The sequence below is a fragment of the Ahaetulla prasina genome, chromosome 8, assembly GCF_028640845.1.
Source record: "Ahaetulla prasina isolate Xishuangbanna chromosome 8, ASM2864084v1, whole genome shotgun sequence".
Classification (NCBI taxonomy): Eukaryota; Metazoa; Chordata; class Lepidosauria; order Squamata; family Colubridae; genus Ahaetulla; species Ahaetulla prasina.
In genome coordinates, this window is record NC_080546.1 from 90,051,806 (window position 1) to 90,123,894 (window position 72,089).

At 45.3% G+C, this 72,089-nt stretch overlaps 1 protein-coding gene across 1 annotated transcript; it reads left to right on the forward strand.

Moving 5' to 3' along the window:
- Positions 1-1,948: 1,948 nt before the first annotated feature.
- On the forward strand, positions 1,949-25,700 carry GRXCR1 (glutaredoxin and cysteine rich domain containing 1). The gene is made up of 4 exons (XM_058193820.1): positions 1,949-2,353; positions 11,359-11,598; positions 23,528-23,593; positions 25,521-25,700. The coding sequence occupies exons 1-4, from the start codon at positions 1,949-1,951 to the stop codon at positions 25,698-25,700; spliced, it is 891 nt and encodes a 296-aa protein (XP_058049803.1).
- The last annotated feature ends 46,389 nt before the right edge of the window (positions 25,701-72,089 follow it).

Genomic DNA, 72,089 nt, shown 5'->3' on the forward strand with positions numbered 1-72,089 from the left:
TACAGATCTCCTCGGGATGGGAGGATCCGCTATTCCCCATACATGATGTCCCACCAGAGGCAAGAATACTCTAGACCAGGGGTGGGCAATTAATTTTTATCAGGGGCCGCATGAGAAGCCTGAATTGTGTCAGAGGGCCACCAACTTTCTTTCATTGTAAAATACTTAAATTAAATATTTTGAATAGCTGGTACTGATAATCAGAAGAATAAAGCACTCTGTAAATATGTATATTAGGTTATGTGAAACTGTGGTCTATTGGTTAAATAAGAAAAACAATTATTGAACCAGTGCAATTTATTTTTCAAAATAAAAGTTAAAAAAAAAGTTTAATTTATGGTGTTTATGATTGGCCTCACGCGGGCCGGATAGGGACGTACAAAGGGCCGGATGTGGCCCGCGGGCCTTAATTTGCCCAGGTCTGCTCTAGACCATTGCTACACAACACTAAAAGATGCCTATTGGTCTTTACCACGTGCAGCTGTAGGACACTCTGATCATTGCATGATTCACCTTGTACCTGCTTACAGGCAAAGACTTAAAGCCACAAAACCAATAATTAAATCAGTGAAGACCTGGACGGAGGAATCAAAATTAAAGCTACAGGCATGTTTTGACTGCACTGATTGGAATATTTTTAAAGATACCTCTGCAGACCTGGATGAACTCACAGATACTGTAACATCATATGTCAGCTTCTGTGAAGACCTATGTGTACCTACAAGGAACTTGCGAATATACAGTAACAACAAACCTTGCGAATATACAGTAACAACAAACCTTGGTTCACACCTAAACTTAAGCAGCTACGACATTCCAAAGAGGAGGCCTACAGAAAAGGTGATAAAATGCTGTACAATCAGGCCAGAAATGCACTAACAAGGGAGATCAGAGCAGCAAAAAGAAGCTACTCTGAAAAGCTAAAGAATCAGTTTTCAGCAAATGAACCAGCAAACATGTGGAAAACTCTTAAAAATATGACCGGCTATGGAAAACCTCCTTCCCAGGTTGAAGGTAATCAACAACTGGCAGATGACCTGAATGAGTTTTACTGCAGGTTTGAAAGGAAACTACAGCCACCTATCTCCACAACCCCCATCTCAGACACACCAACAACAGCCAAGCCTCCTACAACGCTATAGAGCACTGCACACCAGAACAACTAGACACAAGAACAGTTTTTTCCCGAAGGCCATCACTCTGCTAAACAAATAATTCCCTCAACACTGTCAAACTATTTACTGAATCTGCACTACTATTAATCTTCTCATAGTTCCCATCACCAATCTCTTTCCATTTATGACTGTATGACTATAACTTGTTGCTGGCAATCCTTATGATTTATATTGATATATTGACCATCAATTGTGTTGTAAATGTTGTACCTTGATGAACGTATCTTTTCTTTTATGTACACTGAGAGCATATGCACCAAGACAAATTCCTTGTGTGTCCAATCACACTTGGCCAATAAAAAATAAAAAAAAATTCTATGATCTCTTTAGGTTCACTTCTTGTATCCTGCTCATAAACCCAGGAAAACTGATATACTATGTGTGTCTGAGATAGATTTCTGAGGTTTAAAACAAACAAACAAACAAACAAACAAACAAACAAACAAACAAACAAACAAACAAACAAACAAACAGAATTAGAATTATTCGTCTTCTTCCACTGAAGGGAAACTACACCCTGGGTCATTAATATTGAATGGAGGGTCTCATTTTGCAGGTGTTCGTTTAAAGGTAACCATAGCACACCGGGACCATCCATAATTCATGGCAGAACCGTGCTCTAACGTCTCGGGCGTCCTGTTTCCTTTAGTCGGTGGCTTCATATCAGCCATCCTGCCGTCACGGCAAGATAGCTTTGATATTGTTATAAGCGTGAGGATCTGGCGTCTCTAATGACAAACTAGACCGGGGATGATGTAAGCAGGTTCCCGTCAATGGATGGGACAACGTTGACGAGGGACAACACCCCACTTGAGGGGCAGAGGCAGCCGAGGAAAGTCAGGTTTCGCATCGCGTCTTCTCACAGCGGACGGATCCTGAAGGAGGTCTACACCGATGGAGAAACGTCGGACTCCTTGGATTCGGAGTGTACCAGCAGCTCGGAAAGCGACCCCAACAGCCGCCTCAGCGAGTCGGATGGACAGAACAACGGGCAGCCCAGCTCGGAAGGCGACGAGACGGAGACGGACGAGATGTTCGCCTTCCTGAGGGCCGTCAAAGCACGCGGGTTCGGCACCAAACGAATCAACATCCTCAGCAAAAACGGGACGGTCAGAGGAGTGAAGCATAAAGTCAGCGCTGGCCAGGTCCTTTTCGACAACTTAAGCAAAGCCTTTGAAGTAAGTGGACGAGTTCTCCTTTTATGCGATCACCCCTTCTCTGCTTCCGTTCTCAGGTGTAACAAAAACCCACGGTCCTGGTTTTGTGTTGAACGTTGCAAATGGCCCTGAGCGCAAGACAAATCCCCACAAAATTGACCCGTCTCCTGGGTCTGTGGATGAGGGTCAGTTTTTTTCCCCCCTCAGCTGCTGTCCATTTTAATTTTTGTGTACTTACGACCACAATGGAACCCAATCTTGCTAAGTGCGACACGTGTTAAGGGAGTTTTGCCGCATTTCGTGACGTTTTCTCACCCATGTTTTGTTAAGTGAATCGCCGCGGCTGTTAAATTAGTAACAGGGTTGTTAAGTGAATCTGGTTTTGTCAGAAGGTCACAAAAGCGGATCGCCTGACCCCTGGGACACTGTGACTGTGATAAACGTGAGTCAGTTGTCAAGCATTTGAATGTAAATCGTGGGACCACTGTGGGGGGGGGACACGCAACAGTCGTAAGTGTGAAAAACAGTCATAAGTCACCTTTTCCAGTGATGTTGTAACTTGGAACAGTCACTAAATGACCTGTTGTAAGGCAAGGGCTACCTTTATGTATTTCTTTGATTTGTTGTTCATTTTTTAAATTATTATTATTAAAGGAGGGTTTTTAAATACAAGGTAAAGCAACATAAGCGGGATGCGGTGGCTCAGTGGCTAAGACGCTGAGCTTGTCGATCAGAAGGTCAGCGGTTCGAATCCCTAGTGCCGCGTAACGGGATGAGCTCCCGTGACTTGTCCCAGCTTCTGCCAACCTACCAGTTCGAAAGCAGGTAAAAAATGCAAGTAGAAAAATAGGGACCACCTTTGGTGGGAAGGTAGCAGCGTTCGGTGCGCCTTTGGCATTGAGTCATGCCGGCCAGATGACCATGGAGACGTCTTCGGACAGCGCTGGCTCTTCGGCTTTGAAACGGAGATGAGCACCGCCCCCTAGAGTCAGGAACGACTAGCACCCGCTGAATCCCACTCCTGATTAGGAACCACAACTCTGACGTCAGACATGAAGGGTAAATTTCTGGGAAGTCTTCCAGATTCTTCCCTTGCTTTTCTGAATGGCAGATATTTTTTTTCCCCTCGCTCCGCAGAAAAAAACAAAACATCTCGCTTTCGACAAAAGTAGATGTAGAAAAACAGACTGTTCGATCTTCCTAGAAAGTGCTCCGTTGCAGTGTGAGGTGATTTATCTCCTCAGACTTTCCTCTCGATTGATCCCAAAGCGGAGGAAAAGTTGCTATGGCGACCCCTTCCCCTTCGTCTTTCTGAGACAAGGAGGGAAACGTGGTTGCCACGACGACACCTTTCGACATCCTTCGGGTGTGAAGTAGAAAGCAAGCGTGGAAGAAAGGTGACATAAACTACCGTGGGCTGATCTTTTTCTTTGGGTTTTTGGTTATAGGGTGGACGATAAGGCTCCAGGACGGTAGTCCTCATGGTCTTTCACCTCTATCCAAGCATCAGGAAGTTGCACTGCTATCCCTCTTAAGCAGAAAGGTGGCTTTTCCTATAATAGTTATGCAGTGTTGGGATTTTGCTACTGTTGTGTCTGCACCCTCCGAGCCGGGCCTCCTGCCAGAAAGTGACTTGGAAAGTGAGGGGGAAGGGCCACCAGGACTTACCTCAGGAGCACCGGCTTCCCTGGCTCAGCTCCAGGAGCCAGAGGCAGGCCAGGTGGAGGAGATAACGAGGACTCCGTCCCCTGACTCTTTCCACCCTAGGCCATGCCTGCAGACTCAGCTGATGGCAATCAGGCCTGGCTGGACCCTAGGTTTCGTAGGCAGGAGAGGCGGGAACAACAGAAGCAGGGGTGGGTGGACAGAACAGCTACTGCGTTTTCCAGAAAGTAAGACTGGGTCTTATATTAATTTTTGCTCCAATAATTTTTGCCTTAGGGCTTATTTTCTGGTTAGGTCTTATTTTGGGGGAAATACGGTACTAAATACATCCATTTGGCTGACAATCTTGGGGGTAGGGCAAGGGTGAAATGCTTCCGGTTCGGACGATCCGGTAGCGATGGCAGTGGGTGCTCTGGAGAACCAGTAGCAAAAATCTCTGCCACCCCCCCGAGCCCAGCTGAGCCGCGCGATCATCAGAGGCTTTTTTTTTTACTTTTAAAAGCTTTTTTTCTTCAGCTGAAAAAATGCTTTTAAAAGTAAAAAAAAAAAAGCCGCTGACGATCGTGCGGTTCGGCTGGGATCGTCAGAGCCTTTTAAAAGCATTTTTTTCTACAACCTCTTTGCGGAGAGAACAACTAACCAGTGGAACAAACTTGCCTCCAGAAGTTGTCGATGCTACAACACTGGAAGTTTTCAAGAAGAGATTGGACAACCATTTGTCTCAAATGGTATAGGGTTTCCTATTCCCCACCGCAGGGGGTTGGACTAGAAGACCTCCAAGGTCCCTTCCAACTCTTGAGGCTGGTACAAATCTCTTATTTTTTGTTCTGAAAATCCTCGGCAAAGGTGTTTGAAAGACGAGTTGGCAGAGCATATGACCATGAAATATGGTTGCCTTATTACACCCGTGGGTATGCCGAACGGCACGAATAAAAATGCTTGCCCTGAAGCCAAGAAAATGTACATCAAATGGACTCTGGAGAGAAGTATATTTCCCATCCAGAAGTCTTAATAATTCAACATTCCTCCCCTCCCCTTTGGACTATTCATTTGAATTGCTGAAGAAATCAGGCAATAAATAAAAACAACCCATTTAAAAAAAAAAAAACCTTCTTGGAATGACGCCTCTTTGGATAATTAGCATATGTCCTCATCTAAACTAAAGACCACGAATAAAGCATCAACCGACACATCATTAAGAATCTCAACCTTATTTAAACTCTCGATTTTTCCCAGCCAAAGAAAGGCCTGCAGCCTTTGCTTTCATGTCTGTGTCTATGCTGGGAGGCTTCATTAATAAAGAATTAAAAAAAAATATATCACGCAAATAATTCAAACATCCCAAGCGTCTTTTCCAACCTTTATTGAAATGAAGTTAGGAAAAATCTTTCTTGCTGCCTCAAGATGGAGCCAACCCCCCTCCCCCTCCTCAGATAAGAAGAAATACAGATTGTCCTCGACGTATGACCACAATCGACCCCCACATTTATGTCGTTAAGGGAGAAAATGTGCTTTGGACAGATGCCCTAATTATTTTATTTTTATTTATTTATTATTCAAATTTCTATACCGCCCTATCTCCCGAAGGACTCAGGGTGGTTTACAGCCTTATAAAACATAAAGTATAAAATAAATACATGTTAAAACAACATTTTAAAAACTTATTCCATTAGGCCAAATTTAAAACTATAGTTAAAAAATACAAAACCCCATTTAAAATTAATTTTAAAATTAAACCCTAGGCCAGCCCTGCACAAATAAATAGATGTGTCTTAAGCTCGCGGCGGAAGGTTCGAAGGTCAGGAAGTTGACGTAATCCTGGGGGGACCTCGTTCCAGAGGGTGGGGCCCCCCACAGAGAAGGCCCTTCCCCTGGGTGTCACCAGTCGGCACTGCCTGGCGGACGGCACCCTAAGGAGTCCCTCCCTGTGAGAGCGTACGGGTCGGTGGGAGGTAGTCGGTGGCAGCAGGCGGTCCCGTAAATAACCCGGCCCTATGCCATGGAGCGCTTTGAAGATGGTAACCAAAACCTTGAAGCACACCCGAAAGGCCACAGGTAGCCAGTGCAGTCTGCGCAGGAGAGGTGTCACGTGGGAGCCACGAGGGGCTCTATTAAATCATGAGCCTCGAGCCAAGCTTCAAAAGAAATCCAATTATTTATTAAGAGCTTCATGTCGGCAGGTTCCCAAATGACCCCCCCATAATTTATGCCCCCTATCATGACCTGTTTCCTCCCTCCCCCCAGGGTGTGTCATTAATCACATTTGCCAATGGAGCAATTTCACGGGTTGTAGAAATCACTCCCCCCCCTCCGGCTGCTGTGGGTAACCCTGGGAGATAGCCTTGAGAAAGATATGTCTGGAATGTACTCCTGTTGTTAGCTGCTGTACTGCTTCATCGGTTTCCCCTCCTCCTTGCCTATGGCAACTCGAGAGCAGGCAAGGGATGCTTTGCGAGTTGACACTAAGCGAGTATGGCCCCATTAAACAACTTTCCTTGTCAAGCGAAACACTGCCGTTCAGTCGGGGAGACATGATAGCACTCTTCCAATATTTGAGGGGCTGCCCCAAAGAAGATGGGGGTCAACCAAAGCACCTGAAGGCAGGACAAAGAAGCAGTGGATGGAAACTCATCAAACAGAGAAGCAACTTAGAACTAAGGAGGAATTTTCTGGCAGTTAGAACAATTAATCAGAGGAACAACTTGCCTCCAGAAGTTGTGAATGCTCCAACACTGGAAATTTTTAAGAAAATGTTGGGTAACCATCTGTCTGAGATGGTGTAGGGTTTCCTGCCTGGAGAAGGGGTTGGACTAGGAGACCTCTAAGATCCCTTCCAACTCTGTTATTCTCTTCTGTTAAGTAGCAAGTAAATATTCCTGGGTCGTCGGAGGGGAGTAGGGGGGAAGGAGGCGTACGAAAGAGGACAGCCTCATTCAGGCGGCCAAAATTTGAATGGCTGCTACGTTAACGAAGACAGAAGACAAAAAGTCTTGACCCAGAATCTTCGATTGGTCTGTTATTCTCCCATCCCTGTGTTAGCCATTTTTTTGGAGGGGGGGGGTGTCGGGCACATGGTGGGGTGAGCAGAACAATTCACCCTTTGTCCGTTCTCCTGCCACCTGATCTTATGTGCTTGGCTGCTGCTCTGGCTCCCCCCACTCAATGCCTTCCTTGGCTATGGGGATATTATGGGCTTACACCCCTTGGCTTTGGCCCTAAAGAATTGGGGAAAAGTTTCAAAGCTTCAAAAAAGGTTTCTCCTTCCCCCACTTCCCTCCTCCCTCCATCCCTCCCTCCCTCCCTCCCTCCCTCCCTTCCTTCCTTCCTTCCTTCCTTCCTTCCTTCCTTCCACCTACCCATCCACATTCCTCTTTCCCTTCCCCCTTCCTCCCTTGCTCCCTCCTGGCCAGCCATCTTCCTTCCCCCTTTTCCTCCCTCCCTCCCTCCCTCCCTTCCCAGTAATTAGAACGCAGTATTGCAGTCTAACTCTGCCCATTGCCTGCAGTTCGAATCTCACCCGGCTCAAGGTTGACTCAGCCTTCCATCCTTCCAAGGTGGGTATAATGAGGACCCAGATTGTTGGGGAAAAGAGGCTGACTCTAAACTGCTCAGAGAGGGCTGTAAAGCACTGTGAAGCGGTACATAAGTCTAAGTGCTATTGCTAGTCCTTCCTTCCTTCCTTCCTTCCTTCCTTCCTTCCTTCCTTCCTTCCTTCCTTCCTTCCTTCCTTCCTTCCTTCCTTCCTTCCCTCCCTCCCTCCTTTCCCAGTGATTAGAATGCAGGGTTGCAGGCTAACTCTGCCAACTGCAACCAGTTCGATCCTGACCGGCTCAAGGGTGACTCAGCCTTCCATCCTTCCAAGGTCAGTAAAAACGAGGACCCAGATTGTTGGGGGCAAGAGGCTGATTCTGTAAACCGCTTACAGAGGGCTATAAAAGCACTGTGAAGTGGTATATAAGTCTAAGGGCTACTGCTATTACTATTTTCCTTCCTTCCTTCCTTCCTTCCTTCCTTCCTTCCTTCCTTCCTTCCTTCCTTCCTTCCTTCCTTCCTTCCTTCCTCTCTCCCTTCCTTCCTTCCTCCCTTCCTCCCTTCCTCCCTCCCTCCCTCCCTTCTTTCCTTCCTTCCTTCCTTCCTTCCTTCCTTCCCCTCCCTCCCTCCTTCCCTCCCTCCCTCTCCCCCTCCCTTCCTTGTACAGTTTTATACCAGATTGTGTTTAGGAAGAGTTTTGAACCTGTTTGAAGACTAACTTTGCTCTGGAAATCTTTTCCGGAGATTAGATTGATAAGCGCAGAGCACACGGCTTTGAAAAAGCGGCTTCTCTTTTTAATTCAGTTTAAGGTCATGAAACGTTTTTTCTAACCTCCTTATCTTTACAGAGGTTGATTTCAAATATCATTACTTCTGCTCTCTTTTTCTTTCCCCTTTGATAGATTTGTTTGCTGTGGCACAGATTCAACGTTTTTAAAGCTTCATTCAGCTAAGGGAATATTATTCAGAGGTGAAAAGGCACCTCATTGGCAATTATATAAATAACTAATGTGTATATATATATATATATATATATATATATATATATATATATATATATATATATATATATATATATATATATATATATATATATATATATATATATATATATATGTATCTTTTCTGAGGTTTTCGCGGGTGTTTGTATGTAGGTCTTTAGTTATTTGGGTTTTCTCCCGCGTAAAATTGGAAGTGTCTTGGCGATGTTTCAATGAAGTCTCATTCGTCATCTTCAGGCTTCAGCTTCGTGCTTCTGCTTGCTCCCAGAAGCACGAAGCTGGAAAACGACGACATGAGACTTCATTGAAACATCGCCAAGACAAATATATTTGCAGTAGCTGGCTGTGTTTGTACCTGTTGTTTTACGCTGTTAATGTATTTGTGTTACTGAAATTGTGAAACTTGCATTCACTACTTTGAGGGTGCTAATGAGGTTAGAAAGAAGAACAGAAACCAACCAAACAAACTGTCAGCATAAAGCTGCCTACCATCAGAGCCAAGTCTGGCAGATTTCGCCTTTGGCGACACTCTGTAAACTGGATGCCATCTACTTAAATTTGCACAAGGTTTGAGAATTGTGACTTGCAACAACTTGTACACAATGGCTCCTCCCCTTCCTTTTCCCTTTTTTTCTCCCTCCCTCCCTCCCTCTCTCCTTCCTTCCTTCCTTCCTTCTTTCTGTCAGGCCTGGAAGCCGTACTAGGCCTTAGGGTTCCAGACGCTGCCACATTTCTCCCCTGAGGGGAAGAAGGGGGGCTGAGGGGTATGGTAACATTCTTCAAGCGGTCAAGGTCGGATGGTGTTCACATCTGCAGGAAGAGTGGCAAGAAGATATTCGAATGAACTGGGAGAACGTGGGACCATGTGACCAGCAAAGGGGTCAGGGGGGTGGGACTCTTGGGGTTTGTATAACTGGGAAAAGAATCCGGAAGTTTCAGTTTTGGAATTTCACTCATCGTCTGCCAGTTTCCTCATGCTAGTAAAGAACTCTGAAAGACAATGGCTTCTGAGTTTTTTTTATGCATAAGAGGTTTTTCTGGAACCCTGACATTTCCTCCCTCCCTCCCTCCCACCTATCTTCTTTTTTCCATCCTTCCTCTCTCCTTTCTTTCTTCCTCCCTTCCTCCCTCCCTCCCTCCCCCCTTTCCTCCCTCCCTCCCTCCCTCCCACCTATCTTCTTTTCTCCATCCTCCCTCTCTCCTTCCTTTCCTTCCTCCCACCTTTCTTCTTTTTCCCCTCCTTCCTCCTTCCCTCCTTCCTTCCCTCCTTCCCCCCTCCCTCCTATCTTCTTTTCCCTCCTCCCTCTTCTTTCCTCCTTTTTCCTTCCTTCCTTCCTTCCATCTTTCCTTCTTTCCTCCCTCCCTCCCTCCCTCCCTCCCTCCCACCTATCTTCTTTTCTCCATCCTCCCTCCCTCCTTCCTTTCCTCCCTCCCTCCTTCCTTTCCTTCCTCCCACCTTTCTTCTTTTCCCCCTCCTTCTCTCCTTCCTTCCTTCCTTTCCTTCCTCCCTCCCTCCTATCTTCTTTTTCCTCCCTCCCTCTCCTTCCCGCCTCCTTTTTCCTTCCTTCCTTCCTTCCTTCCTTCCTTCCTTCCTTCCTTCCTTCCTTCCTTCCATCTTTCCTTTTTCCTCCTCCTCCTTCCTTCCTTCCACCTATCTTCTTTTCCTCCTCCTCTCTTTACTTTCTCTCTCCCTCCTTCCTATCTTCTTTTTTCCTTCCTCCTTCTCTTCTTCCTTCCTTCCTTCCTTCCTTCTTTCCTTCCTTTCTTCTTTGCCCCGTCCCTCACATCTTCCTCCTTCCCAACCATCTCCCTTCCTCCTTCCCTTCTTCCTTCCTTCCTTCCTTCTTTCCTTCCTTTCTTCTTTCCCCCCTCCCTCACATCTTCCTCCTTCCCAACCAACCATCTTCCTTCCTCCTTCCCTTCCTTTCTCTTATTCCAACCATCTTCTATGGTTTGTAAATGATCAAAATTCAGATGGTTGACAACTGGACTCACTTTTATGACGGACACAGTGTCCCAGGGTCACGTGATCCCCTTTTGCAGCTTTCCGGCAATGGGGAAAGCCAGATTCCCTTAAGTACGGTGGGACTAATTGAAGACCTGTGGCAATTCGCTTAACGACGGTGGCAAGGAAGGTCCTAAAATGAGGGCAGAACTCCCTTAACAAATCTCTTGCTTAACCACAGGAACTTTCGAGCTTCATGGAAGTCGTACGTCAAGGACCTCCTGTAATGGAAATCTCTCTCTTTCTCTCTCTCTCTCTCTCTCTCTCTCTCATCTCTCTGTCTCTCTCATCTCTCTCTCTCTCTCATCTCTCTCTCATATCTCTCTCATGTCTCTCTCTCTCATCTCTCTCTCTCTCTATCCCCTCTCTCTCTTTCATCTCTTTCTCTCTCTCTCTCTCATCTCTCTCTCTCTGTGTCTAGTTCTCTCTCTCATCTCTGTCTTTTTCTCTCTCTCATCTCTCTCTCTCTCTCATCTCTCTCTCATATCTCTCTCATGTCTCTCTCTCTCATCTCTCTCTCTCTCTATCCCCTCTCTCTCTTTCATCTCTTTCTCTCTCTCTCTCTCTCATCTCTCTCTCTCTGTGTCATCTCTCTCTCTCTCTCATCTCTCTCTCTCTGTGTCATCTCTCTCTCTGTGTCATCTCTCTCTCATCTCTCTCTCATCTCTCTCTCTCTCATCTCTCTCTCTATATATATATATATCATTCTCTCTCTATCACCTCTCTCTCTCTCTATCTCCTCTCTCTCTTTCATCTCTTTCTCTCTCTCTCTCTATCATCTCTCTCTTTGTCTCTCTCTCTCTCTTTCTGTTTTATGTTTGCAGTTATCGTCTGTTTTGGAAAACGGGCGCATCGTCATTTACACCACCAGCCTCCGGGTCGTGAGAACCACTTTCGAAAGATGCGAATTAGTTCGGAAGATCTTCCAAAACCACCGGGTGAAATTTGAAGAGAAAAACATTGCGTTGAACGGAGACTACGGGAAGGAACTCGGCGAGAGGTGCCGAAAGCTGGGAGAAACTCCCTTGGTCCCCGCTGCCTTCATCGAAGGCCAGTATCTGGGGGTAAGTAAGTGCCTTATTGAGCCATTGTCGAGTTTACGCATTTCTCCCTGCAGATTTTAAATCTGAAAGCGTGAGAAACCACAGGGATGCACGCAGGAGAAAGAGAAAGCAATGAGAGGTGGTCCTTGGCTTAGGGCCCAAAATGAGACGTTTGGCGGGTGAGCTGTGTCCCATGGTAAGACTTTTCTTGCCGCTGTCATTAAGTGAATCATTGCAGTGGTTAAGTTAGTAACTCAGTTGTTAAGTGAATCCAGCTTCGCCCCGTTGACTTTGCTTCTCAGGTGGTCACAAAAGTGGATCACGTGACTCCGGGACTCTGCAAACGGTCATAAGTGTGAGTCAGTTGCCACGCGTCTGAATTTTGACCACATGATCCTGGGGATGGCTGCAACGGTCATAAGTGTGAAAAATGCTCATCAATATATATTTGAAATGTGTAAAATTGAAACGGTCCAGGCCACACAAAGATGAGACGTAAAGATTCTAAATTTTGATCCTAAACACGTAAAATGGGAATTACTTTTCCAGAAGTCTGCTCGCAATCAGAATTAAAGTTGTGTTTAATCTCACTGTTCAATGCGGATTCTCCTGTGCAACTATTCCTGTGGTCCAAAACGGGTTTCGTAATAACAGAGTTGGAAGGGACCTTGGAGGTCTTCTAGTCCAACCCCCTGCCCAGGCAGGAAACCCTACACCATTTCAGACAAATGGTTATCCAACATCATCTTAAAAATTTCTAGTGTTGGAGCATTCACAACTTCGGCAGGCAAGTCGTTCCACTTATTGATTGTTCTAACGGTTCTAAATTTCTCCTTAGTTCTAAGTTGCTTCTTTCCTTGATCAGTTTCCATCCGTTGCTTCTTGTCCTGCCTTCAAGTGCTTTGAAGAATAGTTTGACTCCCTCTTCTTTGTGGCAACCCCTGAGATATTGGAAGGCTAGTATCATGTCTCCCCTAGTCCTTCTTTTCATTAAACTAGGCATACCCAGTTCCTGCAACCGTTCTTCATATGTTTTAGCCTCCAGTCCCCTAATCATCTTTGTTGCTCTTCTTATTTTATTTATTTGAGGTTTGCTGCATGCATATAATTTCAGAAACAAGCAAACAAAAAAAAAAAACAGGAATGTTGTTTTCCTCTCTATACTTCAAAGTTGTGAGTTGCGCATAGTGAAATTAGGGGTGAAAGCTAGCCTAGCTTTTTCTTCAGAAAATCATCGAGCAAACGCCAGAGTTTGGAAGAAGAACGATGAATCCGATCACTATGTTACCACAGGTACTTCTCGACTTACGACCACAATAAATAACACAACAACACAATTCTGTCATTAAGTGAGACATTAAGTGAGTTTTGCCGCATTTTACGCGGTTAAGTGAACCACTGCAGTTATGAAGTTAGCAACCCGGTTGTTAAGTGAACCTGGCTTCGCCATACGTTTTCCAAAACAGATAATTTGTAAACACAAAATATTTTTAACGTTTAGGTAAGTCCTCGACTTATGACCGCAGTGGACTGCAAAATTTCTGTTGCTAAGCAAGACGTTCATTAAGTGAGTTTTGCTCCACTGTAGGACCTTCCTTGTCGCAGTTGCTAAGCGAATCACCGCGGGTTTTAAATTAGTAACCCGGTCGTTAAGTGAGCCTTAGCTCGTCAGAAGGTCGCCAAAGGGGATCACGTGACCCTGGGATACGGCGGCCGTCGTAAATATGAACCAGCTGCCAAACCTCTGAATTTTGCTCAATGCTGCAAAGATCGTAAGTTCGAAAACTGGTCCTAAGTCAGGGCCGTTGTAACTTTGAATGGTCGCTAAACGAATTGCCGTACGTCGAAGACTACCTGTAATATTAACTTCACTAAGATCTCCCCTAGGGGTAATGTTCGTCACCTGGATTTATTTATAAGACTAATAAAGGAAAGGTTAAAAAAAAAAAAAGGAGAGAAATTTTTGAAAGAAATAAACCTTTTCCGCCCCCTATCTTCTGCTGCCGTACCTGAAAACGAGTTGCGCCCTCTGCTGGGAAAAGAATATAACGTTTTTATTCCAAGTAAACTTGGTGGAAGGTTACATAAAAAGGGACTTGGGCTGAAATTGCTAAGAGGTTGGAGGGAGATGCAACGCAATTTCATACTCGACCGGTTTAGGGGAGGAGAGGTATTATTTAAAGACGACCCCGTTCAGAAAATAAGCTAAGCAGAGCTGTCCGTTTTCCCGTAAGAGGACGACCTGGCTGTAGATTCCAGGAAGGTTTCAGGAGAAGCTGAGGGTAGTCAGAGTGAGATATTAAAGATTCAAGCTGGAAAAGAAATACCGCCCAAGAAAAACATTGGGGAGGAGGTTTGAGGTTCCTCCCTCCTCTTCCTTCCTTCCTTCCTTCCTTCCTTCCTTCCTTCCTTCCTTCCTTCCTTCCTTCCTTCCTTCCCTCCTCCTCTTCCCCTTTTCCTCCCTCCCTCTTCCCCTCCCTCCCCTTTTCTTTCCTTCTTCCTTCCTTCCTTCTTTCCTTCACTCCCTCCCTCCCTCTCTCCCAACCATCTCCCTCCCTCCCTCCCTCCCTCTTTCCTCTTCTCCTTCCTTCCATCGTTCCTCCTCCCTCCCTCCCACCTCCCTCCTCTCTCCTCTTCCCCTTCCTTCCATCATTCCCTCCTCCCACCTCCCTCCCTCTCTCCTCTTCCCCTTCCTTCCTTCTTTCCTTCCCTCCTCCCTCTCTCCCAACCATCTTCCTTCCTCCCTCTCTCCTCTTCCCCTTCCTTCCATCGTTCCTTCCCTCCCTCCCTCCCACCTCCCTCCCTCTCTCCTCTTCCCCTTCCTTCCATCGTTCCCTCCCTCCCACCTCCCTCCCTCTCTCCTCTTCCCCTTCCTTCCATCGTTCCTTCCCTCCCTCCCACCTCCCTCCTCTCTCCTCTTCCCTTCCTTCCATCGTTCCTCCCTCCCTCCCACCTCCCTCCTCTCTCCTCTTCCTTCCTTCCATCGTTCCTCCTCCCTCCCACCTCCTCCTCTCTCCTCTTCCTTCCTTCCATCGTTCCTCCTCCCTCCCACCTCCCTCCTCTCTCCTCTTCCCTTCCTTCCTTCTTTCCTTCCTCCCTCCTCTCTCCCAACCATCTTCCTTCCTCCCTCCTCTCCTCTTCCCTTCCTTCCTCCTCCCTCCCTCCCACCTCCCTCCTCTCTCCTCTTCCTTCCTTCCCTCCATCCCTCCCTCCCACCTCCCTCCTCTCCTCTTCTCCTTCCTTCCATCGTTCCTCCTCTCTCTCTTCCTTCCTTCCTTCTTTCCTTCCTCCTCCTCTCTCCCAACCATCTTCCTTCCTCCTCTCTCTCTCTTCCCTTCCTTCCATCGTTCCTTCCTCCTCCCACCTCCCTCCCTCCTCTCCTCTTCCCTTCCTTCCATCGTTCCTCCTCCCACCTCCCTCCTCTCTCCTCTTCCCTTCCTTCCATCGTTCCTCCCTCCCACCTCCCTCCTCTCTCCTCTTCCCTTCCTTCCATCGTTCCTCCCTCCCTCCCACCTCCCTCTCCTCTTCCCTTCCTTCCATCGTTCCTCCTCCTCCCACCTCCCTCCTCTCCTCTTCCCTTCCTTCCATCGTTCCTCCTCCCTCCCACCTCCCTCCTCTCCTCTTCCCTTCCTTCCTTCTTTCCTTCCTCCCTCCTCTCTCCCAACCATCTTCCTTCCTCCTCTCTCCTCTTCCCTTCCTTCCTCCTCCTCCCTCCCACCTCCCTCCTCTCTCTTCCCTTCCTTCCCTCCATCCTCCCTCCCACCCCTCCTCTCTCCTCTTCTCCTTCCTTCCATCGTTCCCTCCCTCCCTCTCTCCCTCCCTCCCTTCCTCGGCCTCCTTAAATTGTAATTAATCTCAAGAGTTTCTGAAGTGAACATTAGGTGGCAGCTAAAATTCTAGTATCAAAAAGAAGAGGAGAAGGGGAGCTAGGAGGCATTTAGAAAAAATGCAGCACCGTGTTACATTTTTCAGAAGATCTGTCAGGGCTGAAAGAGGCCTGCAAAGAGGACAATCAAGGAGAATAGACGGGCACAATAGTTATTTGACAATAGTTATCTTTCCACTTACCAGCGGGAATAACCATCAAAGACAGATAATGACACATGCCTCTTATTGGAAAACACATCTAATTCTTTTTCTAGATGGGAAAATAATGGCGTCAAACAATAAACTCGGCTGCAAAGACTTTTGCTACCTGTGATTACTGAATCGAAAAAACAAACACGATCAGAAGAATTTTAAAAGCAATTATCAGGCAGAAAAACCGGAACTTGTTTCTTTTAACAGTGAAAGCAAGCATTTTAAAGGAGCCCAGCAGAGATAATGAACTTGAAAGAGAGGCTTTGATTCTCTTCGGCCAGGATTATTAGAAATAATATTTAATAAGATAAAAGCTTGGCTGATTTGATCCATCCCAGTCTAGATTTTCTGCCAAAGGAACACAGACCCAATGAGTAAGTTACGAAAAAGTTATATATATGTTTCTTTTACATACAAGATACACATCCATACACATCTAGTAAGAGAAGAGACAGCAAGAGAGAGAAGCTACAATTTCTCAATCAGAATAGAGGGACCTTGGAGGTCTTCTAGTCCGACCCCCTGCTCAAGCAGGAGATCCTCTACCATTTCAGACAAGTGGCTGTCTAGTCTCTTCTTAAAAGCCTCCAGTGATGAAGTACCCACAATTTCTGGTGGCAAACTGTTCCATTGGTTAATTGTCCTCACTTTTAGGAAGTTTCTCTTTAATTCCAAGTTGCTTCTCTCCTTGAGTCGTTTCCATCCATTGTTTCTTGTCCTGCCTTCAGGTGCTTTGGAGAATAATTTGACCCCCTCTTCTTTGTGGCAGCCCCTCAAATACTGGAATACTGCTATCATGTCCCCCCCGCCCAGTCCTTCTTTTCTCTAGACTAACCATACCCACTTCCTGCAACCATTCTTCATTTGTCACAAGGAATCTGTCAAAACAACAGCAAAACAAAACAGCAGAAGATAGAATAGAATAGAATTTTTTTATTGGCCATGTGTGATTGGAAACACAAGGAATTTGTCTTGGTGCATAGACTCTCAGTGTACATAAAAGAAAAGATACCTTCATCAATAGAGAAGAATAGAATAGAATAGAATAGAACAGAATAGAATAGAATAGAATAGAAATGAATTCTTTATTGGCCAAGTGTGATTGGACACACAAGGAATTTGTCTTGGTGCATAGACTCTCAGTGTACATAAAAGAAAAGATACCCTCATCAATAGAATAGGATAGAATAGAATAGAATAGAATAGAATAGAATAGAATAGAACAGAATAGAATAGAATAGAATAGAATAGAAATGAATTCTTTATTGGCCAAGTGTGATTGGACACACAAGGAATTTGTCTTGGTGCATAGACTCTCAGTGTACATAAAAGAAAAGATACCCTCATCAATAGAATAGGATAGAATAGAATAGAATAGAATAGAATAGAATAGAATAGAATAGAAATGAGTTCTTTATTGGCCAAGTGTGATTGGACACACAAGGAATTTGTCATGGTGCATAGGCTCTCAGTGTACATAAAAGAAAAGATACCCTCATCAATAGAATAGAATAGAATAGAATAGAATAGAATAGAATAGAATAGAATAGAATTCTTTATTGGCCACGTGTGATTGGACACCCAAGGAATTTGTCTTGGTGCATAGGCTCTCAGTGTACATAAAAGAAAAGATACCTTCATCAATAGAGAAGAATAGAATAGAATAGAATAGAATAGAATAGAATAGAATAGAATAGAATAGAATTCTTTATTGGCCAAGTGTGATTGGACATACAAGGAAATTGTCTTTGGTGCATAGGCTCTCAGTGTACATAAAAGAAAAGATACTTTCATCAAGAATCATAAGGTACAACACTTAATGATAGTCATAGGGTAGAAATAAGCAATCAAATCATATTAGGAAACAGTCAATATAAATCGTAAGGATACAAGCAACAAGGTTACAGTCATACAGTCATAAATGGAAGGAGAAATAGAATAGGAATAGGAATAGGAATAGGAATAGGAATAGGAATAGGAATAGAATAGAATAGAATTTTTTTATTGGCCATGTGTGATTGGACACACAAGGAATTTGTCTTGGTGCATAGACTCTCAGTGTACATAAAAGAAAAGATACCTTCATCAATAGAGAAGAATAGAATAGAATAGAATAGAACAGAATAGAATAGAATAGAATAGAAATGAATTCTTTATTGGCCAAGTGTGATTGGACACACAAGGAATTTGTCTTGGTGCATAGACTCTCAGTGTACATAAAAGAAAAGATACCCTCATCAATAGAATAGGATAGAATAGAATAGAATAGAATAGAATAGAATAGAATAGAATAGAACAGAATAGAATAGAATAGAATAGAATAGAAATGAATTCTTTATTGGCCAAGTGTGATTGGACACACAAGGAATTTGTCTTGGTGCATAGACTCTCAGTGTACATAAAAGAAAAGATACCCTCATCAATAGAATAGGATAGAATAGAATAGAATAGAATAGAATAGAATAGAATAGAATAGAAATGAGTTCTTTATTGGCCAAGTGTGATTGGACACACAAGGAATTTGTCATGGTGCATAGGCTCTCAGTGTACATAAAAGAAAAGATACCCTCATCAATAGAATAGAATAGAATAGAATAGAATAGAATAGAATAGAATAGAATAGAATTCTTTATTGGCCACGTGTGATTGGACACCCAAGGAATTTGTCTTGGTGCATAGGCTCTCAGTGTACATAAAAGAAAAGATACCTTCATCAATAGAGAAGAATAGAATAGAATAGAATAGAATAGAATAGAATAGAATAGAATAGAATAGAATAGAAATGAATTCTTTATTGGCCAAGTGTGATTGGACACACAAGGAATTTGTCATGGTGCATAGGCTCTCAGTGTACATAAAAGAAAAGATACTTTCATCAAGAATCATAAGGTACAACACTTAATGATAGTCATAGGGTAGAAATAAGCAATCAAATCATATTAGGAAACAGTCAATATAAATCGTAAGGATACAAGCAACAAGGTTACAGTCATACAGTCATAAATGGAAGGAGAAATAGAAATAGGAATAGGAATAGGAATAGGAATAGAAATAGGAATAGAATAGAATAGAATAGATTTTTTTTATTGTCCAAGTGTGATTGGACACACAAGGAATTTGTCTTGGTGCATAGGCTCTCAGTGTACATAAAAGAAAAGATACCTTCATCAATAGAATAGAATAGAATAGAATAGAATAGAATAGAATAGAATAGAATAGAATAGAATTTTATTGGCCAAGTGTGATTGGACACACAAGGAATTTGTCTTGGTGCATAGGCTCTCAGTGTACATAAAAGAAAAGATACCTTCATCAATAGAATAGAATAGAATAGAATAGAATAGAATAGAATAGAATAGAATTTTATTGGCCAAGTGTGATTGGACACACAAGGAATTTGTCTTGGTGCATAGGCTCTCAGTGTACATAAAAGAAAAGATACCTTCATGAATAGAATAGAATAGAATAGAATAGAATAGAATAGAATAGAATAGAATAGAATAGAATTTTATTGGCCAAGTGTGATTGGACACACAAGGAATTTGTCTTGGTGCATAGGCTCTCAGTGTACATAAAAGAAAAGATACCTTCATCAAGAATTCTAAGGTACAACACTTAATGATAGTCATAGGGGACAAATAAGCAATCAGGAACTGATCAATATCAATATAAATCGTAAGGATACAAGCAGCAAAGTTACAGTCATACTTTCAAGATTGAAAGTTGTTGGTCCTTCCAGGCAACCAGTGATGTTCTTGAGAACTTTGAACTGAAGGGAAGGCTCCACGTTTGAATTATTGGAAATACCTAGAGAAAAACCACGAGAGAATGACAGAGAACCAGATGGGGCTTGCTTATTAAACTTGCAATGACCCTGGTGGCTGTAATTTTTCTTATATCCACTGAAGCTTTAGGAGTGGCTGCTAACGCTTAGCTTCTGGGCTGCTGTGAGCAATTAAAAAGAAAAGAAAAATAACTTGGCCATCAGAAGCTGACGTAGCTACGAGGGGAAGCTAAGATGTTCAGAAGAGATGGCCCTACAATCCCAGCCAGCCAAGAACTTTCTAGATCTGGGGTCTCCAAACTTAGCGTTTGCTCATCTCTGGATCCTTGTTCAGATGCCCCTAACCATTGCTGGTGCTAAATTTCACATCACCTCCATACAACATAGAATAACAGGATCTGTTCTGTCCCCCCTCACCTCCGTCCGAGCGATGGCTTAATTAGCCGGCACTATCAGCTCTGGCAGCAAACTAGCGAGCGTCTGCCAAGTATCTCTATTATCTCCCTCGACGCCGATGAGTCACTCAGGAACAAACAGTACTTCAGCTCTTAGTTAAGCAGTTAATTTGCCTGCTACGAAGAGGCACAGCAGCACTTGCTGCCTTTATATCCTGTGGGGTGTGGCTCCATGACTCAGCACTTCCTAGGCCTGCCCCCTCCTGCTTCTGTTGTTCCTGCCTCTCCTGCCTACGGAACCTAGGGTCCAGCCAGGCCTGATTGCCATCAGCTGGGTCTGGAGCGTGGCCCGGGGGGGGGGAAGAGTCAGGGGATGTAGGCCTCATTATCTCCTCCACCTGGCCAGCCTCTGGCTCCTGGAGCTGAGCCAGGGAAGCCGGTGCTCCTGAGGTAAGTCCTGATGGCCCTTCCCCCTCACTTTCCAAGTCACTTTCTGGCAGGAGGCCTGGCTCGGGGGGTGCAGACACAACAGGATTTGAAGGGACCTTGGAGGTCTTGTAGTCCACCCAAATCAGCTAGCCGGTGCATGGATGCGCGCTGAAGCTGAGCTAGGGCAACGGTTCGCGTGCCCACAGATATGGCTCCATGTGCCACCTGTGGCAGGCATGCCATAGGTTTGCCTTCATGGCAATATACCATAACAGCAGTAGCACTTAGACTTATATACCACTTCACGGTGCTTTACAGCCTGTTGTGTCCCACCCCCACTCCGACGAACGAGTCAAGGAAGTCCGTAACAGACGTGGCAACGAATCCTCTGCAGCTTGCCAAATTCCTTCAAGGTTTATCAGGGCAGGCAGGAGTCCAAGTTGTGGCTTCAGCGATAGAGTCCAATATCAGCAAACTAGAAGAGACTTTGCTTGACTCAAGGTTGGAATGCCAAAAGCAGGTCCTTTATATAGGCTGTGGAGTGTGGCTCCATGACTCAACATTTACCCAGGCCTGCCCCACCCTTCCTTCTGCTGGCGTCGCCTCTCAGATCTCCAGAATCAAGGGTTCACCTACTCTGAATTGTTTTCAGCTGGATCTGCTGTCCGTAATTCCACTATCTGGCTGGCTTTCTGCTCTGAAGGCTGAGCCAAAGGAACACACGCTGGATGAGTGAGGTTTATGGGGCTTGTCCTTTCACTCCTTGAATCCTCTCCGGGGATGGGGCCAGGGCTGGGGGCTGAAGTCATGACAGGCCGTTCATCTTCATTATCAGACTCGGAGTCTGATAAAAGGCCCGGTTGGAGACGGGAGGGGCCCGGCTGAGGAGAGGAGGGAGGACGAGTCACAACACAGCCCTCCCTAAGCGGTTTACAGAGTCAGCCTCTTGCCCCCCAACAATCTGGGTCCTCATTTTACCAACCTCAGAAGGACGGAAGGCTGAGTCAGCCTTGAACCTGGTGAGATTTGAACTGCCAAACGGCTGGCAGCCGGGAGTCAGCAGAAGTAGCCTGCAGTACTGCACTAACCACCGCGCCGCTGCGCCACTCAGGTATAGTTCTTGTCTTACAACAGTTCATTTAGTGACTGTTTGAAGTCACAACAGAACTGAAAAAAGTGACTTAAGAGCATGTTGCGCACTTCTGACCAATGCAGGTGATAGACATTCGAATGCTTGACAACTGACTCACACTTATGACGGTTGCAGTGTCCCCGGGGTCATGTGATCCTCTTTTGTGACCTCCTGACAAGCAATGGGGAAGCCAGAGTCACTTAACAATCGTGTGACTAACTTTAACAACTGCAGGGAGGCCCTTAACAAATTCACTTAACAAACGTGGCAAGAAAACTCTTAAAATCGGACAAAACTCATTTAACCCCCTTCTCACTTAGCAACACCAATTCCGGGCTCAATTGCGGCCGTAACTCGAGGACTACCTGTCTATGAAGAAATTAAAAAGTACCTTTTAACTCTATTTATATAGGAAGGCATATTTAGTAAAGCAAGAAGTACATTTGGCAATGGCCGCGTCGTACTATTTAGACAAACGTTATTTGTTCAGCGAGCTTGAGTTAGTACAACTGAAAAGGTGTGATTTATGCCAATACGTTTTGCAAAAAGAGAGTTTCTCCTTTTAGAATAGAATAGAATAGAATTTTTATTGGCCAAGTGTGGTTGGACACACAAGGAATTTGTCTTGGTGCATACGCTCTCAGTGTACATAAAAGAAAAGATACGTTCATCAAGGTACAACACTTACAACACAATTGATGGTCAATATATCAATATAAATCATAAGGATTGCCAGCAACAAAGTTACAGTCATACAGTCATAAGTGGAAAGAGATTGGCGATGGGAACTATGAGAAGATTAATAGTAGTGCAGATTCAGTAAATAGTTTGACAGCGTTGATGGAATTATTTGTTTAGCAGAGTGATGGCCTTCGGGAAAAAACTGTTCTTGTGTCTAGTTGTTCTGGTGTGCAGTGCTCTATAGCTGCTTTTGAGGGTAGGAGTTGAAACAGTTTATGTCCAGGATGCGAGGGATCTGCAAATATTTTCACGGCCCTCTTCTTGATTCGTGCAGTATACAGGTCCTCAATGGAAGGCAGGTTGGTAGCAATTATTTTTTCTGCAGTTCTAATTATCCTCTGAAGTCTGTGTTTTTCTTGTTGGGTTGCAGAACCGAACCAGACAGTTATAGAGGTGCAAATGACAGACTCAATAATTCCTCTGTAGAACTGAATCAGCAGCTCCTTGGGCAGTTTGAGCTTACTGAGTTTTCTCTGTTCAATTCTCAAAAGTAACCATCGTCCACCTTTCTCTTTCTCTCTCTGTGTCTTACTCTCACACACAGTCACGTTGTGGCCCGCCAGATGGGCGAGATTTGGACAATGAGGAGGTTGGGGAAGAACTTGGGCCAGTTCTGGAATCAGGGGAAGATTTGCACGGACGCAGAGATAGAGCCAGGGCCATCCGACATTTCCCAGCCATTGGAGAGGCAGCTGCCTTTGGAGGCTGAGCTGAGTGAGGAGGAAGAACAGCTGGGGCCTGTTCCAGATGCACGTATGCACAGAGCAGTTAGGAGAGGTGAACAACGGGGGACAAGGAGTCAACTCGGGAAGCAAAGCACATGTGGAAGCTGAATGGCCCCTCCCTGGCTAGGGAATAAATAAATAGAATAAATAGAAGGAGAGGGGGAATGGTTGTCGTAGGAGACAACCGTTCGTATTTCTGAAGATTTTGCTCATTGAGTTTCATGCTGCTTGCCAGAAATTTGCAGCTTTTTAGCTGGGAGTTCATGGTCTGGCAATTATTGCAATTAACTGATAAAGTCTGTTGCTGCATTTAACTCCTTGCAGGATTCAGGCTTGGACTTTTCGGTATGTGAATGCCATTAATTCCCAGGAGATAAATCAAGAGAGGTCTTTCGTTGCCAAGAGTTTGTTTCTTGCTTTTTTTTTAAATTTACATTTATATCCCGCCCTTCTCCGAAGACTCAGGGCGGCTTACAATGTGTAAGGCAATAGTCTCATTCTATTTGTATATTTTTACAAAGTCAACTTATTGCCCCCCCAACAATCTGGGTCCTCATTTTACCTACCTTATAAAGGATGCCTTCTTTTGCCTTCTGCTAAGGCTGGGTCAGAACACGTAGCCTCACCAACGCCAACTAAATAGTTTTTGCCTTTTTCCTTCTAGGGTGCTGAGAAAATTTTGTCAATGAACGAATCAGGAGAACTGCAGGACCTCTTAACCAAAATTGAGGTAATTAATGTGCTTAGCGAAAATCGATAGGGATGAAAACCACTCATTTCCATGTCACAAGAATGTGTCATTATATTGATCCAAATATATACAAAAGGCCCGCTTAGTTCCTCCAGACAAATCTTTACTAAAATATTTAAAGATTTTTTACCCTTTGTGTTCTAATTGCTAAGGCTATTTGCCTTAAAATGATAGACTATTGAATTCTCCTGTGGATGGGTAAGAATATAGGCGCATAGACCCATTATGCTGGGGATCCGTGGGAGAATTCTGGGAGTTAACCATTAGTTAATATAATATAATGACACATTTCAACTGGGAAGCTGTGAGCATCCCAGATCCAGCTAAATCCAAAAATGTTAGAGAATTCTTGGAAACCTGGCCAGCATACAAATTGGCCATCAACGGGCACATAGAGATAAACCACATTTGCACCCTATTCAAAAGTGACAGTCAAAAAGGAAACAGAAAGACCAAAATACCTCCTCAACACCCAGATAAGCAGAAGTGAACATCAAGATCAGCACTAGAACAACAGGTAAGCCATAAAGAAACAGCCCAATCAAGGAATCACCAAGAACATTCCTAGCAAACCCCTAGATTATAAAATTAGAGGGAACCGTACTCCTTTCTACGACTGATGAAGTTACCTGGTTTGTTACTGAAATGTATGCAAGAAAGCCACCAAACTCAGAGAGTACCAAGAACTCAACTATCCTCCTCCTCCTCCTCCTCCTCCTCTTCCTCCTCCTCCTCCTCCTCTTCCTCCTCCTCCTCCTCCTCCTCCTCTCCAAAAATCTCATTCCCTTCTAGCACTGATGATGTCACCATGGTTAATGAAATCTCTGCAGGAGAACAACAAAGTTCAGAGAGCATGAAGGACCGCACCATTTTTTTGTGGGGAGGGGCTTGAAGTCCATCCATCTTAAAGTTGCTAGGGTTGAGGATCATGGTTCTAACACGGGGGAAAATGCTACTGGTTTGCACCAGTTCGGGAGAACCTTAGTAATAAAAGCTATCAGTTCGGGCAAACCAGTAGTAAAAAAACAACAACTACCGGTTCGTCTGAACCGGTATTTCAGATGATCAGCTGTGCCGCGTGATTTGCATTCGCTAGACAGCAGGCTCTCTAGCAAATCTAAATAATGCAGCACAGCTGTTCTCCCCTTGCTGTTTTCCTTACCTTCTGAAGCCTCCTTTTCCCACGTGAAGCACGCGTCTGGCGCGCACTGTGCATGCGCAGCTCCCGGTTTGGGCTGGATCGCCTGATCTGGTAGCGATAGCGGCGGGTGCTTTGGAGAACCGGTAGCAAAAATCCCTGCCTCCTCCATGCCCAGCTGAGCTGCGTGATCATCAGAGGTTTTTTTTTTTTTTAACTTTTAAAAGCATTTTTCCTTCAGCCAAAAAAATGCTTTTAAAAATAATAAAAAAAAAGAACCTCTGATGATCGCGCGGCTCAGCTGGGATCATCAGAACCCTTTAAAAGCATTTTTTCTACAACCTCTTTGGCCGAAGAGGTTGTAAAAAAAATGCTTTTAAAAGGCTCCTCTGACGATCCCAGCTGAGTTGCCTGATCGTCAGAGGCTTTTTTTTCTTTTAAAGGCAAAAAAAAAATGCTTTTAAAAGAAAAGAAAAGCCTCTGACTTTTCGTCAGAGCCTTTTAAAAGCATTTTTTTACAACCTCTTCGGCTGAAGAGGTTGTAGAAAAAATGCTTTTAAAAGTAAAAAAAAACGCACAAAAGTTGGCCACACCCACCCAGTCACATTACAACACCACCACCAAGCCACGCCCACAGAACCGGTAGTAAGAAATTTTACATTTCACTACTGGTGGGCAGCGAACCAGTGACAAACCATGCAGATTTCACCACCGGTCTAATGCCACTAATAGATGTCATTGTTCTTTTTTTTCCTCCCGTTTCTGTAGAGAGTTCAACACCCCCACGAGTGCCTCTCCTGTGGGGGCTTTGGTTTCCTTCCGTGCTTAATGTGCCATGGGAGCAAGATGTCCATGTTCCGGAACCGTTTTACAGACTCCTTCAAAGCCCTAAGGTGCACCGCCTGCAACGAGAACGGCTTGCAACGTTGCCAGAACTGCACGAGCTGAGAACGGCCTGCGCCTCCCACGCGCAACCCAAACAACCCACACGCACAACCTCATTTTGTTATGACCGCAGAGCCGTTTGTGATGCTCTATTTCTTTTTTAAATTAAAAGGCCACCATGTTTATTTAGTTGAATCAGTTCTGCTCATTTGTAATATCTATCTATCTATCTATCTATCTATCTATCTATCTATCTATCTATCTATCTATCTATCTATCTATCTATCTATCTATGTAGGTTTGGTTATTCGGGTTTTCTCCCGGGTAAAATTGGAAGTGTCTTGGTGATGTTTCGATGAAGTCTCATTCGTCATCTTCAGGCTTCAGCTTTGTGCTTCTGGGAGCAAGAAGCACGAAGCTGAAGCCTGTAGATGACGAATGAGACTTCGTCGAAACGTCACCAAGACACTTCCAATTTTACACGGGAGAAAACCCGAATAACCAAAGACCTACATACAAACACCCGCGAAAACCTCAGAAAACAAATATATATATAAGGGTCCAGAGTGGCGCAGGCTGCTAAACAGCCTGTTATTAACAACAGCTGCCTGCAATTATTGCAGGTTCAAGTCCCACCAGGCTCAAGGTTGACTCAGCCTTCCATCCTTTATAAGGTAGGTAAAATGAGGACCCAGATTGTTGGGGGCAATAAGTTGACTTTGTATATAATATACAAATAGGATGAAGACTATTGCTTAACATAGTGTAAGCCGCCCTGAGTCTTCGGAGAAGGGCGGGGTATAAATGTAAATAAATAAATAAATAAATAAATAATATATATAAAATATATATGTTAACATGCAGCAAACTGACACCCACCATGAAGATGTAGCATGACCACGAACGCGAAGCCAAACAACAGCAATGCAGCTCACCAACTCAAATCCCCTTGCAACTCAGACCAACCTGAGACAACCAAGCCCCCACCAAACAGAACATATCCCCATCCAATCAGAGCACAGCCAACCTCACCATCCAATCAGAGCACAGCCAAACCCCCAACCAATCAGAACACACCTCCACCCAATCAGAACACAGCCAAGCTCCCAACCAATCAGTTCAAACCCCCACTAGCAGTTAAAAGGAAGAAACAGCTGCGATCACACATTTCTCCTAGAAGCACGAAGCTGTAAACACCCAGCCTGAAGATGATGAATGAGACTTCGTCGAAACATCACCAAGACACTTCCAATTTTATGCGGGAGAAAACCTGAATAACCAAAGACCTACATACAAACACCCGCAAAAGCCTCAGAATATATATATATATATATATATATATTAAGGGAGTCCACACTGAAGCAAATGAGAAGCCAAGGTTTTTATCTACAGTCAGTTACTCTGGGAATCCTGTACAGAGTTGGTCACCATTGGCTTGGTGTTTATAATAAATTAAAAATATTATATATATTCTGAGCCAATTCCAAATTGGCTAGCGTGGTAGGAGTGAGTAGCAAATATTAATAATTAGTAAGTTAAGGGAAGAAAGCTGGTTTGGTGTAGTGGTTAAGGCATCAGACTAGGAACTAGGAGACTGTAAGTTCTAGTCCCACCTTAGTCATGAAAGCTGATCAGATGACTTTGGAGTCTGGATGAATCAACGAGGAGATGGGAAGTTCTAGTCCCACCTGAGCCATGAAAGCTGACTGGATGACTTTGGGCCAATCACCAGGTGACGGGGAGTTCTAGTCCCACCTTAGCCATGAAAGCTGACTGGATGACTTTGGGCCAATCACCAGGTGACGGAATTGTAGTCCCACCTTAGGCATGAAAGCTGACTGGATGACTTTGGGTCAATCACCAGGTGACAGGGAGTTCTAGTCCCACCTTAGGCATGAAAGCTGACTGGATGACTTTGGGCCAATCACCAGGTGACGGGGAGTTCTAGTCCCACCTTAGCCATGAAAGCTGACTGGATGACTTTGGGCCAATCACCAGGTGACGGGGAGTTCTAGTCCCACCTTAGCCATGAAAGCTGACTGGATGACTTTGGGCCAATCACCAGGTGATGGGGAGTTCTAGTCCCACCTTAGGCATGAAAGCTGACTGGATGACTTTGGGCCAATCACCAGGTGACGGGGAGTTCTAGTCCCACCTGAGCCATGAAAGCTGACTGGATGACTTTGGGCCATTTTTTTTTTTATTACATTTTTATACCGCCCTTCTCCCAAAGGACTCAGGGCGGTGTACAGCCAGAATAAAAACAAAGATATATACAATTTAAAACAACATTTAAAAAGAGCAAATTTTAGAGGCTGATTATTAAAATTTAAGTTAAAAAGTTAAAAATATTAAAACCCAATTAAAATACATCACTAATTATGCCAGTCCCTCGCTTTAATGAATAAATATGTTTTGAGCTCACGACGGAAGGTCCGAAGATCAGGCACTTGACGCAGGCCGGGGGGAAGTTCGTTCCAGAGCGTCACTGCCCCCACAGAGAAGGCCCTACTCCTGGGGGCCGCCAGCCGACACTGTTTGGCAGACGGCACCCTGAGGAGACCTCTCTGTGCGGCGTCTGGTCGATGGGAGGCAAAGGGTAACAGCAGGCGGTCTCGTAAGTACCGGGTCCTAAGCCATGGGCGCTTTAAAGATAGTTACCAAAATCTTGAAGCGCACCGAAGACCACAGGAAGCCAGTGCAAGCTACGGAGCAGCGATGTCACGTGGGAGCCACGGCGGCTCCGTTACTACTCGCGCAGCCGCATTCTGGACTAACTGCAGCCTCCGGGTGCACCTCAAGGGCAGCCCCATGTAGAGAGCATTGCAATAATCCAGCCTAGGCGTAACCAGGCGTGGTGACCGTGCATAAGGCATCCCGATCAAGGAAGGGACGCAACTGGCGAACCAGGCGAACCTGGTAAAAGGCCCTCCTGGCGACGCCCGCCAGGTGTTCATCAAAAGACAGCCGTCCATCCAGGAGGACGCCCAAGTTGCGAACCACCTCCTTTGGGGCCACTAACTCGCCCCCAACAGTCAGCTCCGGATGCAGCTGATTGTACCGGGATGCCGGCATCCACAGCCACTCCGTCTTGGAGGGATTGAGCTTGAGTCTGTTTCTCTCCATCCAGACCCGTACAGCTTCCAGGCACCGGGACAGCACTTCGACCGCTTCGTTGGGGTGGTCCGGGGTGGAGAAGTACAGCTGAGTATCATCAGCGTACAGATGATAACTCACCCCGAAACCACTGATGACCTCACCCAGCGGCTTCATATAGATGTTGAACAGGGTAGGCGAGAGAATCAACCCCTGAGGCACCCCACAAGTGAGGCGCCTCGAGGACGACCTCTGCCCCCCTGTCAACACCGTCTGCGACCGGTCAGAGAGATAGGAGGAGAACCACCGATAAACGGTGCCCCCCACTCCCAATCCCTCCAACCGGCGCAGCAGGATACCATGGTGACGGGGAGTTCTAGTCCCACCTGAGCCATGAAAGCTGACTGGATGACTTTGGGCCAATCACCAGGTGACAGGGAATTGTAGTCCTACCTTAGGCATGAAAGCTGACTGGATGACTTTGGGCCAATCACCAGGTGACGGGGAGTTCTAGTCCCACCTTAGCCATGAAAGCTGACTGGATGACTTTGGGCCAATCACCAGGACGTAATGAGTTTGTGCCGCCTTAGGCACAAAAGTCAGCTGGGTGACCTTGGGCCAGTCACTTTCTCTTAGCCCTAGGAAGCCAACAATGGTAAACCGCTCCAGAAGTCTTGCCAGGAAATCTTCATAGACTTGGAGGGATTGACTGGAAGGGCTTATGACTATCTCCCATGGCCAACTCATCTTGGCCAACTCATTGCAGGACAAGCATTGCACTAATATCGAAGAAATGGTGGAATAGAATCATTAAAGGAAGGATACCAAAGGAGGGATGGAATGAAACATGAATGGCAAAAATTAAAATAATTTTTATTCATTTTAAATAATTGAAGAGAATTGTTAAGTTGTCCCGCAAGAAATTGCCTCACGGTCAGTTGGCCGCAGTGAGTTTTCCGCGACGAGTTGCCTGTGGTAAATTGTCCCATTCCCTGACTTGACATGTGTAGGCATCTACATGTGCCTACACATGTGTGCGCACAAGACAAAAAAGTAGGAATGATTCCATGGATGGAAATCTTGAAAGGCGTCAATTTGGAAGGAGAAGTTCCGAAAAATGAGGGAATCAAGGTCAAAACAAATGAAAGAGAAGGAAAACCGGTTCGGACCGGTTCGCCCAAACTGGTAGCAGATATTGTGGGTGGGCCTGCCCACCTGCCCCGACTCTATGGTGTCCTATTTAGCCATGTTTTCGAGGCCGGGCGCATGCACGGAACCTGCACATGTGAACAAAGCACACGCACGGAAGGTGCACGCACACGAAGTGAGTGTGTGCCCAGCAAACCGGTGGTAACAATATCTGAAACTCACTGTTGAGAGGTACCTGATAAAACCAGTGTGGTGGCACAAAGAGCTCTTCGTTAAAATGAGATTCTAACAGGGGTGGAAATGCTCCCGGTTCAGACCGGATCGCCCGAACTGGAAGCGATGGTGGTGGGTGGTTCAGAGAACCGGTAGCAAAAATCCCTGCCCCCACCCATTCCCAGCTGAGCTGCGCGATCATCAGTGGGTTTTTTTTCCTTTTAAAAGCATTTTTTCTTCGGCCGAAAAAATGCTTTTAAAAGTAAAAAAAAAACACCTCCAATGATCGCACGGCTCAGCTAGGATCGTCAGAGCCTTTTAAAAGCATTTTTTCTACAACCTCTTTGGCCGAAGAGGTTGTACAAAAAATGCTTTTAAAAGGCTCCTCTGACGATCCCAGCTGAGTTGCCTGATCGTCAGAGGCTTTTGTTTTCTTTTAAAGGCAAAAAAAAATGCTTTAAAAAAGAAAAGAAAAGCCTCTGACGATCAGGCAATTCAGCTGGGATCGTCAGAGGAGCCTTTTAAAAGCATTTTTTTAAACAACCTCTTCGGCTGAAGAGGTTGTAGAGAAAATGCTTTTAAAAGTAAAAAAAAAAAAAAAGTTGGCCATGTGTTGTGTCTTGCCCGCTCTCACAGCAGCCGGGGCCTTCTTATCTGCTCCCGAACACGGAGGAATGTATGCCTCCCGGTCCCAGCCCTGGCTCCATGCCCAAGCAGGCTGCAGAGGAGGGAGCATCCCCCGGCCCCAGCCCTGGCTCCATGCCCAGGCAAACGGAGCAGCTAGACCCCTCCCCCTCCTCCACAGCATGTGAGCCTGAGGAAAGTTTATTTCCAACAGCTGCTGATTGGAGTGACCCTCGCATCAGAAGACTGGATAGGCGGAGGCAATAGAAGGAAGGGAGGGGCAGGCCTTAATGAGTGCTGAGTGATGGAGCCACACCCCATGGCCTATATAAAGGATCTACTTTCTGGCAGTCTCTGAGTCAGGCAAAAGTCGAACTTATCTTGCTGAAGTCACTTACTGGTCTCCTGCCTGCTCTGAGGACTTTGCTAGGACTTTGGGCAGAGCTGCAGAGGCAAGCCTGATTCGGATTTCCCTGACCCGGCCGTCAGCGGAGGAGTGGGACACGACACCATGCCCACCCAGTCACATTACCCAACCCCACAAGCCACGCTGACAGAACCAGTTGTAACAAATTTTACATTTCACCCCTGGATTCTAAGTTTCAAAAACGGAAAGAGGGAAAGGTATCAAAAGCGGAACGTCTAAGAACAGACCCAAATCTGTAAGGGATGAGATCAGGAAAGGTAAGGCACACAGAATGAACTGAGCTTCGCAATGAACGCCAAAAAAAAAAAAGGGGGTTCTTTGGGGACGTGTGCTCCAAAATGGGGAGCTGAGGGGTGGGGCAGAAGAGAAATGCAGGTCGAAACAGGTAAGGGAACACCTAGCTGGATGGGAGACCTCTCGGGGTGCTAAGAGAACTGGTGGAGATCCATCTCGAAACTGCTGACTCTGAAACTCCTTTGAGTTGAGGGGAAGGGATAGAAGATCGTAGAAAAGCTAATAATATTCCAAAAAAAAGGAGAAGAGTGGACTCAGGAGACTACAGCCCCAAGACCTGAAAAAAATCCTAGAAAGTATCACCAAAAGCTGAATCTGCAAATACCTCAAAAAGAATGTGGTGATTGCTAGAAGCCAACACAGGTTTGTTAAAATCAGATGACTCCCTTCCTCCTTCCTTCCTTCCTTCCTTCCTTCCTTCCTTCCTTCCTTCCTTCCTTCCTTCCTTCCTTCCTTCCTTCCCTCCCTCCCTCCCTCCCTCCCTCCCTCCCTCCCTCCCTCCCTCCTTCCTTCCTTCCTTCCCTCCCTCCCTCCCTCCCTCCCTCCCTCCTTCCTTCCTTCCTTCCTTCCTTCCTTCCTTCCTTCCTTTCCCAACTGGTTAGAATTGCAAGCTAATTCTGCTGACTGCCAGCAGTTCGATCCTGACCAGCTCATGGATGACTCAGCCTTCCATCTTTCCCAAGGTGGGTAAAATGAGGATCCAGATTGTTGGGGGCAAGAGGCTGACTTTGTAAACAGCTTAGACACGGTTGTAAAACACTATGAAGCGGTATATAAGTGCTATTGCTATTGCCCTTCTTTCCTTTCCTTCTGTCTCCCTCCCTCCCTTCCCAGTGGTTAGAATGCAGTATTGCAGGCTGACTCTGCCCACAGCCAGGAGTTCGATCCTGACTGGCTCAAGGTTGATTCAGCTTTCCATCCTTCCGAGGTCGGTCAAATGAGGACCCAGGTTGTTGGGGGCAAGAGGCTGGCTCCATAAACCACTTAAAGAGGGCTGCAAAGCACTATAAAGTGGTATATAAGTCTAAGTGCTATTGCTAGTCCTTCCTTCCTTCCTTCCTTCCTTCCTTCCTTCCTTCCTTCCTTCCTTCCTTCCTTCCTTCCTTCCTTCCTTCCTTCTGTGGTGGCATAGTGGTTAGAATGCAGCATTGCAGGCTAACTCTGCCCAATGCCAGGAGTTCAATCTTGACCGGCTCAAGGTTGACTCAGCCGTCCAGCCTTTCCAAGTCAGTAAAATGAGGACCCAGATTGTTGGGGGCAAGAGGCTGACTCTGTAAACCAGTGGTGGGCTTCAATTTTGTTTACTATTGGTTCTGTGGGTGTGGCTTGGTGGGTGTGGCATGGCTTGGTGGGTGTGGCTTGGTGGGCGTGGCAGGGGAAGATACTGCAAAATCCCCATTTCCTCCCGATCAGCTGGGACTCGGGAGGCAGAGAATAGATGGGGGCGGGGCCAGTCAGAATTTTTACTACCGGTTCTCGGAACTACTCAAAATTTCCGCTACCGGTTCTTCAGAACTGGTCAGAACCTGCTGAAACCCACTTCTGCTGTAAACCACTTGGAGAGGACTGTAAAGGGCTATAAAGCACTGTGAAGAGGTATATAAATCGATGTGCTATTCCTAAAAACCAAACCAAACCAAAATCAATACTTCCTTCATCATTGCTAACGATGATGCATCGTTGCTCCGTCATTGCTAAAAAACAGACCCTTTTCCATAGCTGTTGGGTTTTATTAATGAGTAACCCTTCCTCTCCATCATCCTTCGCAAAATAATGACAGATGTTTTCATGCCGCTCACCACCGCAGGGAGACGGAGCCAATGCGTTGGTTCCGTCCCAGGCGCCTGATGGACCCGGAGAGGTTCCTGACGGAGCTTGGGCCGCTTCCTGAGGATCTTACCCACGGCACGACTGAAGAACTGGTTGCGGCCTGGGAACGGGCTGCGGCTGGGGCTTTGGACCGTGTCGCGCCTTTGCGGCCTCTGACCCGGCGTAGATCTCAATTGGCTCCCTGGTTTTCCGAGGAGCTGAGAGAGATGAAACGCCGGAGAAGACGCCTAGAGAGTGTTTGGAGGTCTAGCTGTTCCGAGGCTGATCGGACACTAGTGAGGTCCTTTACTAGGACCTACCTAGTGGCAATGAGGAGGCGGCGTCTCACGTTCCACCCTCATTGCATCGGCAGATAACCGCCCGGCCGCCCTGTTTCGGGTGACCCGTTCCCTCCTTCATCAAGAGGGACGGGATGACCCCTTGCAGGGACGAGCTGAGGAGTTTAACGGTTATCTATACGATAAAATCGTTCAGCTTCGGGATAGTTTGGACCAAGATTGCGATGATACAGCCGGGACGACAGAGACGCGTCTTGTTGAGGTTATTTGGGATGAGTTTGATTCTGTGGCTCCCGAGGACATGGACAGGTTGCTGGGGAGGTTACATGCAACTACATGTTTACTGGACCCGTGCCCTTCCTGGTTAGTGCTGGCTGCTCAGGAAGTGACACGAGGCTGGCTCCAGGGGATTATAAATGCTTCTTTGATGGAAGGGGTTTTCCCCGCCGCCTTGAAGGAGGCGGTGGTGAGACCTCTCCTCAAGAAGCCTTCCCTGGACCCAGCTATTTTGAGTAATTATCGTCCAGTCTCCAACCTTCGCTTTGTGGCGAAGGTTGTTGAAATGGTTGCATGGCAGCTCCCCCGGCACCTGGAGGAAACTGTCTATCTGGACCCGTTCCAGTCCGGCTTCCGACCCGGTTATAGCACGGAGACGGCTTTGGTCGCGTTGGTGGATGACCTCTGGAGGGCCAGGGACAGGGGTTGCTCCTCTGCCTTGGTCCTATTAGATCTCTCAGCGGCTTTCGATACCATCGACCATGGTATCCTGCTGCGCCGGTTGGAGGGATTGGGAGTGGGAGGCACCGTTTATCGATGGTTCTCCTATCTCTCTGACCGGTCGCAGACGGTGTTGACAGGGGGCAGAGGTCATCCGCGAGGCGCCTCACTTGTGGGGTGCCTCAGGGGTCAATTCTCTCGCCTACCCTGTTCAACATCTATATGAAGCCGCTGAGTGAGGTCATCAGTGGTTTCAGGGTGAGTTATCATCTGTAAGCTGATGATACTCAGCTGTACTTTTCCACCCCGGACCACTCCAACGATACGGTTGAAGTGCTGTCCCGGTGCCTGGAAGCTGTACAGGTCTGGATGGGGAGAAACAGCCTCAAGCTCAATCCCTCCAAGACGGAGTGGCTGTGGATGCCGGCATCCCGGTACAGTCAGCTGCATCCGCAGCTGACTGTTGGGGGTGAGTTAGTGGCCCCAAAGGAGGTGGTTCACAACTTGGGTGTCCTCCTGGATGGACAGCTGTCCTTCGGTGAACATCTGGCGGCCGTCTCCAGGAGGGCCTTTTACCAAGTTCGCTTGGTCCGCCAGTTGCGTCCCTTCCTTGATCGGGATGCCTTATGCACGGTCACTCACGCTCTGGTTACGTCTAGGCTGGATTATTGCAATGCTCTCTACATGGGGCTGCCCTTGAGGTGCACCCGGAGGCTGCAGTTAGTCCAGAATGCGGCTGCGCGAGTAGTAACGGGAGCCGCTCGTGGCTCCCACGTGACACCGCTGCTCCGTAGCTTGCACTGGCTTCCTGTGGTCTTCGGGTGCGCTTCAAGATTTTGGTAACTATCTTTAAAGCGCTCCATGGCTTAGGACCCGGTACTTACGAGACCGCCTGCTGTTACCTTTGCCTCCCACCGACCCGTACGCTCGCACAGAGAGGGTCTCCTCAGGGTGCCGTCCGCCAAACAGTGTCGGCTGGCGGCCCCCAGGAGTAGGGCCTTCTCTGTGGGGGCAGTGGCGCTCTGGAATGAACTTCCCCCCGGTCTGCGTCAAGTGCCCGATCTTCGGGCCTTCCGTCGTGAGCTCAAAACATATTTATTCATTAAAGCGGGACTGGCATAATTTAGTGATGTATTTTAATTGGGGTTTTAATATTTTTTAACTTTTTAATTTAAATTTTAATAATCGGCCTTTAAAATTTGCTCTTTTTAATTGTTGTTTTAAACTGTATATATCTTTGTTTTTACTTTGGCTGTACACCGCCCTGAGTCCTTCGGGAGAAGGGCGGTATAAAAATTTAATAAAATAATAATAAATAATAATAAGTATAATTTCTACCCGCTGCCTAAAAGCTAACTTTACTCACTTTGGATACGAGCACAAAAAGCGGTCAACAGGAAACATTTATGCCCTAAATAATTTAGACGGTGGGAAAATTTTGATTGCTTGGCTTAGTTTAAATAATTTACGGGACATACAAAAGAGGCTTGTCATCCTGAGACAGTTTCCATCGTGAAAAATTAGAGAAACAATCCTTTAAGCATCTCTTTCGCCCAATATCCCTTTTTCTCATCTGAGTGTTGAATTGGTAAACGATGATATATCAGGGGGGGGAGGGGAGAAGGGGGGGAGGGGGGAAGGAAGGTTTATGAAAAGGCCAATCTGGTGTAAAATGCTTCGGGCCTATCTTGAAAAATGGCTTTCAGACATGCTGAAAGATTTATGAAAACCCCCAACAAATTCTTACGGAAAACCTACACTGGCCCATTCTACATCGAGGCTTCACAGTTGGTCTTTTGAAGGAGACAATGGGTCTGCTCTGGTCTGCCAGAAGCCTGCGGAGCTGGCAGCGGAGTTAGGCAACGATGAGGCTGAGGAAGAGCGTGGGCCAGTCCTGGAGGGTGGGGAAGGCCCAGTTGAGGGCTCTGCGTCGGAGGCAGAGGTGGGGCTAGGGCCATTGGGGAGTGATGTGTGGACTCCAGAGCCTCCAGAGGCTGACAGTAATGAGGCAGAGGAACAAGGGGAGCCTGTTCCTAATGCATGCATGAGAAGAGCTGCCAGAAGCCAAGAGCAGCTCAAGCAAAGAGGACGATTTAGGAGTAGGGCCAAGAGATGGTTGGCTCCTCCCATAAGGCTTAAAAGACCAGCAACGGCTTTTGGGCTCTTTGCCGGAAAACAACGTTGATAGCTTCATCTTGTTGCATTTGTTTTGTATCGGTGTCTTCTGAACTTTTGCCAAGAAAGGCCTTTGGCAGTTTGCCTAATTGGACCAAGGTTGGCGATAGGACTGAGGAATTTGTGTTGGGAGGAATTTGCTTTAATTTAGTTGAACTACGCTAAGAATGAAGTAATTCTCAGCTGTTTGAATAAAGTTTTTTTGTTGTACGGTATTCAGGTTTCTCTGGCTTGTAAACAAAACTCAAGAGTTCCGTTAGCCATGGTTCTTCTGAATCCCCTCGAGTGTCATAAAAATAAATATAACTCGGTATCTAGCAATACAACATAGAGTTTAATTAGTCCTTGGACTTGATACGGAGTCAAAATGAGAGAAGGGTAAGTTTCACAAATGATTTGCACCTGTTTGGTTTTTTTTTAGGCATGACTTAAAATGCCTTTTTAAGTTCCTCAATTTTTCCCTTTAATTTCTATTTCAGGAGCTATTTAAAAGCAATAGAAAAAGAGAACACATTTTTATCTTTCTTGATTCTCTGAACAGTCCTGTTGCTTCCTCAGGAAGCTGATTTTTATTTTATTTTTTAAACACAAGATTCAGTAGGACTCGTACCAACAAAGTACTCTTATTGATGTTGTCGGATTAGATACTGACCCGGGATTTCCTTGTGATATGTCAGGATGTGGTAAAAAAAGTAACAATCATTTAATTTAATTTTAATTTAAATATTTGATTTAATATTTGATTTAAAATTTAATTTAATTTAATATTTCATTTAAAATTTCATTTAAAATTTCATTTAATTTGACTTTATTTATTTATTTATTTATTTATTTATTTATTTATTTATTTAATCAAATTTTTATACCGCCCTTCTCCCGAAGGACTCAGGGCAGTTTACAGCCAGATAAAAACAGAGCAACAAAATAAATACAGAATAAAATATTAAAATATTTCAGAACCAGGATGGAATATATTTATTTATTTTATTTATTCATATTTGTATACCGCCCTATCTCCCGAAGGACTCAGGGCGGTTCACAGGCAAATAAAACATTTATGTACAAATTAAGATAACCATTAAAAAACTTATTCTAATGCCAAATTATTACAAATATAAATATTAAAACCAATTTAAAACCCCTATAAATTTAAAATCTAGTCCAGTCCTGCACAGATGAATAAATGTGTCCTGAGCTCGCGACGGAAGGTTCGGAGGTCCGGAAGTTGACGGAGTTGATTCCGTCCTGGTTCTGAAATCGCTACCTGGACTTAATCGGTAAAAATAATTTGAACTCTCATTTGTCCTTCCTCCAAACTAGCTACAGAAGCCATTGGAAGACTGTTAAATAAAAATAATCATTCCTTTATTATTATTAAACCTTTATGCCACCGGTCTTGCTTTCTATTTAAAAATAAAAAAAAACTTTCCTTCCCTTCCAAGCCCATTGTAAGGAAGAGGGATGGGAATGTTTTGACCCAGTTCCCCAGACACGACAAACCCTCTGATGTGAACTCAAAAGATTCCTTTATTAGGAGCGCCGGCAGTCCCGGCAAAGAGTTTCTCTCTCACCGCAGGCTAACAAGTCTGTCCGGCAGGAGAGATGTCGTGTCCCACTCCTCCGCTGACGGCCGGGTCGGGGAAGTCCGTATCAAGCGTGCCTCTGCAGCTCTGCTAAAGTCCTATCAGAGTTCTCAAGGCAGGCAGGAGACCAGGAAGTGACTTCAGCAATCCAAGTTAGACTTTGCCTGACTCAGAGAATGCCAGAAAGCAGATCCTTTATATAGGCCACGGGGTGTGGCTCCATGACTCAGCACTTATCCAGGCCTGCCCCTCCCTTCCTTTTGCTGACGTCGCCTCTCCATTCTCCGGAAGCGTGGGTCTCTCCATTGCATTGTTTCGTCTCCAGCTGTTGGTAATCTCAGCTCATGGCTGGCTTCAGGCGCACATGCTATCGGAGGGAGGTTTGTTTGTTCGGCCTGTCCGGGCATGGTGCCAGGGCTGGGGGCTGGAGGCATGCTAGGCCGTTCCTCTTCATTATCAGACTCTGGCTCAGATAGCAGGAGATGGGAGGGGTCCAGCTGTGGCAGGGGGAGCGGGCGAGACACAACAGGAGATGAATAGTTGTCTGCCCCACCTATTCATCTCCACCCCTGCCTTTTGTCCCCAGAGCTAGGGTGGAGCTTCGCTAGCAGCGGTGGCTCTTCCATCCCAAGGACCTGCCCATAGATTTCCACTGCTCTCCTCTCCTCTGCCTTCTGCACATCCATACATCAGGCACTGGACCCAGCTGTTCCTCCTCTTCCTCATCAGCCACCTCCTGACCTGGGGGCTGTTGAGTTTCCATCTGAGGGCTGACAGATGGCCCAGACTCCACCGCTGTCTGTCTCTCTGCCAGCTCCACTTTCTCTTCCCCCTCGAAGCTCTCAGGTTGCCCTGATGCTAACCCCAACTCCCACGTCTCCTCCTTCTCTAATTCGGCTGCTGGAGGGGCCGGCACTAACAGGCTACAACAGGGAATCACATCCTGGATGACTTTATTTACTCTTTCTGAACGGAAGAACATGAGACCGGAGCATAATTAATCTTTAATTTTCATAACCCCATCATAATTTGCCACCCACTCTTCTAATAAAGCAGCTGTGTCCCATGCATTATGTAGAATCCATCTGTCGGGGGAAAAATGTTGCTGGTTAAAAATGTCATCCATGAAGGAAATTGCTCTTAAAAATTCCTGCAGCAATGAGAGGGGAAAAAAAATAAGAACAGAAAAATTGTTTAAGATTAGAGATTAGGACGAATGGAAAGATTAGTTATATAACAGAAATAAGGAAAAGAAAATTAAAATTAGAGAGAAAGCATATTATGGCAAAAAAGTGAAATATATAAATTGTGTTAGAAGATAACTAAAAGCTGTACAAATTTATGATTTGACCAATACTCTGTTCAAAGAAAATGTATTGTTTGTTTGTGTATGTTTGTTAAAAAAATTATATGTGTGTGTGTGTGTGTGTGTGTGTGTGTATTTTCGTGGGTGTTTGTATGTAGGTCTTTGGTGATTTGGGTTTTCTCCCACGTAAAATTGGAAGTGTCTTGGCGACGTTTCGACGAAGTCTCATTCGTCATCTTCAGGCTTCATCTTCAGGCTTCATCTTCAGGCTTCAGGCTTCAGCTGAAGCCTGAAGATGACGAATGGGACTTCGTCGAAACGTCGCCAAGACACTTCCAATTTTACGTGGGAGAAAACCCAAATCACCAAAGACCTACATATGTATGTATGTATGTATGTATGTATGTGTGTGTGTGTGTGTGTGTATATATATATATATATTTGCTCCCAGAAGCACGAAGCTGAAGCCTGAAGATGATGAATGAGACTTCGTCGAAACGTCGCCAAGACACTTCCAATTTTACGTGGGAGAAAACCCAAATCACCAAAGACCTACGTATGTATGTATGTATGTATGTGTGTGTGTGTGTGTGTGTATATATATATATTTGCTCCCAGAAGCACGAAGCTGAAGCCTGAAGATGACGAATGGGACTTCGTCGAAATGTCGCCAAGACACTTCCAATTTTACGTGGGAGAAAACCCAAATCACCAAAGACCTACATATGTATGTATGTATGTATGTATGTGTGTGTGTGTGTATATTTGCTCCCAGAAGCACGAAGCTGAAGCCTGAAGATGACGAATGAGACTTCGTCAAAACGTCGCCAAGACACTTCCAATTTTATGCGGGAGAAAACCCGAATAACCAAAGATATATATATGAAAAAATTCCTGCATTAGGAGGCCAATAACAATAACAATAATAATAATAATAAAATCCCTATACAACAACGCCTCTTATAAGAAACCTCTGCAAAAAGCGTATTTATTTTTCTTCAGCAAAGTATTCACAAGGTGAAACAAAGTGGGGATTGAACGACTTTCTGCTTTGAAAAAATTTAAAAAAAAAAAAGCTGTAGCTCTCACAGAGAAAGATTTGTCAAAATTGGGTTATCGTGACGACCGCCTAGCCGTCAAGTATAAAAACCAGTAGGGCCTAGATTCCATTTTATTTGTAATAGCCTCCTGCGCTACTAGACCAAAAATTTATTTACTTTTCTCTGGCGGCCGAGTCTTTGTTCCGTATGCGAGTTGTGATGTCCATGGAGAGGAACGCTGTGTAAAAAATTGTCTACGGGATGGGTTTTACTCGGTGCAGAGAACTTTGAAAGCCAGGCTCAGGAAAAATGCAATTATGGTGCCTTCAAAGTTGTGGTGAGAAGTTTTATATCCACATAGATTTTATTCTTTGCACTGTTTCCATCTTCCCTTAAAATATTAACCGAATCCACGGTGGCATGAGAAACGGTGTCTCCACTAGATAATTGACAGCCAAGCTGAAATGTAACTTAATCAACTAAAATTAGCAAACGTCCTCAAACCCCCAAATAGGTTACCTGGACCTAATCCACATATCAAAGGTTGAGGTCTGCAAACACGAACAGAATTAATTAAAGGAACTGCATGTTCACAAGAATAAACATACCTGTTGTGTCTTGTCCGCTCTCACCGCAGCCGGGATCTGCTTATCTGCTCCCGAACATGGAGGAATGTATGCCTCCCGGCCCCAGTTCTGGCTCCATGCCCAGACAAGCTGCAGAGGAGGGGGCACCTCCCGGTCCCAGCCCTGGCTCCATGCCCAAGCAGGCCGCAGAGGAGGGAGCATCCCCCGGCCCCAGCCCTGGCTCCATGCCCAGGCAAACGGAGCAGCTAGACCCCTCCCCCTCCTCCACAGCATGTGAGCCTGAGGAAAGTTTATTTCCAACAGCTGCTGATTGGAGTGACCCTCGCATCAGAAGATTGGATAGGCGGAGGCAACAGAAGGAAGGGAGGGGCAGGCCTTAATGAGTGCTGAGTCATGGAGCCACACCCCATGGCCTATATAAAGGATCTGCTTTCTGGCAGTCTCTGAGTCAGGCAAAGTCAAACTTATCTTGCTGAAGTCACTTTCTGGTCTCCTGCCTGCTTTGAGGACTTTGCTAGGACTTTGGGCAGAGCTGCAGAGGCAAGCCTGATTCGGATTTCCCTGACCCGGCCGTCAGCGGAGGAGTGGGACACGACATCACCTAAACACACACACACACACACACCTCACCCTAGAAACAGCACGTAGACACTTCCACACCCCGGATAAGCTCCCCCTATAAAAATCTGCTGCTGTACCCCATTTCTCTCCAGCCTGCCCCTGGAGTTCTGTCTCATCTAGGATTGTAGACTCAAGTCAAGCGATGGGCTTCGTAACCTGAATTGGTATGGGATCCTATTCCTCACATTTGAGGAAACAGAAAGTCACCACTGGCAGGTTAGCTACAATTTAGTGTTGTGGTCTGCCAGCGGCCTGCGGACCTGGCAGCGGAATCAGACAGTGAGGAGGCTAGGGAGGACGATGGGCCAGTCCTAGAGTCAGGGGAAGGCCCAGACGAGGGCTCTGCGTCAGAGGCAGAGATGGGGCCAGGGCCATCTGGGAACGATGCGCGGACTCCAGAGCCTCTGGAGGCGGACAGCAGAGACGCAGAGGAACAGGAGGAGCCTGTTCCTAGCGCACGCATGTGAAGAGTTGCCAGAAGCAACTGAAGCAAAAAGGACCACTCAGGAGTAAGGCCAGGAGATGATTGGCCCCTCCCATAAGGCTTAAAAGAGCAGCAACAAGCCATTAGGTTCTTTGTGGAAAAGCAATGTTGAATTCCATTGCTTCTCGTCAGTGTCTCTTGAACTTTGTGCGGTTCTTGCCAAGAAAAGCCTTTGGCAGGATGACAAAGGTTGGTGATAAGGCCGATGGACTGGTTATTAAGAATTTTGTTTTGGACTAAGCTGAGAATGAATTAATTCTCAGCTGTTCTAATAAAATATGTTTGTTCAGGACTGAATTGTGTTTGGTAATCACTATTTGGGTCTCAGTCACAAACAACAGGTAGGAAAAAACAGCAGTGGCCCAGCTCATTATGCAAATCGCCACCTCTCAACAGAATAAGAGAGCCTCCAGCAGATGCCCAAAGACTTTAGAGATGGATATTTCAGGCCTGTTAAGAAATCCAAGCCAGCCTATTCATAAACAAAACACCTTCAGCGCAGCTCCCCCTGAAGGGATTAAAAGTAGAAAAAGAAGGATTCCTAAAATCTACATTCCCCACCCAGCTTCAAGGACAGGAAGTGACCTTTTAGACATAATAGGATTTGCCCACCATCATTAGAATAGCAAAAGTCACAAGGCTCACTAAATTGCACAACCCCCCTGGAGCATCTCAAACACAAAACCCCAATGAGTGTATAAAAGCCTAACCTAATCCCAATCCCATTTGGTCAGCTGTTGATGGTTCTATTCATCAATAAACTGTTTTTCTTAAGCATCCTCTATTTTATTCCCGGCTTGGAACTGAACCTGGATTTTTCTTTCAACGCCACTAGCATGTTCAGTTCCAACGGAAGGTTTCCGTGCCGAACGGCTCGAATTATTCCTATTGATGGGATATTGAACCAGGAGTAAAATGTAAAAAGGTGAGATTTAAAAGACGTAACACATTGCATAGACCCGTTCAAAGACCTTTTCCAATGTTTTAATCACGCTTCGAAGAAAAATAAAAAAAATAAAAGCAGGCCTCCCCCAGGCAGGGATTTTGAATTAATTAATAAGCTAATTCAATTAATCCCTGCTTAGGAAAGGTCTTATAACATGAGAAAGATTTAAAAAATGGCTGAGAAAATGTTACACAGCTGCCAGTGACATCCCAGGAGCTATTGGAGTTTTTTTTAAAAAAAAGGCAAGCTGGCAATTGTGGCCGTGAGATACAAAGTGTGCAGTGTTAATAGCTTTGTTGTACACTAAATGGGGTATTTGACGTGGGCATTGGCTACTTGGGTGTTCTGAAAGGAAGTACTTCCAAAATTGTGGAAACCTTTTAGGAAAAGTGTATTTTGGAGGTTTGATGGCTAATAACACCACTTTTTTGGAGTTTCAAGATAATCCTATTCCACTGCTGGAATGGCCTGGGAATAGCCCAGACCTTAACTCCGTTGAAAATCTATGGAGCCAATTAAAGAAACTGGTTAGTCAGAAGCGACCCAGCAATAAAAACCCAGTTAATCGATGCCATCATTCAATCTTGGTTTCACATCATAACAGCTGCAGAACTCAAAGACTTGGTTCACTCCATGGGAAGACGTTGTAAGGCCGTCATTCATGCTAAAGGTTACCCAACAAAGGATTCAATGACATGGGGATCATTTTTGTATATCTCACTTTTTCTGTGTGTTTCACTTTTCTTCTTTATACCGTAACTGCTATTCTGATAGCAAATCCTTCATGAAAGTTATTGCATTACATCCTTGATTAAATTATCTTTCCGTTGATATATAATTTTATGGTACTATTAAAAAAAAGTGGTGTTATTAGCTAGTTTTAGAAAATACACTTTTCCTAAAAGGTTTCCACAATTTTGGCCACTACTGTAACTATTGTGCCTTATTTTCATGTCCTAGGGCAGTGGTTCTCAACCTTTATAGTGCTGCGACCCCTTTAAGACAATTCCCCACGACGTGGCGACCCCAATCGTAAAATTATTTTCGTTTTGAATTTATCGCCTGAAGTCAGACATAGCGATCTGAACTGCTTGCGATTGCCTTGAGGACAGAGGCATTAAAGCGGAGACTCCTCCCCTATTAAGTTTATGGCGCCTGAAGCCAGATTAGGCTAGCGATTGGGAGTGATTGCAGCTGGCTTGAGAGGGAGACATCAGAGCAAAGATTTCTCTCTTTCTTAATTCATCGTGCCTGAAGCCGAATTCGGCTAGCGATTTGAAGAGCCTGCAGCTGGCTTGTGAAGTCAACCATTGGAGCGTGATTCTTCCACTCGCAAGTATACTTCCCATATTTCCGATGGTCTTAGGCGACCCCTGGCAAATCGTCATTCGACCCCCAACCCACAGGTTGAGAACCACTGTCCTAGGGGAAAATACCCATATAGCACTTATTCCCAAGGTGTTCTTTTTTCAAGAGGCAACTGGACTTTCTTTGATTTTCCTTGAAGACATTTCGCTTCTCATCCGGGAAGCTTCTTCAGTTCTGACTGAACTGAATGGATTCCCCACTGTTTCGTCAGAACTGAATGTCTAGTTTGATGAAAAGAAGGACTAGGGGTGACAGGATAGCAGCCTTCCAATATCTCAGGGGTTGCCACAAAGAAGAGGGAGTCAAGCTATTCTCCAAAGCACCTGCAGGCAGGACAAGAAGCAATGGGTGGAAACTAATCAAGGAGAGAAGCAACTTAGAACTAAGGAGAAATTTCCTGACAGTGAGAACAATGAATCAGTGGAACTACTTGCCTCCAGAAGTTGTGAATGCTCCAACACTGGAAGTTTTCAGGAAGAGATTGGATAATAATTTGTCTGAAGTAGTCTAGGGTCTCCTGCCTAAGCAGGGATTACAGATACAGATTAACAGTGCTGGAAGGGACCTTGAAGGTCATCTAGTCCAACCCGCCCCCTCCCAAAGCAAGACCCTACCCCATTTTTGACAGACGGCAGTCCAGTCTCTTCTTGAAAGCTTCCAGCGATGGCGCTCTCATCTGTTTAAGCCTCAGTTCTCAATTTGGAAAGGATACTCAAATATTATCAGCAGGTGGAGCTGCTGTGCTTTGAATCTTCCGTCGCTGGGTCAGTAACTCCCTAAAATAGCCACAACCACCACGGCCACATTTCTAGAGACCTGAGCGCTCTAAGAAATGTATTTAATATATTTAAATGCTTCATAGGACGAACCAGACCGGATATAGCCCATTGTGTCAAAACTCTAAGAGGGAGCCACGGAGTTAGGAGACGAGAATAAACCTCAGAGGAGCACATCCTGAGCTTAATGGAACTTTTTCTTTTTCTGACTAAGTCATTCCGTTAAAAGGCAGAAGGCTTTTGGGAGCTGCTTCTCACTTCGTCAGATGCGACAATTGGCTAGGCCGGGGGTGTCAAACTTGATTTCATTGAGGGCTGCATCAGGGTTGTGTTTGACATTGGGGGGAAGGGGAGGGGGGGTAGGATGGGCACGGCCAGCCCGACGTCACTTGTGTAGGGGTGGCCCGAGTGCTTTGCCAGTGAAAACGGTCTCCCGAGCTCCGTTTCCAGCTGCAACAGCCTCCTGCAACACTCTGCCACCGAAAATGGGGCTTGCGGGGGCTTCACTACTGGTTCGCAAATGCGAGCACGCGCGCATGCGCAGAGCGTCAAAAACGGGACATGTTGACGTCTGGGCGAGTAGGCGGAGCCTTCCAAACCCTCTGCTACCGGTTCGTCCGAACCGGATATAACCGGCTGAATCTTACCACTGTCCCAAGCTCCGTTTCTGGCTGTGACGGCCTCCTGCAACCCTCTGCCTTGGTTGTCTCTGAGCTTGGTGGTTTTCTTGCAGGTGCTAGAAGGGTACAATAACAACCGTAACAGAGTTGGAATTTTTTAATTTTTTTTTTAATTTTTATTTACATTTATATCCCGCCCTTCTCCGAAGACTCAGGGCGGCTTACAGTGTGTAAGGCAATAGTCTCATTCTATTTGTATATTTACAAAGTCAACTTATTGCCCCCCAAACAATCTGGGTCCTCATTTTACCTACCTTATAAAGGATGGAAGGCTGAGTCAACCTTGGGCCGGGCTTGAACCTGCAGTAATTGCAGGCTGCTGTGTTCTAATAACAGGCTTCTTACCAGCCTGAGCTACCACGGCCCTTGGAGAGTTGGAAGGGACCTTGGAGGTCATCTAGTCCAACCCCCTGCTCAGAGAACATCAAGGACCTCACAGTTGTCCTCCTCCTCCTCCTAGATGACCTCCAAGGTCCCTTCCAACTCTGTTACTGTCGTTATTGTACCCTTCTAGCATAGATGATGCTATTGTGTAATAAACATCTGCAAGAAAACCACCAAGCTCAGAGAGCACTAAGGACACTACAGTTCTTGTTTGTTGTGTCTGCGCCCCCTGAGCTGGGCCCCCTGCCAGAAAGTGACTTGGAAAGTGAGGGGGAAGGGCCATCAGGACTTACCTCGGGAGCACCGGCTTCCCTGGCTCAGCTCCAGGAGCCAGAAGCAGGCCAGGTGGAGGAGATAACAAGGCCTCCGTCCCCTGACTCTTCCACCCCCCAGGCCACACCTCCAGACCCGGCTGATGGCAATCAGGCCTGGCTGGACCCTAGGTTTCGTAGGCAGGAGAGGTGGGAACAACAGAAGCAGGGGTGGGGCAAGCCTAGGAAGTGCTGAGTCATGAAGCCACACCCCACAGGATATAAAAGCAGCGAGGGCTGCTATGCCTCTTCGTAGCAGGCAAATCAACTGCTTGACTAGAGCTGAAGTACTGTTTGTTGACTCATCGGCATCAAGGGAGATAACAGAGTCATTTGGCAGACGCTCGCTAGTTTGCTGCCAGAGCTGATAGTGCCGGCTAATTAAGTCATCGCTTGGACTGAGGCGAGGGGGACAGAACATTGTTTTTGTTCTTGTTCTTGTTCTTGTTCTTGTTCTTGTTCTTGTTCTTGTTCTTGTTCTTCTTCTTCTTCTTCTTCTTCTTCTTCTTCTTCTTCTTCTTCTTCTTCTTCTTCTTCTTCTTCTTCTCTTCCTCCTCCTTCTCCTCCTCCTCCTCCCCCTCCTCCTCCTCCTCCTCCTCCTCCTCCTCCTCCTCCTCCTCCTCGTCCTCGTCCTCGTCCTCCCCTCCTCTTCTTCTCCTTCTTCTCCTCCTTCTCCTTCTCCTTCTTTCTTCTCCTTCTTCTTTTTCCTCCTCCTCCTTTATTACATCCACTAATTCTGCTCGAGATGTAATTGTCCCAAGAAGAAGGTCCATCAATTTTATTAAAACAGAGGCCACTTAGAACCCCTCAGAGTTAGGATTGCCAAATTTGCAACAGCTATTGGATCTTATGTTTATTATTTCTCCTCATAAGACATTCACAGAGCACTGGTTATTTTCTAATGGAACCTGGAACTTGGATTAATTTTAGAACTTCGCCACTGTGGAAGAGGAAACCTTATCTGAATCATTTTTTTTTCATATGAGCGTCTTTCTCGGAAACTGACTTTTAAATGTTGCCAAACACAGGGTAAGCTTTTCAGTGTGAAAACTGAACGAGATACTTCCCACGGCTCCTATCTGAATTGGCTCCAAATTTGCTAAGAGTCTGTGGCTATATCTGCCACAACGAGCAGATTTTATTCCCTTAGGATAGACACAAAGGTCTCACGGAAAGGTCTTATAGAAAGCCAGAAAGCAATTTCAGGAAATTTTAAGAGGTTCCGCCTGGTAGGGAGAGTGAATTTATGATGTGGGGGGGATGAAATGGATTTGAGTCTTAACAATTATATATTAAACATCTGCGCAGGGTATATGAATTCCCCACTTACTAGAAGCACTTGCATTAATATTTATGGATGAACGTCTGGAAAGCTGAAGTCTGTTGGAGTCAAAAGGGCATTTTCATGGACTTAAATGGATATTCCATTGTTGCCTGAATAAGGTAACACTTAGGAGTCTCCAACCTTGGCAACTTTATGACTTGTGGACTTCAACTCCCAGAATTCCTAAGCTGACATATGGACTTCAACTCCCAGAATTCCTCAGCCGATATGTGGACTTTAACTCCCATAATTTCCTCAGCCGACGTGTGGACTTCAACTCCCAGAATTCCTCAGCCGATATGTGGACTTTAACTCCCATAATTTCCTCAGCCGACGTGTGGACTTCAACTCCCAGAATCCCTCAGCCGACATCAACTCCCAGAATTCCTCAATTGACATGTGGACTTCAACTCCCAGAATCCCTCAGCTGACATGTGGACTTCAACTCCCAGAATTTGAGAGAAGTGGGCGGTTAAGAAATATGAACGCTATATAGATAAATACAGCTCAGCATAAACAGTCCTGGAGGCCTCTTAAGGTGGCACACTGCAGTTGTACAAGCTGCATTTGTTACCTGTTTGTTTCTGGGTCCAATTCAAAGTGCTTGTTAACACCTTTCAAGCTCTAGATGGTATGGATCCATGAGGTATCTGAAGAAGCATCTCGCCTCAGTGGCCCACTCTACTTGTTGCAGGGGAAGGGGCTTGCTGTAGACCCTGATGGCCAAGGAATTCAAGGGTTCAAGAGTCTTTTCTTCTGTGGTCCCAACCCTGTGGAACATTATACCAACAGAAGTGAGAACATCTCTTGGCCTTCTGGATGAGTGTCAAAACCTGGTTTTACCGGTAGACTTGAGGCCTCAAGGGTGGGTGGCACTCATCGCTGGAACTGGTTGATAGATTAAGAAGAAGCTTCCATCCCCAAACCTCCCATCTCCTTGGTTCTAGCTTTGATAATTATAACTGCAATTTTGTATTTATGTTTTTATTTTTTGTAAGTTGCCCAGAGTCACAGTAGACCAGGAAATAAGAAATCAATAATGCCCCAATCGAGGAACCACCAATTCAGACAAGCAAGCTAACAGTAGACAACAGCCTAATCAAGAAACCATCAAAATCATTCCCATCACCAACACTTCCAGGACAAGCTGTTTGTACATAAACAGAGATCAAATCCCACCCTCTTCTAGCACTGATGACATTCCCTAGTCAGGTCATGAAATGTCTGTAAGAAAGCAACCAAGCCCAGAGAGCACCAAGGGCCCCACCCCATCGAAGGGATCTTCATGTGTGAACTCACACTGAGAGGACTGAGAAAGGGAATCCTGCTGCAAGAAAAATCAACCCTTCACGTTCTCCTCCGTTAATCAGCAGAAAACACAGTTGTGTCTCTTTGGACTCGGGTTACTCTCTCTGTAGCACGAACACAGACTATGCCTTCCTGGATGGCTTATATTGCAACCTGACCTATTTTGGCAGAATTATTTCAAACACGGGCTGGTATTAGTGTAGCTGTCGTGTCCCACCCCCCACTCTGACGAACGAGTCAAGGAAGTCCGTAACAAACTTGGCAATGATGCCTCTGCAGCTTGCCAAGTTCCTTCGAGGTTTATCAGGGCAGGCAGGAGTCCAAGTTGTGACTTCAGCGACAGGGTCCGGTATCAGCAAACTCGATAAGACTTTGCTTGACTCAAGGTTGGAATGCCAAAAGCAGGTCCTTTATATAGGCTGTGGGGTGTGGCTCCATGACTCAGCATTTATCCAAGCCTGCCCCTCCCTTCCTTCTGCTGGCGTCGCCTCTCAGATCTCCGGAAGCGAGGATCCTCCCACTTTGAATTGTCTTCAGCTGGATCTGCTGTCTGGGAAAGGGAGGGTTCAGAAGGAGTAGGCCCGAGCAATTCCCGTACCTGGCTGGCTTCCTGCTCTGACGGCTGAGCCAAAGGAACACATGCTGTATGAGTGAGATTTATTGGGCTACTCCTTTCACTCCTGGAATCGTCTCCGGGCATGGGGCCAGGGCCGGGGGCTGGAGGCATGACAGGCCGTTCATCTTCATTATCAGACTCGGAGTCTGATAAAAGGCCCGGTTGGAAACAGGAGGGCCCCGGCTGAGGAGAGGAGGGAGGACGAGTCACAATAGTAGCCATTGCTGTAATCAGTGGTGGGTTCACATGATGTTACTACTGGCTCGCCCTGCGTGTTCGCTTCCTTTGTGTGTGCCCGGTTCACCATGTGCCTGCTGTTCTGTCTCCTTCCCCACTTTGGATCAATGAGCTGGCCTTCAGCCAGTGAATTCACGGGTCTTATCAGTCCTGGCAGGGAAATAGCAGCTGCCTGCCAAAGTTCAAACAAATGACTCATGGAGTAAGACTTTCAGCTCGCTTTGAAACGGTTCAGCTAATTTTTGCTTCCCGTGGAATGAGAGCAGTCCCAAAGCTCCTTATATATCCTGTGGGGTGGGGCTCCTGCCCCATCCTTCCCTTTGATGACACCGCCTCTCTAATCTTCTGAAGCGGGGGTCAATCCAAGCTTGATTATTATCAGCTGTGTCTGAAGGCGTAGCCAGGGGAAGGGAGGAATCAGGGGATGACGGCCTCATTACGTCCTCCGACTGGTCTGGTTCTGGCTCCTGGAGCCAAGCCAAAGGAATCGGTGCTCCCGAGATAAGCCTCACCAGCCCTTCCCCCTCACTCTCAGAGTCACTTTTGGGCATGGGGCCAGGTTCAGGGGCTGGAGTCACAACACCTGCCTTCTGCATATGTGCCTGGCCTTCCGTTCATGTGCTTTGCTTATGTGCGCACCAGTGGTGGGTTTCAAATTTTTTTACTACCGGTTCTGTGGGTGTGGCTTGGTGGGCATGGCTTAATGGGTGTGGCAGGGGAAGGACACTATAAAATCTCCATTCCCACCCCACTCCTGGGAGAAGGATACTGCAAAATCCTCCCAATCAGCTGGGACTTGGGAGGCAGAGAATAGACGGGGGTGGGGCCCGTCAGAATTTTTACTACCGGTTCTCCGAACTACTCAAAATTTCTGCTACCGGTTCTCCAGAACTGGTCCAAACCTGCCGAAACCCACCTCTGGCGCGCACCTTTGACACATGCGCCTGGCCTCAAAAATGTGCCTAAATAGGGCGGTATAGAGCCAGGGCGGGTGGGGCCCACTCGTGATGCCCACTACCGTTTCGGGCGAACCGGTCTGAACCAGCTATATACCACCTCTGCCTGTAATGTGTTTGAGAAGCCCTGGGCTGCACGTTTTAAGGTTTTCCGTTGGGTTTGGTAGGAAAGGCCCATGATTAGCATGGTTGAGCTCAGGTGAGGCAGGTCGTCCATCCTGGCCCATCTTTGGAGGTTCGTCGTTTAATAATGCAGGAGCCCCTTCTCATCTAAGCGGTGGAAAAGTGCGTCGTTTTTACTGGATAGCTCAGCTGCAATTTCATCTGTCAAGATCTGGGCTTTGAATCTGCTGACCCACTTGCAGGTTGGAGCCTCTTTTTTTTAATTTAAAAAATTAAATTACTTTTAATTTAAAAAATTATTATTTTTTATTTTATTATTACAAAAGGAGGCGATCAAAAACAGAGATGCAAAAAAGTAAGGGATAGTATAAAAAGTACATCAATCTTCAGTTTTCCACTTCTATTCATTTTCCCCTCCAAGATAAGTACCGCTCTGATAATTTACACTTTGCTGTAAGCATTTATAGTTGATGCTTCTATTTACTTGAATCATTTTTTTTCAGCTGTTTATAACTGATTTTTTTTTTCTTCAAAAGCCATCTCTAAATCTGTTGGCCTAAAACCAGTTTTATTATTGCCTGAGCACCGAATAAAAAGGAGGTGATCAAAACAGAAATGCAAAAAATGTAAAATATAATATAAAAAATACATAAATCTTCACTTTTCCACTTCTATTCCTTTTTTTACTCCAAGATAAGCACCACTCTGATATTTATACTTTACTGTAAGCATTTATAGTCGATGCTTCTATCTACTTGAGTCATTTTTTTCCCACCTGTTTTTTATTTTTTTTTCTTCAAAAGCTCTAAATTGTTTAATTTGCCACGCCAGGCAATAAGTTGTATCCCTTTTTTTTATTATATATTTTTTTTAAAAAATACTTTTTACGTCCATCCAGAGTGAAGCAGGAAAATACGACAATCAAAAACACACGGTTAGAAGACAAACATGTTGTCCCCAGCAACGCCTCCCTCTGTCTGCTGGGACAAATAGCCAGCTTTCCAGTGCAACCCATCAAGATGGGTGAGGTCTTCTCCTCTCAAGTAGTCTGGCTGATCTCTCTTTTTTTTTTTAAATTGAAAAAGTTTTAAAAAACAAAAACATTTTTCCCCCTTCCCCCCCTCCCCCCCTCAAAACCCCTTCACCCTCCTTCACCCTCCCGCTTCCCGGGTCAATCACAAGGTATTGTTATACATAAACCAAACACAGAGTAAGATTTTCCCTTCTAATCCAATTAACCTCATCCGAGTCTTTTCATTTCCTAACCTCCCCCATTACATTCTAAAATGATACATCCTAATTATTCAAAGGCAATCTGATATCTCTTAAACTGATATCTGTTTTGTAAATAATCAATCCATTTTTTCCATTCAATTAAATATCTTTCCTGCGTATTGTCTTTCAAAAAGGCTGAGATTTTGGCCATCTCAGCCAAGTTAGTAACTTTCAATATCCATTCTTCTATTGTAGGTAACTCTTTTTTCTTCCAATATTGTCCAATCAGCAGTCTTGCTGCTGTTATTAAGTTCAAGATCAATTTAGTCTCAGTCACTGTACAATCTGTTATAATTCCCAAAAGGAAAAATTGCGGCAGGAACTTTATCTTCTTCTTCAAGACATTTTGAATAATCCATCAAATTCTTATCCAAAAAGCCTTAATTTTCTTGCAAGTCCACCAAATATGAAAATATGTAGCATCATCACACTCACATCTCCAACATTTCGCTTGGAGATCAGGATACATACAAGTAGTCTGGCTGATCTCCATTGCTCCTGCCTTTTCTCTGCCCTGTGTGCTTTCGGATCAGAGGCAGAAGGCAGTTCTTCCTCCTCTTCGCTGGCCATCTGCCACTTGCAAGCTTTCCCCAGCTGAAGCCTCCTTCAAATCTCTTCCTGCCATCAATCAACTCCAATTCCTGACATGCCAGGAATGGGCTCATCCTCTCCTGAGCCAGTGGTGGGATTCAAATAATTTAATCTGGTTTTCTGCTCTAAAGACCGGCTGGGTGGGCGTGGCTATGGTGGGCATGGCCAGGGGGTATGACAGGCAGCACTCAGCCTCCTATAGTCTCCTGGGAGCAAAAACAGGCTGCGTGGAGAGGGGACACATCCTCCCCGTAACCCTTTTGGGCCTAGTAGACCTTCTTGCAGGCTCCTGGGAACAACAACAGGCCTCACGGGGGTCACACCGCACCCACACACCCTGTTTGGGGCCTAATAGGCCTTTCTGCAGCCTCCTGGGAGCGAAAATGGGTCACAGGGGGCCCGCCCCTTCACATGCCCTGTTTTGGGCATAATAGGCCTCCCTGCACTTATCTGGGAGCCAAAAGGGGGCACATGGGGACTCCTGGAAGGGGCGGGGCAGGGCGGGGCCACCCAGAAATTTAACTACCGGTTTGCCCAAATGTAAAGTGACCAGATTTCAGTGATGGCAAAGTGGGACACCATGGGGGGAGGGCTGCGCAGGCGCGCTGAGTCTCGCCACCTGGCTGAAGGAGGAGGAGCGGCTGCTGCTTCTCGGCTCTTCCAGGCAGGCTCGGCTCTCCTCGGCTCTCCTCTCGGCTCTTCCAGGCAGCAGGCGATCTCGCGCCTCCTTCTACACCACTCCCCCTTCTCCGCGTCCTCCTCCTCCTCCTCTTGCGTTGCCGCCTCCCATTTTCAGAATGGGAGTGGAAAAAAAAATTCGGGACTTTTTTGAAATGCCGCAGGACGCGGGAAAAATTATTAAAGAGCGGGACTGTCCTGCCATAAGCGGGACGTCTGGTCGCTATACCGAAATGGCACGAACTGCCTGAATCCCACCATCACCCTGAGCTGACATGTGAGGAGGAATCTGGGGAGTCGTCCAAGGGAGACATTACAGCTTCCGGTTGATCCTTCCATTCCTCCTGGGCAACACTTAAGATTCTTCTCAAACAAATGGAAATGGTGATTGGCTTATCTTCTGCCAATGAGTCTCCTGTTCTTTTCCCTCCCACCACATTCACTAGAACAAGAGTCTCCAACCTTGGCAACTTTAAGCCTGGCGGACTTCAACTCCCAGAATCCCCCAGCCAGCTTTGCTGGCTGGGGAATTCTGGGAGTTGAAGTCCGCCAGGCTTAAAGTTGCCAAGGTTGGAGACCCCTGCACTAGAAGACTCTTGTGACAGGCATGGCGACAGCAGGAAGAAGTGATGCGAGGCATCTCCCCTTCACCCTGAACCTTAGTGTCTCCTGTTCGTTCTGGTTGATGTACGTCAAGCAAAACGGAGGCTACTTTTGGTCCCCAAAGCGACAGAAAGACCTGGGCGTCATTCCTAAAGATGAGATACCAAAATGAATGAACCTGTTACGACACCATGAAGTAACCATGCTCCGCCATGCTTGAATTGTGATATTATACGCAAGCAGTGGTGGAATGCTGCCAGTTTAACAACCGGTTTGGTGATTGCATGTGCGTTCCAGAGGTGGGTTTCAGCAGGTTCTGACCAGTTCTGGAGAACCAGTGGCGGAAATTTTGAGTAGTTCGGAGAACCAGTAGTGAAAATTCTGACTGGCCCCGCCCCCATCTATTCTCTGCCTCCTGAGTCCCAGCTGATCGGGAGGAAATGGGGATTTTGCAGGATCCTTCCCCTGGAGTAGGGTGGGAATGGAGTTTTTACAGTATCCTTCCCCTGCCACGCCCACCAAGCCACACCTACAGAACTGGTAGTAAAAAAATTTGAAATCCACCACTGGCGCGTTCCTAACTCATTTTGTGCAATCGTGCACAGTTTTACAAATACTAACCTACTATGTTACCACTTGGGAGTAACACAGCTGAGGTATGGCAATCCGCTCTGCCGTGCCAATTAGCAGTAAAGTGCAGGGGCGGGTGGGCGAGTGGGCCAACCTATCGTCAGAGTGAATGGTTTGCTCCCAGCTGATCATTGGAGTTACCGATTCGCCCGAACCGGTCTGAACCCATAGAATCCCACCCCTGCATGCAAACAGGGAGGTGTTTGGGGAGAAAAATCAAGATAGAGGCAGAACCAATCAGAACCCCTGCTTGCAAAAACGGGAAGGCCCTTGATTGCATAGTTGTGACTGCCATCTTGACTCCCTGCGTTCAAGTGCGTAATGGGAAAGTTTCTGCCACCACATCATGTTTTATCACTCCTCACCCCCACCCCCGTCCCCTTTCACTCTTCCCACAGATCCTTACACCAAGAGGGTGAGCCAATTTTCGTCAGAGGGCTGCAAACGGATTTGACTTCCGATTGCAAAAGGTCTTAGGATTTCAAACTTTGTTCTCGCTCAATTCTTTCCAGCAACTTGGCATTAAATATGTAGCTCATTTACGCCTTGCCAAAGTTGGGGAGAGAGCAGAATGAATCCTCTGGGCTTTGGAGAATATAATTAACACGAAGCTGACTATCGCTGATAAATTGAGGTGACTTATCACTCTGCAGCATATAGGGAAATATGAAAGGGAATGGGGTAATTTGTCTGAAGCAATTAGTTGTCTAAATTAAAGATAAAGGATTAAGGATGAAGTCTTTAAAGTCCCAAATATGGGGAAATTATAAATGGCACGTTGGGAAAGTACAAACATGGCACTTTCAAGTTGGCCGGGCTTTGTGAAGCGATGAATGGCTTTGTATTTTTCATTGGGTTAACATGGACAAACAGTGGACCAGGCTGATGCCTGGGCGTGATACATAGAATTGCTTTGAAAAATGGTTACTGCTGTGCATGGAAATGAGGGAATCCAGCAGCAGAACGAAGTCTTTCATCGGAATCAATTTTTTTGTTTTGTTTGTTACGGAGGGAATGAAGTCCTAACAAAATGGATTGACTTTGGTCTCTGTTGTAGCCTGTTGGCCGTCCCCGCGCCCTCCAGCAGCCAAATCAGAGGAGCTGGAATGGGAATCAGGGTCAGCAACAAGGATGGGATAGTGCCGGGGTGGGTGGGCAGCCCCAACTGCTAGTGGCAACTAACGGTTTGCCTGGTAACTGGGTCATTACTACCTAGTTGGGTCATGAAACATCTGCAAGAAAACCACTAAGCTCAGAGAACACAAAGGACCACACAGTCTGTTCTGTCCTCCTTCGCCTCCATCCGAGTGATGGCTTAATTAGCTGGCACTATCAGCTCTGGCAGCAGAATAGCGAGCATCTGCCAAGTGTCTCTGTTATCTCCCTCGACGCTGATGAGTCACCCAGGAACAAACTTTAGCTCTTAATTAATCAGTTGATTTGCCTGCTACGAAAAGGCACAGCAGCTCTGGCTGCCTTTATATCTTGTGGGGTGTGGCTCCATGACTCAGCACTTCCTAGGCATGCCCCACCCCTGCTTCTGTTGCTCCCTCCTCTCCTGCCTACAAAACCTAGGGTCCAACCAAGCCTGATTGCCATCAGCTGGGTCTGCAGGCGTGGCCTGGGGGGGGGGGAAGAGTCAGGGGATGGAGGCCTCGTTATCTCCTCCACCTGGCCTGCCTCTGGCTCCTGGAGCTGAGCCAGGGAAGCTGGTGCTCCTGAGGTAAGTCCTGATGGCCCTTCCCCCTCACTTTCCAAATCACTTTCTGGCAGGAGTCCCGGCTCGGGGGGGGTGTGCAGACACAACACAGTCTCCCTCCTCTTCATATCCTCAAATCACACACCCTACTAGCATCGATGATGTGACTTAGTTGGGTCATAAAACGTCAGCAAGAAAACCACCAAGCTCAGAGAACACTAAGGACCACACAATCTCCCTCCTCTTCATATCCTCAAATCACACACCCTACTAGCATCGATGATGTGACCTACTTGGGTCATGAAACATCTGCAAGAAAACCACCAAGCTCAGAGAACACTAAGGACTCCTTACTCCAACCCCTGAGCTACAAATATTCTCCTTTATTAAAAGCCAGATTCTATGTATTTTCGAAGTTGCTTCATCCGACTAACAGACTGACAAAGTCATTCAAGTTCAACTTTTCCAATGACCCAAGTTCACAAAATTGAGGAAGTATGTAGGAGTTACTAAAACACTGTAGATACCAATGCTACTTTCCAGTTCATTAATTTAAGAGAATGCAGCAATTAACTCCTGACTCCATTCCTACAGCAACTAGGGAGTTAGTTAGCTGAAAAAGCCGTGTCGTTTCGAAAAGATCCAGAGGGCATTGCTTTAACATTCAAACAAGGAAAAAGTAAGTCCTAGCACCCTAATAGGGGAGGTGGTGGATCAGTGGCTAAGATGCTGAGCTTGTCAGTCAAAAAGGTCGGCAGTTTGGTGGTTCGAATCCCTAGTGCTGCCGCATAACGGGGTGAGCTCCCGTCACTTGTCCCAGCTTCTGCCAACCTAGCAGTTTGAAAGCACGTTAAAAATGCAAGTAGAAAAAATAGGGACCACCTTTGGTGGAAAGGTAACAGTGTTCCGTGTGCCTTTGTCGTTTATGACCACGGAGACATCTTCAGACAGTGCTGGCTCTTCGGCTTTGATACGGAGATGAGCACCGCCCCCTAGAGTCGGGAACGACTAGCTCATATGTGCAAGGGAAACTTTTACTTTTACCTTTACCACCCTTATATGGATGAAGAGAAAATCATTTAGAAGGAGGCAGGGTCTTCGGTTTATACCTGGTGTCAGCAACCTGTGACTCCAGAGCCGCATGTGGCTCTTTGGGCCCTCTGCTGAGGCTCTCTGTCCCATCACTGAGTGGCCCCGCCTCTCACCCTTCCCTCCCAGTCACTCCTCGCCTGGCCTTGGAAATATGAGAGATACAGAGAGAGGTGGGAGAGAGACATAGATAAAGAGAGATAGAGAGAGAGAGAGAGAGATACAGAAAGAGGGGGGAGGGAGAGGGGGAGAAAGAGATATAGAGAGGGGGGAGAGAGAGACATAGATACAGAGAGATTCAGAGGGGGGGGGAGAGAGAGATACAGAGAGGGGGGAGAGAGAGAGACATAGAATAGAATAGAATAGAATAGAATAGAATAGAATAGAATAGAATAGAATAGAATAGAATAGAATTTTATTGGCCAAGTGTGATTGGACACACAAGGAATTTGTCTTGGTGCATATGCTCTCAGTGTACATAAAAGAAAAGATACGTTCATCAAGGTACAACATTTACAACACAATTGATGGTCAATATATCAATATAAATCATAAGGATTGCCAGCAACAAGTTATAGTCATACAGTCATAAGTGGAAAGAGATTGGTGATGGGAACTATGAAACGATTAATAGTAGTGCAGATTCAGTAAATAGTCTGACAGTGTTGATGGAATTATTTGTTTAGCAGAGTGATGGCCTTCGGGAAAAAACTGTTCTTGTGTCTAGTTGTTCTGGTGTGCAGTGCTCTATAGCGTCGTTTTGAGGGTAGGAGTTGAAACAGTTTATGTCCAGGATGCGAGTGATCTGCAAATATTTTCACGGCCCTCTTCTTGATTCGTGGTAGCAATTATTTTGATACAGAGAGATACAGAAAGAGAGGGGGAGAGAGAGATACAGAGAGCTGGGAGAGAGAGAGACATAGATACAGAGAGATACAGAGAGAGAGGGGGAGAGAGAGATACAGAGAGGGCGGAGAGAGAGACATAGAGAGATACAGAGGGGGGAGAGAGAGAGATACAGAGAGAGGGGAGAGAGATACAGAGAGGGGAGAGAGAGATACAGAGATACAGAGTGGGGAAGAGAGAGACAGATACAGAGAGATACAGAGAGGGAGGAGAGAGAGATAGAGAGGGGAGAGAGAGACATAGATACAGAGATACAGAGAGAGGGGAGAGAGATACAGAGAGGGGGGAGAGAGACATAGATACAGAGATACAGAGAGGGGAGAGAGAGATACAGAGAGAGAGAGAGAGACATAGAGATACAGAGTGGGGGGAAGAGAGAGACATAGATACAGAGAGATACAGAGAGAGAGGGGGAGAGAGAGATACAGAGAGGGGAGAGAGAGAGACATAAAGAGATACAGAGAGGGGGGGAGAAAGAGAGAGAGAGAGAAAAGGGGTTTGTGGTTCTCGGTGTTTATTCACAACCGTTTCTCTGCAGTAATGACCGGCTGGGTAGGCGTGGCTGGGGGTGGGGTGTCATGTGACTGGGTGGGAATGAGTGAGGTGGATTTGGCCATGCCCACTCAGGTTTTATGGCTCCCAGTGGTTTTTTTTTTCCCCCTGTGGGAAACGGTTCCAAATCTCTCTTTGAATGTTTAAGGTTGCAGATACCCTGGTTTATACAAACTTTGCAGAAGGTGAGACTCAGGGGTGATTGTTTGGAAGGATTCCAATGCCATTCTGGGTCGATCTACTTGAATGGAGCTTTCTGCCGAAGAAAAAGCCAGCCGAAGAGATTCCGATCATGCTCAATGAACCTGATCGTTCTGATCTCATCAAAGAGAATCCAGTCATCTGTGATGACCTGATGAAAGAGAACCAAAGGGAATCTGATTATTTTTCCACGTGGAAAAGTAATTGTGTTCTCTTTGCTGACGATGTCAAACTATTTAACACCACAGACAACACTTCTATCATTCAAAACGACCTTGACCATCTAACCGCTTGGTCTAAAATTGGCAGCTCCAAATTTCAACCAGCAAATGCTCAGTCTTACATATAGGAAAAAGAACTCTAAAACTAAGTACATACTAGATGGACATTACCTTACAGACGACCCCATCCCGTTAAAGACCTTGGAGTTTTCATGTCAAATGATCTAAGTGCCAAAGCCCACTGCAACTACATAGCAAAAAAGCTCTAAGAGTTGTAAACCTAATTTTGCAGCTTCTTTTCCAAAACACCACACTACTAACCAGAGCATATAAAACATTTGCTAGACCAATTCTAGAATACAGCTCACCTGTTTGGAACCCTCACCACATCTCTGACATCAATACAATTGAACGTGTCCAGAAATATTTTACAAGAAGAGTTCTCCATTCCTCTGAAAACAACAAAATACCTTATCCCACCAGACTTGAAATCCTAGGCTTAGGAAACTTGGAACTCCGTCGCCTTGACAAGACCTAAGTTTAACTCACAGAATCATCTATTGTAATGTCCTTCCTGTCAAAGACTACTTCAGCTTTAATTGCAATAATACAAGGGCAACCAATAGATTTAAACTTAATGTAAACCGCTTTAATCTAGATTGCAGAAAATATGACTTCTGCAACAGAATCATCAGTGCTTGGAATACTTTACCTGACTCTGTGGTCTCTTCCCATAATCCTAACAGCTTTAACCAAAAACTTTCTACTATTGACCTCACCCCATTCCTAAGAGGACCATAAGGGGCGTGCATAAGCGCACAAACGTGCCTACCGTTCCTGTCCTATTGTTTTTCTTTTCTTCTTCCTATATATGTTTATATGTGTATATACTATATAATCTTTTTGTATGATGTTGTGACAAAATAAATAAATAAAAATAAAAATAAATAAAATGCTAAACCCTCCACAGCATGAGTAAACAAACAGGTTCGATTTTTGTTTCCTGGATAGATAGAATAACAGAGTTGGAAGGGACCTTGGAGGTCTTCTAGTCCAACCCCCTGTTTAGGCAGGAAACCCTACACCGCTTCAGACAAATGGTAGTCCAATCTCTTCTTAAAAACTCCCAGTGTTGGAGCATTTACAACTTCTGGAGGCAAGTCGTTCCACTGATTAATTGTTCTTACTGTCTGGAAATTTCTTCTTAGTTCTAAGTTGCTTCTCTCCTTGATGAGTTTCCACCCATTGCTTCTTGTCCTGCCCTCAGGTGCTTTGGAGAATAGCTTGACTCCCTCTTCTTTGTGGCAACCCCTCAGATATTGGAAGACTGCTATCGTGTCTCCCCTAGTCCTTCTTTTCATCAGATTAGACATATCCAGTTCCAGCAACCGTTCTTTATATGTTTTAGCTTCCCGTCCAGTGGTGAAATCCAATTTTTTTTACTACCAGTTCTGTGGGTGTGGCTTGGTGGGTGTGGCAGGGGAAGGCGACTGCAAAATCTCCATTCCCACCCCACTCCAGGGGAAGGATACTGCAAAATCCCCACTCTGGGGCCAGCCAGAGGTGGCATTTGCCGGTTCTCTGAACGGCTCAAAATTTCCGCTACTGGTTCTCCAGAACCTGTCAGAACCTGCTGGATTTCACCCCTGCTCCCATTCCCTAATCATCTTTGTTGTACTTCTCTGCACTCTTTCTAGAGTATCAACATCTTTTTTAACATTGTGGTGACCAAAACTGGATGCACTATTCCAAGTGTGGCCTTACCAAGGCATTATAAAGTAGTATTAACACTTCATGTGATCTTGATTCTAATATCCCTCCGTTTATGCAGCCCAGAACTGTATTGGCTTTTTTGGCAGCTGCAGCACACTGCTGGCTCATATTTAAATGCTTGTCCACTAGGACTTCAAGATTCCTCCCACAAGTTACTGATAGAGACTGTGTGTTCTGCCCTACCCCCCAGAAGACACATGAGCTGACTGTATTTGCCAGCAATTTATTCTTGCTACAGATATCAGCTCTGGCAACGATTGCCTGCCAAGTCCTCCTTATCTCTTCAATGCTACTGCGGTCTGTTGCGGGAGCAACCCAGAGTTCAGAAGAATAGAATAGAATTTTTTATTGGCCAAGTGTGATTGGACACACAAGGAATTTGTCTTGGTGCATATGCTCTCAGTGTACATAAAAGAAAAGATACGTTCATCAAGGTACAACATTTACAACACAATTGATGGTCAATATATCAATATAAATCATAAGGATTGCCAGCAACAAGTTATAGTCATACAGTCATAAATGGAAAGAGATTGGTGATGGGAACTATGAGAGGATTAATAGTAGTGCAGATTCAGTAAATAGTTTGACAGTGTTGAGGGAATTATTTGTTTAGCAGAGTGATGGCCTTTGGGAAAAAACTGTTCTTGTGTCTAGTTGTTCTGGTGTGCAGTGCTCTATAGCGTCGTAAAGTAAACAGAAGTCCAAAAAGCCAATTCCAGAGTCTTGCAATAAAGCAGCTGAAGTTCCCAAAAGTCAGTTTTTGTCCGTCACGGAGCCCAAAGGCAGCTCCACCTCATTTTATACCCTGTGGGGTATGGCTCAGTGACTCAGCACTCCCTGGACCGGCTCTTTCCTTTCTTTTGCTGCACACGCTTCACTCGGCGTCGCTGCCTTGCATCTAGCCACGATTGATCCTCCTCAGCTGGCTCTTGGGGCGTTGCCAGGGGGAAGGAGGGGGAAGGGGAAAGAGGTCGTGTCAGCTCCTCCTCCTCCACCTGGCCTGCTTCTGGAATCTGGAGCGGAGCCAGAGAGGAAGATTCTGCAGAGGGAAGCCCTGTTGGCTCTTCCCCCTCACTCTCCGAGTCATTCTCTGCCAGGAAGCCCGGCTCGGGGCCCGGCTTGGGGCCTGCAAACATAACACTGTGGGACAAAGAACAGTGTCTCAAAAGCATTTGAGCATGCATTTAGTTATCATGCGTCTGACTACAAATCAGATATTCCAAAACTAAAGTAAAGGGATGCAGCGGAGCTGACGGATATTCCATAAAGACAACCATATTTGGGGCACAGATTGCTCCAGGAGATGGTGGTTGAAAGGCAGCAAAGACTGACTCATCTAGGAGGACAACGATCAGGCTCCTGAGGTCTGGGGAGACTTCTACTTCATTGCTGTGCAGTGACAGGAGAGGGAATGAAGGGAAAGAAATGTTTGGGGAAATGAAAATAATGGCTGTATCTCCTCCAGACACTGCCTCAAGGTCAGCCCGCTGGGAGAAGGAGGGAGCCACATGCCAAATCGCCTGCTTGGACTGACTGTTATGAAAACATCTTGCCTGAACATGATTGGTTATGACGTGGTGGGCAATGAGAGATAGTGAAGGGAAGGAAAAGTAGAACTTAGGAATTTTGGTGTGTGATTCTCAATTCTGGCTTTGCAATACTGCAGTTACACTTGATCTCTAATAAACTATATCTTTCTCAACAAATGGAGCCAAAGATCATTTCACTTTAGAAGTTTAAGTTGTAGCAGGTCCAACACTTGTGAAAGTTTTGCTTCTTGAATCAATTTGTTTCCTGTTGCATGGAGGACTCGTGGATTTCTTCCAGCAAGTTTTGAAAAAAACAACCACCAAAGTTCAACCAAACCAAAGATAAAAATGTGAAATTCCCAGCGACTTGCTACAAATGTGTGAAAATTCTGGTGTGCGCGCTCTCAGGAGCTCGGCTCCACATTTATATTACCCTGTAGATGATGGTGAATATCTGTTCTCCTTCATCTAATTAAAACATACAGTCTATTTAATTCAGCCTCTTTCTTCGGCATGAATAGCAATGACCTGGTTAATCAGTTACAGAACACGACTAAACACTTGGCTTCATTCGATTCCTCTAGAGGGATTATTACAACCAGGAGCTGCTATTCACTTCTGCTAAATAGGAGACACTTCAGAAGAGATTCGGTGTTAGGCTAGTGAGATGTCTTTGTCAATTCAGATGGAAAGATGCTCAGATATTCTATTAACCTTCTAAAGATATCATCAAAAACTCAAGAGAACGTAGCACTTATTGGAGACAGAAGACTAAGTAGAGGCTGGAGTTAGAAGTTCAGGTATTCTTCAGCTTTGGCAATGGAGTGGTGTGGTGGCTTAGAGGTGGAGCTCTCGCCTCACAATCAGGAGGCTGTGTGAGTTTGATCCTAGGTAGAGGCAGATATTTCTCTCTCTGGGCACACTGAGAATATATCTGCCAAACAAAAACTCCACATTGGCAACAGGGAAGGGCATCCGGCCAGTAAACATTCAGCTCCATTCAGTTGCCCAGACTCCACCCCGCAAAGGATTATGGGATCGTTAAAAGAAGAAGATGATGATGATCTTCAGCTTTGATAATGTGATATTTTAATCTTGATTCACCATAACTTGATCATTGTCAGGGAATTGTGCAGCAGGTGTCCAAATAAAGTCAGAGGCCCTGACACGAACTTGTAGCTTTATATAAATAAATATATTTCACATTTATGTCTACAGCAGACAAGAAAAACAGGAACATCATGAGGTAAAATCTCAAACAGCACCCAGAAGAAAAAGGCGGGAAAAAAGGGAACTCCCCCTTCTCACCCGGCAACCAATCATAACATAGATTGCCACATGCAGGAGCCCACACTCTTCAACCAATCAACTACAACCGTGCGTTCTGGTCCATTGCATATGTTACTTTTCCAGCTACTAAATTTAAATATCCTTAACACTTATCTTATGTTCACCCGCTTTAGCGCTTACGTGTTTTTGATGTGGTCATTTAAAAAAAGAAAGAAAAAAAGAAAACGAATCGTACTTTGTACATTGTTCTGGGATTTTTGAAACAAGTGCAACACAATAAGTTTCACAGTGGTGGAATGATTCGGGTACATTTTTAAGGTCATGGGTTCTATGGCAAAATTCAGAGAACTGAGGAACAAGAAGTACGTTCTAATTTGCAAGTTGAGAAGTGTGCGTTGGAGACAACGGGCTTCTAGTGCGAGGCCCAAGACAAAGGCGTCTTTGAAATGGTTTTTTTCCCCCCTTACAATTGAGAGATTTTTTTTTTATTTGCATTTATATCCCGCCCTTCTCCGAAGACTCAGGGCGGCTTACACTATGTTAGCAATAGTCTTCATTTTATTTGTATATTTATATACAAAGTCAACTTTTATTGCCCCCAACAATCTGGGTCCTCACTTTACCTACCTTATAAAGGATGGAAGGCTGAGTCAACCTTGGGCCTGGTGGGGCTTGAACCTGCAGTAATTACAAGCAGCTGCTGTTAATAACAGACTGTCTTACCAGTCTGAGCCACAGAGGCCCTTTTCCTCAACCAATATTCATCTAACACTTTTCTGTCATAGCATACGTACCATTTTTAAACAGTATAGCACCTAGAGCGTATACTGACAACCGGTTAACAGAAAGAACTCTTTTTTTTGGCAGCATACAAGATGTTGTTCCTTGGCACTCATTCTCTTGATGAAATCTTGGTTGTTCTGATATAGATTTTTTTATGAGAATATTTCGGAAAAAAAACAGCCGGGGGAGAAATGCTCTCTGGGCTAAGAATAGATAATTACAAAGCCTGTTTTGGAAACCCAACTCCTTTCAATATCGATTGTGCTCTTATGACCCATATAATCAGTATCCAAATTCTACAAATAGATATTTTACCTGTATGATAAAATTGTGTGTCCAATCACACTTGGCCAATAAAAAATTCTATTTCTATTTCTATTCTATTTGTATGATTGATTTAAACCAATATGGTATTCTCCACGTTGATTTAAATCAATCCTATAGATCAGTGGTGAAATCCAATTTTTTTTTTACTACTGGTTCTGTGGGCATGGCTTGGTGGGCGTGGTGTGGCTTGGTGGGCGTGGCTTGGTGGGCGTGGCAGGGGAAGGATACTGCAAAATCTCCATTCCCACCCTATTCTGGGGCCAGTTTTTGCCTGTTCTCTGAACTACTCAAAATTTCCCCTACCGGTTCTCCCGAACCTGTCAAAACCTCCTGGATTTTACCCCTGCCTTAAATGATGCCTCTGTGGCTTGGTGGGTGTTGCAGGGGAAGGATACTGCAAAATCCCCATTCTCTCCCCACTCCTGGGGGAAGGATATTGCAAAAATCCCCATTACCACCCCACTCAGGGGCCAGCCAGAGGTGGTATTTGCTGGTTCTCCGAACTGCTCAAAATTTCCGCTACCAGTTCTCCAGAACCTGTTGAATTTTACTTCGTAGCAACAGCAACAACAAAATCTACACAGAGATGGATTGTCAAACCTTGAAGCCCCGGGGTTTGCCATATCGGGGAAGGGAAGGAGTACTAGTGTTGGTGAGTGTAGAAAGCCGGAGGCTACAGCGGTGTGCTGATGAACGCCGGGGACCAGCTGGTCAGTGAAGAGCAAGCTGCGGATCAGCTGTGCAGTGGGAGGCGGGGCGACACAAGGCAAGCGGCATGCCAGGATTCAGAGCTTCAGTGTCAGGCCAATGATCAGCTGTTCCTGGCTGATGATCAGCTGTTCCGGTCCACAGAACAGCAGGGCTGTGTCCAATTGCTCGTTCTGACACACTACTGACAATGGGTCGAGGACAGCACGGCAGAAGGGCGTGGCTCGCCCAGATAAAAACTGCTGGGAGCATCTTTGACTTTACATCTTTGCTGCATTTTGCATGCTAGAGTCTGGCTAAATAAACCCAGTTAGCCTCCATGCAAGTGGTGTTTTAATGCTGGCTTATGTCCGGAACTCAGACCCTTGAGATGACTGGACATGTTCTGGATGAGTGGTGTCTATCACAAAGTCCAACTAATTTGTTGCGGGAGCGGAAGGAGGAACAAGATCCAAATGAGCTGAACGAAACCTTGACCTCATAAAAATGAGTCAATTATTCTGGAGGGTGGCAGCTCTAGGCCTCATTGATGCTCTAATGGCTTGAACTCTGCCCGTGTCCTTCAAATCAATCTTCGTGCTCTTGAAATAGCCACTTGGAGAATTGCTGCGTTACTCACACCCTTCTGAAGATGGAACAAAGTGAACTGAACCTCTATTGGCGTAAGACGCTATGTGCCATTCTTCTAGCAACCGACAGAATTGCTGTCAGTATAATGGAGGGAGGTAAAATAGAGAGGTCTCGTTAGCCAAAAACTTTTCAGTTCTCAGACTGGTGGGTCTGAACAATGGCTTAGGAACGATGAGTTCAGAAAACCGATCGGTAACTTTTTTCAATTCTGAACTTTTGAGTAACTTTTTTTTAAAATTTGCATTTATATCCCGCCCTTCTCCGAAGACTCAGGGCGGTTTACACTATGTTAGCAATAGTCTTCATCCATTTGTATATTATATACAAAGTCAACTTATTGCCCCCAACAATCTGGGTCCTCGTTTTACCTACCTTAGAAAGGATGGAAGGCTGAGTCAACCTTGGGCCTGGTGGGATTTGAACCTGCAGTAATTGCAAGTAGCTGTTAATTTTATTTTATTTATTTATTTTATTTATTTATTTTGTCACAACAATATATGTAGGTATCATACAAAAAGATTATATAGTGTATAAACATATATGAGTAAATATAAGGAGGTATAAGCATATATATAGGAAGAAGAAAAGAAAAACAATAGGACAGGAACGGTAGGCACGTTTATGCGCTTATGGTCCTCTTAGGAATGGGGTGAGGTCAATAGTAGAAAGTTTTTGGATAAAACTTTTAGGATTATGGGAAGAGACCACAGAGTCAGGTAAAGTATTCCAAGCACTGATGATTCTGTTACAGAAGTCATATTTTCTGCAATCTAGATTAAAGCGGTTGACATTAAGTTTAAATCTATTGGTTGCTCTAGTATTATTGCAATTAAAGCTGAAGTAGTCTTTGACAGGAAGGACATTACAATAGATGATTCTGTGAGTTAAGCTTAGGTCTTGTCGAAGGCGACGGAGTTCCAAGTTTTCTAAGCCTAGGATTTCGAGTCTGGTGGGATAAGGAATTTTATTGTTTACAGAGGAATGGAGAACTCTTCTTGTAAAATATTTCTGGACACGTTCAATTGTATTAATAACAGACTGTCTTACCAGCCTGAGCCACCAGAGGCCCTACCCAAGAAGTATCGGGGAAGGAGAAATCAGAATTAAACACAGAAGTATGGTAGGTCCGTAGGTTAGGTCAGGTTCTTTTGTAACAGTAACAGAGTTGGAAGGGACCTTGGAGGTCATCTAGTCCAACCCCCTGCTCACACAGGAAACCTATACTAAGGATTCGAACCGCCGACCTTTCTGATCGACAAGCTCGGTGTCTTAGCCACTGAGCCACCTGGGGAGCTGCTTTTGGATTCAGAAGATCTAATGATGACCCAAAGTATGAGTACAGATAGTCCTCGATTTACAACCTCCTTTCATTTTCTTTCTTTTTTTTAAAAAATAGTTCTATTAAACATTTTTCAAAAAAACCAAAAAAGAATCTTTAAACGTTCGTTTCTTTCCAACAATTTCGCAACGGTTAAACATTTCGTACTTGTCCATTTTTTCTCCCTTATTTCAATGCATCCTTTATGTACATACAAGTCTAATATTAATTTATTTACCTATATGCATATAAATAACAGTGTACACAATTTCATTTCTAAAAACTACATTTTTTTCTGTTTCCTCTTATTTGTTGTTACATTTCTACTCCTATATCTTCCTTATTTGATCTTTCCTTGCCTTTTATCTACAGAGGAATTATTGAGTCTGTCATTTGCACCTCTATAACTGTCTGGTTCGGTTCTGCAACCCAACAAGAAAAACACAGACTTCAGAGGATAATTAGAACTGCAGAAAAAATAATGGCTACCAACCTGCCTTCCACTGAGGACCTGTATACTGCACGAATCAAGAAGAGGGCCGTGAAAATATTTGCAGATCCCTCGCATCCTGGACATAAACTGTTTCAACTCCTACCCTCAAAACGACGCTATAGAGCACTACACACCAGAACAACTAGACACAAGAACAGTTTTTCCCCGAAGGCCATCACTCTGCTAAACAAATAATTCCCTCAACACTGTCAAACTATTTACTGAATCTACACTACTATTAATCGTTTCATAGTTCCCATCACCAATCTCTTTCCACTTATGACTGTATGACTATAACTTGTTGCTGGCAATCCTTATGATTTATATTGATATATTGATCATCAATTGTGTTGTAATTGTTGTACCTTGATGAACGTATCTTTTCTTTTATGTACATTGAGAGCAGATGCACCAAGACAAATTCCTTGTGTGTCCAATCACACTTGGCCAATAAAATTCTATTCTATTCTATTCTATTCTATTCTATTCTATTCTATTCTATTCTATTCTATTCTATTCTATTCTATTCTATTCTATTCTATTCTATTCTATTCTATCTCTCTTCTCTAGCCATTCGTCCCATATCTCCCACACTGTATAATATTCTGTTTCCTCTTTTTCTTATATCTCCTTTGTAAGTTTTTCCATTTCTGCACGTTCCAAGACTTTTCTAATCAAATTATCTAACGTTGTGCAAGTTGCAAGTGTGTGATTGAACAGAGTTGACCCGAAAGAGAAAATGTCTGACTCCTGATATTCTGCTGTTGTTATGGCGCAAGGCCATAAAACATAAAAAGAAGCATCAATAATTTTTTATAAAAGAGAAGAGCGTGAACATTACCAAGAATTACCAAGAAACATGCCGGAATTGCAAAGGCAGACCGGAACAGACATTATCTGAAAGGTGCAGGTTGCAAAACCTTTTGTATCTTTTACACAATCTTTGTTGTTGTTGTTGTTAAAATCTACCTTATGGGGAACAAGGCCCTGGCCAAAGACTGATATACTATTGCTCCATAGGTTCCCCTCGCACATATGTACTAGTCGTTCCCAACTCTAGGGGGCGGTGCTCATCTCCGTTTCAAAGCCGAAGAGCCAGCGCTGTCCGAAGATGTCTCCATGGTCATGTGGCCGGCATGACTCAACGCCAAAGGCGCACGGAACGCTCTTCCCTTCCCACCAAAGGTGGTCCCTATTTTTCTACTTGCATTTTTACATGCTTTCGAAACTGCTAGGTTGGCAGAAGCTGGGACAAGTAATGGGAGCTCACTCCGTTACACGGCAGCACTAGGGATTCGAACCGCTGAGCTGCCGGCCTTTTGATCGACAAGCTCAACGTCCTAGCCCCTGAGCCACCGCGTCCCTGTGCTTTATCTTAGGGGCAGCTTAATCCATTAAAGAGGCATTATACAAGTAATCCTTGACTTGCAACAATTTGTTTAGCAACCATTCGAAGTTACAATGGCACTGAAAAAACTAACTTATGACCATTTTTCACAGTTACGACTCTTGCAGCATCCCCATCAGCGGTTGGGTGGCCCCCCGGTTCGGACCGGTTCGCAAGAACCGGTAGTAAAACCGGCGGGAGGCTCCGCCCACTGACCTCGATGTCATCAGGAAGCTTCTGCGCAGAAGCGCGCGTGGGTGCACGAACAAAGTAAGTACGCGCACGCGGCCCCATTGTGAACTGATAGTAAAAGTAAGTAGAACCCACTCTGATCCCCTGAAGGCTAAATAAAACATATGAAGAACGATTGCAGGAACTGGGTATGTCTAGTTTAATGAAAAGAAGGACTCAGGGTGACATGATAGCAGTCTTCCAATATCTCAGGGGATGCCCCAAAGAAGGAGTCAAGCTATTCTCCAAAGCACCTGAGGGCAGGACAAGAAGCAATGGGTGGAAACTAATGAAGGAGAGAAGCAACTTAGAACTAAGGAGAAACTTCCTGACATTGTTGGAACAATTAATCAGTGGAACCACTTGCCACCAGAGGTTGTGAACGCTCCAACACTGGGAGTTTTTAAGAAGAGACTGGACAGCCATTTGTCTGAAACGGTATAGGGTTTCCTGCCTGAGCAGGGGGTTGGACTAGAAGACCTCCAAGGTCCCTTCCAGCTCTATTCACATTTGGGGGAAACGTGAATTTTGGCTGACAAACAAGCTGGCAGGGAGGGCAGATTGTGACCAGAGGGGAGGGATGTCTTTGGGGAGGGGGCTAACAGCCCAGAGAGGTCTTCTAGTCCAGCCCCCTGCTCAAGCAGGAGACTTTATACCTCTTCAAATAAGTGGCTGGCCAGTCTCTTCGTAAAAACCTCCAAAAACCTCCGCATATAGACGAGAGGTCGAACGACTAGCCTTGTGGTGCAACCAAAACAATCTGGAACTGAACACACTCAAAACCGTAGAAATGGTGGTAGATTTTAGGAAAAACCCTTCCATACTTCCACCTCTCACAATACTTGACAACACAGTATCAACAGTAGAAACCTTCAAATTTCTAAGTTCTATCATATCGCAAGATCTAAAATGGACAGCTAACATCAAAAACATCATTAAAAAAGGACAACAAAGAATGTTCTTTCTGCGCCAACTCAGTAAGCTCAAACTGCCCAAGGAGCTGCTGATCCAGTTCTACAGAGGAATTATTGAGTCTGTCATTTGCACCTCTATAACTGTCTGGTTCGGTTCTGCAACCCAACAAGAAAAACACAGACTTCAGAGGATAATTAGAACTGCAGAAAAAATAATTGCTACCAACTTGCCTTCCATTGAGGACCTGTATACTGCACGAATCAAGAAGAGGGCCGTGAAAATATTTGCAGATCCCTCGCATCCTGGACATAAACTGTTTCAACTCCTACCCTCAAAACGACGCTATAGAGCACTGCACACCAGAACAACTAGACACAAGAACAGTTTTTTCCCGAAGGCCATCACTCTGCTAAACAAATAATTCCCTCAACACTGTCAGACTATTTACTGAATCTGCACTACTATTAATCGTTTCATAGTTCCCATCACCAATCTCTTTCCACTTATGACTGTATGACTATAACTTGTTGCTGGCAATCCTTATGATTTATATTGATATATTGATCATCAATTGTGTTGTAAATGTTGTACCTTATCTTTTCTTTTATGTACACTGAGAGCATATGCACCAAGACAAATTCCTTGTGTGTCCAATCACACTTGGCCAATAAAAAAAAAAAATTCTATTCAGTGACAGAGCACCTACAACTTCTGGAGGCAAGTGGTTCCAATGATTTAATTGTTCCAACTGTCAGGAAATTTCTCCTTGGTTCTAAATTGCTTTTCTCCTTGATTAGTTTCCACCCATTGTTTCTTCTCCTGCCCTCTGGTGCTTTGGAGAATAGCTTGACTCCTCCTTCTTTGGGGCAGCCCCTGAGATATTGGAACACTGCTCTCATGTCCCCCCTTAGTTCTTAATTTCTCTAGACCAGCCAAACCCAAATCCTGCAACCGTTCTTCCTATGTTTTAGTCTCACGGCCTTTAATCATCTTAGTTGCTCAATTGCTTTGAATAAGCATACATCAATACTATGGAATACCTGAAATACATGCAGTCAGGAGAAAAAACACACCTGCTCAAATCTTTAAAATTACTCACCCGTCTGGCAAGGACATCACCTTAAATGTTTGATTATTTGAAGCCCCGTTTTTTTTTTTTGGATGAGA

Coding starts and splice junctions, on each gene's coding strand:
- GRXCR1 (XM_058193820.1), top strand. CDS start 1,949: ATGGATGGGACAACGTTGACGAGGGACAACACCCCACTTGAGGGGCAG. Junction 2,354..11,358: donor ACTTAAGCAAAGCCTTTGAA/GTAAGTGGACGA, acceptor TTATGTTTGCAG/TTATCGTCTGTTTTGGAAAA. Junction 11,599..23,527: donor TCGAAGGCCAGTATCTGGGG/GTAAGTAAGTGC, acceptor TTTTCCTTCTAG/GGTGCTGAGAAAATTTTGTC.